This window comes from Hibiscus syriacus, unplaced genomic scaffold (assembly GCF_006381635.1).
Source record: "Hibiscus syriacus cultivar Baekdansim isolate YM2019G1 unplaced genomic scaffold, ASM638163v2 tig00109972_pilon, whole genome shotgun sequence".
Taxonomy (NCBI): Eukaryota; Viridiplantae; Streptophyta; class Magnoliopsida; order Malvales; family Malvaceae; genus Hibiscus; species Hibiscus syriacus.
In genome coordinates, this window is record NW_024062543.1 from 946,276 (window position 1) to 1,017,367 (window position 71,092).

Below are 71,092 nucleotides of genomic sequence, written 5' to 3' on the forward strand. Positions count from 1 at the left end.
AACTGCTTTAAATCTTTTACTAAGAGAGAAAATTTACAGGTGTTTACAAAATACTCACTACTCACAAGAAACTCTCTAGTATTGGGAGAAATAAATGATTTGGGATGATTTTGAAGCTAAATGAGCTAGGATATTTATATAGTTGAAGCTTAGGGACTAATCTTTGAAAATACCCTAAAGTACAATGACTAAAAAAATACTTTCCCCATTTTTTTAAGCAGCCAGCTGCCACTTTATCAATTTAGCAGCCCATGTGCTTTGAATTTTCAACAGTTTCCAAATGCAACAGCTGTTGAATGATATAAAAGACTAGCTGCGATATCCTTTGAAACCGAATTTAGAAGCCAAGAATTGACAAGATTGTTTGCCCTTGTCCAAGCAGGACAATTAGGATGTGTTGAAGGAGGAACAAGAATCGACCCATCAACGAAACCCAATTTGTTTTTGACAAATAAAGCCATAAACATAGAACACTTCCAACTATTATAATTTTGGTTGGCGAGAGGCCGAGTAACCAGCAACATACAAGTATTATCGGATTGATGAAGATAACAGGATTGGCGCCATTATCAAAGAAGCCGTTTACATCACCCATAGCGAGGAAAAAGAGATTAAAGCAACAAAGAAGAGAACTTAGAAAGATAACGAATATAGAAAATCATCTGATACCATGCAAAGAAATCTTTTATTATATCTCGAAGAACAATGAAGTCCAACGAGAAGGAATCAATCCTCTTTACATAATAATACAGACTGAAGTAAACTGCCTAACAGAAAATTAACTTCTGTATATTCCTTAATATCCCTATATCTGACACTCCACCTCTAGACAACATGAAAATGGAGTAATTACTTGTTTTTTTTTCTTCAAGGCCCACACACGTATGCTTCTCATCACTAACATTTATGGCATACAGCATGAAGTTGGTTCAAGTTCTTAAAATAATAAATGAATTCAATTACTTGTTTTTTAAGATTCACTTCAATTCAAGTGAAGTATATGATTTGGTAATCATTTAGACTTTGTATGAAGAGATGAAACATTAAGGGTGAAAATATAATTGACAACATGCAGTTTAAGGTCTAATTTTTAAATAATGAAAGATTTTGTTCCGTCAACGGTTACTATACCATATAAGTGTAAGTTTAGTTTGTACTTTTATTCAATATATTTTAATTTTTGTACTTTCGAATTTTGAAATTTTAATCTTATTTAAATAATATAAAGATAATATTATTAAATTACAATGTTTTAAAATAATAAAAGTGAAGAATAAGAACTAAGAGTGCGTTTGGTTCACGGAATGTAAGATTACCAGTGGGAATAAAAGATTACCAGGGAATAAGATTACTGAGAATGTTACATTACTGTGTTTGGTTGGTTTGGCAGGAATGTAAGATTACAGTGTTTTGTTGAAGGAATAAAAGATTACTGGAATGTATATTTTATCAAATTGTCCTTGTTCTATATTTGCTTTTTTAACAAATGAAATTCTAAATATTTATATAAAAATTATATTTGTTGATAATATATTACTTGAGTATTTAAATATATCATGTCTGATTTTAATTTTAATTAATATTAAATTTTATATAATTTATGTAAAAATATATTAAAATTTTACATAAACATTTAACTAAATGTTTATATTGTGGAAATTCTTCATAGATATTCATAATAATAAAAAGATGTAAATTATTTTTGTTATCTAAGATATAATATTTATTATATCTTCTATATACAATAATTTATTTATTTATCTTTTATATTTATACTTAATTCTGCATACTTTATCATTATTATTTATCTCATTAATTTATATTACAAAAACATAATTCAAATAAGTAAGAAAATATAACACTAAAAATCATATTGTCTATAATTCTATATTTCACCGTCATTCATCATTATCTTTGCTAATATTTTAATAAAATTATTAATACTCGGTTCAAATCTGATTTGTACTTAACTCTTGATTACGAAAAGCAAGCAAGCCAATAATATTCAATCCTAATCTAATTTGTACTTAACTCAGCCATAAAATAACTTGTTCATCCGTCTTTTTTATTTCAATTTTGGTTTTTAAGTACAATTTTTCGAATTTCCAATTTTATAACCACTAGATCAGCCGACTCTCAATTGAATTGGTTCGATTGATTGAATTAAAGACCTCGACCTTGTTTGGATGTGCGTAACAGACTAACAGAGAAGTGCAAGCTTTGAGGAGGCCGGGGAATGCGTGGGAATCTGGGTGTGTTGGATTTGAGCGTGGATATGCAGGTGGCGAGGACTTCATTGTGGGATCATTGTGAGGAGAAACTGATTTAACGAAAGACTCAAACTCGTGTACTTGAGGTTAATTTTCCAACCGAACAATAAGAATCGAATTTCAGATCAAACAATTACAATTTTATTAGCATTATTTAGAAGGAATAAACAAGTTAAATGGATTCTACTATCAGTCAGTGTAGTATTTCTCTCGGATCAAACCACATCAACCCGGTGTAACAAAATAACAACCCGATGATTATGTTTAATAACAATGCAACGTTTCATTTCTTCTTTGGATATTCCCTTGCCCCAAAGATGGTTGATCCAACTCTGAAATTGGTACTGCCCATTTCAATCTGCGGAAACAATGAGACAATCCATTAGACAATCGTTCTCTCGTAAGCTTTAAAATAATTGAATGCTACTTCTATGGGGTTTGGTTAGGGAATATGACACAATAGGTACATGAGTATAAAGGTACAACCCTACAAGAGTTCTCGAAATATATGAGAAACTTCGAAAAAAAATTAAGTATACTCATATCTAACACACCCAAATTTGACTAACATAGCATGGTTTTGTGCATGGCTAAAGCATAGACAAAGCCAATTGCATACAAACATAAAGTTTTCCTTATCTAGATGGTAATGGGAAAACAATCCTTATAGCTAGCTCAAAGTCGCCAGACATTCTCATTGACAGTTCACATTGTTCTTCTGGTATTCCAAGAGCCTTGCAGACTTCACTTTGGCAATTTTTTAATGTCTGGATATCAAATAAATATTGTTAGAAAAATAAAGAATCGATTGAAAAGGATGGAAAACCCGAGATAAGAAGTTCAACCACCTTGAAATTCTCCGGAGTAGATGTATAATCAGGCATCCCGATTGTCATCAATCCACAAAATTGAAGATTCGGGAAATTTAGACTAACATGTTTTGCAAGTTCCACACAACCTGAAGGCTCAACACCAGATTTTGCTGCAATAACATGATGCAGGAAAATACTATGAAAACGATCTCCAAGTGTTGATAAAAGAAGCTTCTTTGTCAGCAAAATATACTTGACCTAATCTAACTAGGTACTTAGCCCCAATGAACTAGGTTCCAATAGCCATGTTGATAGAGCATAGTACGGAACTAGAAGCTAAAGAAACAAGACCAGTTTTATCTAGCAAACTTAAAGACAAATACATGACAACACGCTTGAACGTGCAAAGCCTTGACACAACTCAACGAAAAACAATATATTTTCGTTGTAATAAAAATAAATTTACTAAATTTACTTACATTCCTCTCCACTGGTGTTCACCTGGACTAAGACTTTCAAAGTTTCTAACCGCACGATTAAGATGATTTGTAATCTGGCCCAAAATAAGGAAGATGCTCAGTTTAATGAGGAAAAAACACAAATACTTGGCCACATTATGAATGTTGTTATTGACACTATCAATTGAAAGCTTTGACATAATGATTAATGATATAAGAAAACAAAATTATATAAGTCATTCTCGCTAAAACTAGATTCAAAATTAGGTATAAATTAATTAAAAAATTTGTCTCTAATTCTGTCTCCAATACATAAAGGAACAGTTTATAGCAATTATACTAATGGAAATGAACAGAATTACCTTCTCATCATCTACAGTTTCCACCATGGCGAGGTTCGGCACAGCAGCTGTATAACAATGAATAATAAGTAAACACACAACAAACATTGCCCTCCAGCAAAACCAAATGAAGTAAAAGTTCAATTTCAGATACCCCATTAAAAAAGCTCAGCTTAAAAGCAGTAATAATAAACTATGATGTAAACACGGACATTTTATTCGAAAGTTCCTAAAAACACGTAGCTTTGCTTACCAATCAAAGGCTTCAATTTATTGCTCTGCAAATTCCAAATAAAATGCCACTCTATGTCATCCGAAAGTTGTGATTGCAAGCACGGAAATGATTATTACTTCGGTACTTTATCATTTTCAAAATAGAAATGATTTTTTTTACTAGTTTGATGCTTTTTCTTTTGAATGAAGTGGAGGAAGAACCTGAGGGGCTTTCTCAACAAGTTCTTGGACGTAGTTTTCGCCGAAACATCGATGACCGGCGTCGTACACTTGGCGAACGAGGGAGACGGGTTTCGTTTACTGACGGCAACTACGCGAATCCGCTGCGATTCACGACCACATCGCTCGGCGACCTGTTGGACTCTCTGGAGAACTGACCGGAGAGCCGACGTTGCTATTCCGTCAATCGTCGCCGACGAGGCTGCCATCTCTTGTTCTCGTTGATGTTGTGGGTAGAGATCCGGTTTGGACTCTTCCAGATTGTTCATCAGTATTTGTGATTCTTATTTCCTTCGCTATTGACTGTATTGTCCAAACCTAATTAATCTCAAGAAAATGTGTTTTCCATGAAAGAGGTTTACAGATCATCTAAAGAAGAACCGAAAAGATGAAACTAAAGAGAGGGAAGGAAATAACAAAGAGAACGCGAAGGCAAAAACAACGCTTGGGAGAAAATGAAGGGTATTTTATCCCAGCACATGGGAATAAAATAATACTTAAGAAAAGTAAGGGATTAACATTCCCGTAAAAGGAGAGAATTTTTTACTGTTGGAAATATATCATTACTCCTTATTGAGAATATTTTCCATCCAAACATGAGAATTTGAATCTGAAAAAAAAATGCCATCAGGAATCTTGAATTCTATAATCCAATCACTCCCTAAATCTATAACTATAACCCACATAACTAAATATAAAGTCACTTACTATAGAGTATTACTTTGTTGAGTCTTTTAATTATTAAAAGTTACAAATGATCTTTCGACTATAAGATAATATTTTATTGAATCTCTTGATTGTTAAAAATTATAAAATAATCATTGATTATTCATATGTTCGAAATTCATTCTTTTTTTGTTTAAAAAAGGTTTAAATACCCCTATTACCCCTAAACTATATCATTTGTATCGAATTGTTCTTTAAAACATTTTTTGAGACGTTTTTCTTCCTTAACTATAAATTATTATCTCGTTTATCTCAAAACGTTAACAGCGTTAAAAATAAAATTAATGAACAAATCAAAACATGCAACATCATCCTTTAATATTTATTTTCTTTATTTAAATAAATAAAAATTAATTAAAAATAAAAGATGATAGCCCTAAATTACCCCTCTTCTCCCACACTTATCAGACTCTCTCCTTCCTCATTCCCTCTTCGCTCTTTTTCCTTCACTCTGTAGCTTAATCCTTCGTCTGAGCCGATCCTACAAGAACTGAACTTATCAGCCTTCATTTCATCCCTCGTAAGAGCCGATCTTCCGGGGAGGGTTTTGTCCTGATTGATGGCAACAGTGAGTTCATCGAAAGAATACCTCGGATCATCAAATGACAGTCTTCCGAACCCGTAATCGGCAATTTTTGACTGGGTTTCTCTGTATTGTGTACCTAAGGGCTTCTCGACTGGTAATCTCGCGGACCCACATCCAATTCTACTCTTTTTAAGCTTTTGTTTCTGCCTCCATTTTTGTAATTTCTTGCTGAAAACTGAAGCGGCTGACTAGAAACTCCCAATAATCTCTTCGAAATCTTGGCCGAACGTTTTCTTCGTTTGTGAATCAAGATCTATATTGTCCTTCATGGGCTTTAGCTCCTCTTCTTGACACAGTTTCTCTTCGTATTCTTCCACAACAGCTCGTCGATTGCGATCATGAGGTTCGATATTTAACCCTAGTTTTTTTCTATTTTAATGAATGTCATAACTACTTATGTTGTCGAAAACGAAAGAATCGATGAACATGATAAGAAAAAAATAAAATATAATTTCAATTTTTTCTTGTAATTATTGTTTGGGAAATGAAAGGAGGAGAGTGGAACAAGATAATAATATAAGGTGAGGAAGAAGGGACTGCAGAGCAAATACTTGAAGGTGAAGGACTTGGGGAAGATAATGAGGAAAAACGAAGAAGAAGAAGAAGTGGACAACGATGATGAGGAAAAAGGAGAAGAACAAGAGGAAGATAATGAAGATGAAGAAGAACACATGATTAAGCTTGATGATGGGTTTTATGAGATTGAAGCTATTCGTTGTAAAAGGGTTCTGGAAATTTCTTCCTTTTTGACTTTGTTTTTGTCTAATTTTCTCGCTAACCAAACTGATGGTATAGAGGAAAATATGGTTCCAAATTGAATTTGTGTTGGTTAGGAAAAAGAAAATTTGGGGTGAGGTGGTGAAGAAGGATAATTTCGGTATTTATTTTATTAATTGATTTTTATTTATTTGGATAAAGAAAATAAATATTAAAGGATGATGTGGCATGTTTTGATTGGTCTGTGAATTTTTTTTAACGGTATTAACGTTTGGGATAAACGAGATAACGATTTATAGTAAAGGAGTAAAACGTTTCAAAAAAATATTTTAAGGGGTAATTCGGTACAAATAGTATAATTCAAAGAATAATGGGATATTTAACTCTTAAAAAATATCATTTAAGCTAGATGTTAATTTGTTGGTGTAGATATGATAAAATATGATTTTAAAATCGTTTGAGCTATATAATTGTTTGAGATTCAGATATCAGATTTTATCATATCTTAGTCAACAGATTAACATTCAACAAAAAAAATTATAATTGTTTTAATGAAAAATGATGTGTTTGGAATACATTAATAGTCGGATGATCATTTTGTGATTTTTAATAACATAATGATTTAACAAAATATCAACCTATAATTAAGTAATTATTTTATAATTTTTAATAATTAAAAGATTCAACAAAATAACATCTTATAATTAAAAGATCGTTTGTGTAATTTTAGCCGAGTGGTTTAACAATATGATCAAGTGTTGCAATAATATTGATTGCTTTAGATAGTAATAAGAAGCCTTCTCTCAAGCAAATTGCCACCTGTACCTTGTCTCTGTTCAAATCCAATCAATTTCATGACCTTCCTGTCACTTATCCATGGGGACAATCTCATCAATGTAGCTCTCAATGAATGCAAAACCATGTGATGGTAGGAGAGACATACATCATATTTTGATTATCCTACTAGTTTTTTCTATTGGCACATGGAGTTTGAATGTAAAGAGAACATCGTCCTACTAGTTTTATACAAAATAAACCATGAGTCACAAGATGAACAATGAAGACTGTGTACTTGAAGAAGAATGAATCTTAGGGCAATATTATAGGACCATGACTTGATAGACCAAACTCTTCATCAAACAACTTTAAGAGTTCAACAAATATGTTATTGCTGAGATATGACTAGGGCATGACATAGTGCTTCTGATCTGTGGTGTAGATGACAAAATGACCTTCTTCAGCCACCGAAGATTCACCAACTCACCTGCTATAACTTTTGCACTGGACGTCCCCAGTAAAGAAATTATTTTTCTCCGACAGTCATTTCCTTACCACTATTGCAGCTGCTGATCATTTTGGCTACAATCTTTACCTATAATAAATGTAAGTAGGCCTTTGCTAAAAAAACCCTGAAATAGTATTGAAATTCCTATTGATGGACGAAGCAATCAAAATATTTCTCCACCTATGTGTGTATATATATATATATATATATATATATATATATATATATATATATATATATATATATAATGCAAGATTGGGGATCTGAAATTTTCCTATACTTGAAGTTGTTTGCAAATTTCTTCTCCTCGCCCTGTTGGGATTGCAGATAGCATGTTTTGCATGATATATATATACTTTTTTTCTGCATGTCTGTTATGTTTTCGGATCGAATAAGAAAGAATTTTTTTAGGGATTTAAGAAATGTAGAGAGAAATAGATACAGAAAACTTGCAATTCATTCATAAGACATTCCTTAAAGGATGGGTACAAATTATTTATACTCAGTACCAGCTGTCATAACAGCAAATCTAACAAAATAACCGTTTGAAGCTGACTCACCCTCCAAACAACTCTCCTAAAATGATTCTATTCAAACCAGCCCAACATAGAAGCCCACCTGAACTTATATTGGGTTAAGTATTAAAAACCCATTATGCTCTCCCCTGCCCCCTTCAATCTCGTCTTTACTCTTCCTTCTTATCTCTTTCTCGATTCCCAATCCCCAATTCCACAGATAGGATCTCAATCCCTAACTTCCCTCTCAATCCCTAACTTCATTCGATCTTCCCCCAATTTCTGCTGTGACTTCCCAATTCTTCCCTTCACCGTTTCCCCCAAATCCACACGATCCAACCCTAACTTTCCTGTCATCATAACAATACCCCCTTCTCCAGACGATTCTTGTCCCCAAGGATCAAACTGAGGAAATTATTGTCTCAGTACAGTGTAATCTTCCCAAGTTGCTTCATTTGATCTCATATTTGTCCACTGAATAAGCAGTTGAATGACTGCTCGATTCTGTTTTGTAACCACTCGCTGATCCAAAACTAGGGCTGGATAAATTTTCAGTTGTCCATCCGAAGCGACCTCTGGAGGATCGATCGAGATAAGTCCTTTTTCTCCTACTTTCTTCTTAAGTAAACTGACATGGAAAACTGGATGTATCTTCGAATTTGCTGGCAACTCCAGTTTATAAGCAACTTGACCCACTCTATTTTGTATCTTGTAGGGTCCAAAATAGCGAGCAGCCAGCTTCAAATTTCGTCTTAGGGCTAATGATGTTTGTCTGTATGGCTGGAGCTTCAGGTAAACTTCATCACCAATTTGAAATTCCCTGTCTGTTCGATGTTTGTCACTCATCTGCTTCATTCTGTTGGTAGCTTTAAGTAATTGCTCTCGTAGTAATGAATTTAACTGTTCCCTGTGCTGCATAACATTTTGCACTGCCTCCACTCTAGAGTCTGTTGTCCATGTGACATTAGGAGCTTTATATCCATATAAAGCTTCAAATGGTGTCATTTGAAGAGCAGAGTGGTAATTAGTATTGTACCACCACTCAGCTTGAGCTAACCATTTGGACCAAGTCTTTGGTTTCAAAAAACACATACACCTCAAATATTGTTCTAAACACTGATTTAACCTCTCTGTCTGGCCATCTGTCTCAGGATGATAGGCAGTACTAAATAAAGTAGTTGACCCCAATTGCTTCATTAATTCTTGTCAAAACAGACTAGTAAAAGACTTATCCCTATCAGATATAGCCACCTTAGGAGGACCATGTAACTTGTAAACCTGATCAAGATAAACTCTAGCCACCTCCACTACTTCAATGAAGTCCATTGTAATCACTTCCCAAGCATTGTTTGGGACTGCAATAGGCTGTAACAATCCTGGTTTAGAAATATGTTCTATTTTTGTCCTCTGACACACATCACACTGCTGTATATGTTCTTGAACTTGAACTTTCATCCTTGGCCAGAAAAAATAAGACTTAATTTTCTGATAAGTAGCTTGAATGCCTGAGTGACCTCCTTGTGGTGAATCATGCAAAGCTTCAATTATTTTCTGCCTCAAATCCCCCTTACTGCCCACATAAATTCTATTTTTGAAATACAAAATTCCTTTCGATAATTTCCAGTCCTGTAATTCATCTGGCTTAATAACCAGAATAGGAAATTTTTCTTGGGCTATAACATCTTCTTCATAACTCTTTTCAATATCTTGTACCCAAGTAGGAGTTATAACAGTAACTCTCATTTGAACAAATTCACCAGAATCCATTTGTTGTCTAGAGAGTGCATCTGCTGCTTTATTAGACTTACCCTTTCTGTACTGAATAATATAATCCAACCCCAATAACTTTGTAAGTCCTTTCTTCTGGATAGTTGTAGTTAACTTCTGATCAAGTAAGTGTTTTAAGGATTCATGGTCTGTTTTAATGACAAAAGATCCACTCTCCAAATAATGCCTCCAATGAGAAACTGCCATCAAAATGGCCAAATACTCTTTCTCATAGATTGAAAGATCTGCATGCTTAGGACCTAGAGCTTTACTCAGATATGCTATAGGTCTCCCTGCTTGAGAAAGAACAGCTCCAATCCCTTTTGAACTAGCATCAGTTTCCAGAAAAAATTTCTGCTCAAAATTAGGCAAAGCCAACACAGGAGCATTACACATAACTTTCTTTAGCTTTTCAAAAGCTGTTTTGGCTTCCTCTGACCAACAAAACCCATCCTTTTTCAACATATTAGTTAAGGGCTTACTCAGTTCCCCATATCCTCTTATGAATTTCCTGTAGTAACCAGTTAAGCCTAAAAATCCTCTTAAAGCTTTCAGATTCTTAGGCAAGGGCCACTGTTGCATAGCTTTAATTTTGTTAAGATCTGTTGCCACCCCATCAGCTGATATTAAATGCCCTAGATATTCCACTTGTTGCTGTCCAAAGAAGCACTTACTCCTTTTAGCATATAACCTGTTTTTCAACAGAACTTCCAACACAGTTCTTAAATGCTGTTTATGCTCTGCCAAGCTAGGACTATAAATCAATATATCATCAAAAAATACAAGAACAAACTTCCTTAAATATGCTCCAACACTTTCACCTTATGTTTTAATTCCTCCTTCAGACCACTAATAAAGCTGGACACAAAATAATTCTCCCCCAACTGCATGTTCTGTTGCAATAAATAAGGCCTTAATTCTTCAAACTTTTCTTGATACTCCTCCACACTCCCCTTCTGCATCAACTTATTGAATTCTTCAATAATATCAGAATAATTTCTATCACAAAATCTGTGACACAAATCAGCCTCAAATTCATGCCATGTCACTCTATACTTTTGCATAATGTACCCATCAAACCACGTCTCAGCCTTTCCAACTAAATACATAGCAGCTATTTCCAGTTTCTGCTCCTCATGTATTCCGAACAGATTAAAAAATTTCTGACATTTCCTGACCCAACCCCTCGGATTATTACCCTCAAACAATGGTAATTCCACTTTTGGTCTAGGTAATACAGAACTAGGATTCCCAAAAGGATTTTTACAGTAGTTTCTAGTATCAACATGCTCATCTCCTCCCTTACTCTCACTAGAACTACCCATAAGCTTCTCTTCTTGCATCTTCTGATTAAAAATTGGAGGTCCAGTAAACCCCACAGGTTTAGAGGCTAGAATCCCAGGTTCATTAGGTTGAAATGTGTACTTCTCATTTTCACTAAGAACCGTAATTAAGCATGGTACTTTACCTTCACTTTTGTTCTGTTTCTCCTCTGCTGGTGGTTGGTTCTTCACTGACTTAGGTGAATCTTTTTCCTCCGCTGCCTGATTAACCAGCTGTAATATCCTCTGTAAATACCCTCTATTCTCAGTCATACCTTCTTCTAAGGTTTGTATCCTTTCTTCCAGCTCTGCCTTCTGCCCAGCCCACCAAGATGGTAAGGTCTCCTCCTCCTCCAATGCTACTTGTTCTGGTACCTCTGTGGTCCCAGTTTTCTGCATTTTTCTTGTCTTTCCCAGTGTGAACAATTGATTTTGGATCAAAAAACTCAGCTCTGATTACCAATTGTTATGTTTTCGGATCGAATAAGAAAGAATTTTTTTAGGGATTTAAGAAATGTAGAGAGAAATAGATACATAAAACTTGCAATTCATTCATAAGATATTCCTTAAAGGATGGGTACAAATTATTTATACTCAGTACCAGCTGTCATAACAGCAAATCTAACAAAATAACCGTTTGAAGCTGACTCACCCTCCAAACAACTCTCCTAAAATGATTCTATTCAAACCAGCCCAACATAGAAGCCCACCTGAACTTATATTGGGTTAAGTATTAAAAACCCATTATGCTCTCCCCTGCCCCCTTCAATCTCGTCTTTACTCTTCCTTCTTATCTCTTTCTCGATTCTCAATCCCCAATTCCACAGATAGGATCTCAATCCCTAGCTTCCCTCTCAATCCCTAACTTCATTCGATCTTCCCCTAATTTCTGCTGTGACTTCCCAATTCTTCCCTTCACCGTTTCCCCCAAATCCACACGATCCAACCCTAACTTTCCTGTCATCATAACAATGTCCTCCGACATGTTGAAGAGTTTCCGAAAAATACCATTCTTAAGATATGCTTAGGGCATCACAAACAGTTATATATTGTAAGGCTAGATATTTGCTCTGCATTTGTTGTTCCATCACTTGCATGGTTATATGTGAAACTATGCTTTGGCACATGTAAAAATTGATGCTAGATTAATATCATGTAAGGCTAGATATTTCAAGTGCATCATAAAGCGAAAGGAAATTAACTTTCTGAGATTGAAAGAACTGAAAAGAGACAGGTGATTACTGAAAATGAAACATCTTCTGGTAAGAATCATATCATTTTGAGGAAACATCCTTTGTTAATACACTGTTACTTTGAACAAAATACACCTAGAATGAGAAGTTTTTGTATAGCAGAATTATATAGAAGACGACTAAGCATATTTACTTAGAATCAGCAAGCAAGTGAATGTGGATCTGCATGTTCTCGATTGAAATATGACGAGCAACAGCAAGCAGTAACGGAATCAATCACTGGTTTCTCCAAATCCTTAGCCAATCTTCGTTTCACAAGGGACACAATGTAATTCCCGAGGACTGAATCACATGGCAAGGCAGCCTTTAACAACTAGTGATGATTTATTAGATTGATTTGCAGCAGCCATATTTGTATTAGCCCTTGCTGAAGCAATTCTGTTTCTTCCCATGGATGCTATGTTCTGCCACTTCATTGTCATTCTAGTAAGCTTCTTTGAGGTATAATGGTTGTTTCCATTTGTGTTGCCGATGAAAACCTTTGAAAAAGTAAAGGAAAAGGGAGATTGATTTTTGTATTGCTAGTACTGATGAGGGAAGAAAGTTACTGTGATGAATTAGTTCTCAGAGTTTCTTTGAAGGGACAACCTTTATGCATTCAAAGTGACATGCTGACAGTCATTAGAGTCTGAATTAGCATTTAGCCAGTCAAATACATGTGGTCATTCTAGCATCTTCCAGCAAATGAATTTGGACCATTTCTCGATTTGTGCGTGTCATCCTTGGTGTGGGATATTTAGTTGGTTCCGAGCTTATCTCATTTGGAAAGGATATTTTTTTGAATTCATTGCTCTACAATCTCAATGTACACAGGCCGTTGTCGAATTGAAAACCAAGTTCTAAAGAACCAGGACTCGTGATGTCGTGTTAATATCAGTTCTGAATTTCTGATTAAGGTTAGAGAATTTGGGAGGGAGAGAATTTGGGAGGGAGAGAATTTGTTAGGCTTTATTTCGCTTCTTTTTTCCTTCAATTTTCTAACAAGAAAAACGGATGTATGATTTCCATGGCAGACAACTGAACTTGAAACAAAGCTCTGAACTTATCTCATTATATATATATACACACATCTTAATGTACAAAGGCGGTGGATGGTTTACAAGGTTGAAAACATATCTTTATAGACGGTTATGCTTTCGGATATCTTAGTAATTAATTTGCTTCACATTCATCTGTCTGTTAATGGCTCCAAGAGATAACTAACACTAAAAGTGAGGTCCCGGTCGCCATTATACTGACATTTTTTAATCGTAGGGTCCGAAATGGTAGAATTTTACTGCAATTCAGTGCTCCGATGGATAGGCTCCAAAGGATGTGTACGGCCCGCACTGAGAGAAAACATACATTAAAACACGACAGATAAATATTTGAGATCAGTTCCTGTATAGTGATAGAGGATTCCAATTCTGAATCTTACATAAATTTTCTAAGCACAACTTTTTAGTAATAATATTAGTTGACATGATAAGTTAGTCTTTGCGTTATATTCTTTGATCTACAAAGGTGTGGATCAATTGAAAGATGAGAAAAATTGCTTCAGAAGCTCAATATTGGCAAGTCTTGGCTCATTTCTTGCTGGTAAAGATATGACGATGAACATCGACCGCTGCTTACTGACATGATCAATGCTTTCTCCACTTCTTTACTCGGTTTCCTTTTGATGAGAGAAATTACATATTCCATAAAGTTTGCATCACAAGGCAAGATGAGATGCCCATCGCCTGGTAGCCCAAACTCTTCTTCTGCCAAGTTGAATAGCTCCATCACAATTTTATTCTTTAAGTATTCCAAAGGAAGCACAAAACGCTTTTGATCCACGCTGTATACAACAAAGTGACCCTTGTCGACCACCGATGATGTACTGCAACTGTTTGTTTCAGCCTCCATGGTGGTTCTTGGTAATGTGATTCCTTTTCTCCTAATTGAAGCCATTTTCTGCCATTTTCTTGCTAGCTTGATAAGCTTCTTGGCACTGATCATCTTGCTTTGCTTAGTTTAGTGGGAAAGACTCAGATGAAAGAAAAGAAGAGGGAACTTTTAGGTCTTAGAACTCTGATTGCTAAATGCAGCTGTTGTGCTTGGTACAAGGCAATGGATTTGAAATGAATATATAATCACAATTCACAAGGCCAAGAGACAATCCCTTTAATGAATTATTAAATTTCAGGTATTCATAGGAAACAAAACCATGTGATGGCAGATATTAGGTCTAATCTGAAAGGTGGAGCATAGAAGGGGATGCATCTATATCTATCTGCCAAGTGGTTTAACAACAATATGGTCCACTGTTGTTGCAATATTATTGATTCTTCATCACAGATTTCAACACTTGTAGGATCCTCTTTAGATAAGATTTATTGCTTCAAATAGTAATAAAAAGCCTTCACTCAAGCAAATTCCCACCTGTCCTTTTTGTCTTGCCAAGTGGTCTAGTTGTCTTGTATGAAATAATCCCTGATCCAAATGACGACGGAGATTATTTCTAGCGTACGGAACATATGATATAAGATGACTACAAGAGTGACGATTTGTTGCCATTTACCCTTCTCTTGTGACCATCTTGATCTTGATCTGAGGTGTAAAAACAAATTTTATCAGTCGGTTCAAAGTAAAACTTCTTCTGCAGGACCTTTTCACAATATGCACAAAAAGGACTAGGATCTGAATCACGGCAAAAAATGTAACGACCAACTAAGTTGCTGATCTATAATGTTCAAAATTGTTTCATATCAATATACAGAGAATTGATTCTATTTCCATATAGAATCAGTGAAAATAGTATATCATTACAAATTTGACTATAACTTGTTTTAGAAGCTACAGGTCAATGAAGGGTGCTTTCTTGATTCTTGCCTTGGTGTAGATACAACAAGGAGACCACAACATGGCGGTTTGAATCTGTGGTGTAGATGACAAAATGACCATTTTCATCCACAGATGGTTCATCAACGCCACCAGCTATAACTTTATCATTAGACGTCCCCAGTAAAGAAAATCTTTTTTTTCCTTGACAATCCTTTTCTGCCATTTTCTAGTTATTCTATTAAGGTTCTTTATGGATATGACTTTAACTCTCAATTATGATGAACACCAAACTGGGTTGGGAGGGTCACCCTTGCCTCTGCAACACCTGATCCGGATTAGTCTATCAATAGATTGGATACCGGTGGTTATACCAAAAAATCAAACTAAGCATACAAATGGAAAGTGTACAGAGATGGAAACTGACCTGCAAAATGTTCACAAGAAAAATTAGTAAAAGATATGTTTAGGCCTCTTCATCGATCTTCCATCATTCTGATCTAACAATGTATGCTGGTATCTTACTAATCCGATTAAAATGGATATATGACATTTGGTACCACAAGAAGGTTCCTTGAAAAGTTCTCTGCTATGTATTTTTTTTCTTCTTCTTTGAAATTAAAAATAAAATGGAGATGTAGGGGATCAAATCCTGTGCCTCTTGCATGCAAAGCGAACACTCTACCATTTGAGCTACATCCCCTGTTCTTTTTATCATTTATTTATTTTACTCTGAATCAATCTACTTCTATATAGGAAAGGTAACTAATTTTGATTATTTAGCAATTTTAGTCAGTCACTATGCTGGAATATATTATCTAGAGATGTCCAATAAAGTTTAAATACAGATTTGAGATTACTGGATTCCTGAAATCCTGAGAGAGCTTTAATATTTTACCTTCATATGTATTTGCAGTTTGCATGAGATGGTAGATGTTACGAAATTAATTCATTTTAGTTATCAAAAAGATCTACTGCATTTCATGAAGTTAGCATTCCACGAAGAATTATCTATACAAGTTTCTTTCATACCCTTCTGGGGTTGAAAATTTCATAATGCTTTACATGGTAAATATGTTCAGAATCTACGGACGAGACACCGTTTTTCGGCGTGTCCTTTATGGAAAATTGTAGTCTATGACGAGCATCCGTGGCCACTGATTGAACTGAGCACTGCTGTCTCCAAATCCTTAGCTAATCCTTGCTGTACCAACAAGACTATGTAACTCACTATGACCGAATTGCACGGTAATGTTAGCTGGACAGTCCGAACTCCTCAGACATCTTGAAAAGTTGATGGAAAATACTGTTATTGAGATATGCCAAGGGAATCACAAAACGCTCCTTATCCATTGTATAGACAACAATATGGCCTTTATCAACGCCTGATTGTTTATTAGAACGATCAGCATTAGCCGTCTTTCGATCAATTCTACTACTTGGTGAAGTAATTCTTTTCCTTCCAATGGCAGTTATCTTCTTCCACTTCCTTGACATTTTGTTGAAGTAACTCTTCCTCTGACAGCTTTAAGAGTTCAACAAATATGTTATTTTTGAGATACTATTAGGGCACGACATGGCGCTTTGAATCTGTGGCGTAGATGACAAAATGACCATTTGCAGCCACTGATTGTTCATCAATGCCACCAGCTATAACTTTTTCATTAGACGTCCCCGGTAAATGAAATCTTTTTCTCCCCTTGACAATCATTCTCTTCCGTTTCCTTGATATTCTATTAAGTTTCTTGCTGCTGCTGATCATTCTGGCTGTAATCTCTACCTAGCAAAAGTAAGTATGTCTTTGCCAAAGAACCCTGAAATGCTACAGAAATTCCTATTGTTGGATGAAACAATCAATTTGTCATTCACCATACAAGATCGAGCATCTAACAAAGTCTTTTACTTGTGGTTTTTGCACTGCTGAGAATTTCTATGCAGTAGTAAAGCTGGTCATTACTATTTTTCTAAGAGTCTAGAAAATTCAATGCTTTGCATTGATATAAACTAAGTGGTAAGATGAGTTGCATCGAATAAATATATTCTCATATGTTGGTTAAAACCTATGTGTTGGAATTCTTATATTCATATGATTCTAAAAAGGACAAAGGATGGATGATTGCCATTGCAGATAACTGAATATGAAACAAAATCTGGACTTTTCTTATTATATGTACAGTGCCATTTGATTTTAGAAACTCAATATTAGCAACTTTTGGCTTGTTTGCAGATAGGGATACGATAATGATGAGCAACAGACACCGACTACTGACATAATCCATGCTTTCTCTACTTCTTTACTTGCTTTCCTTTTGATCAAACAAATAACATACTCCATCAAGGCTGCATCACAAGGCAAGGTGAGATGTTCATTGCCTTGAAGCCCAAACTCCTCTTCTACCAGTTGGAACAACTCCATCACAATTTCGTCCTCCAGATATTCCAATGGAAGCACAAACCGCTTCTCATCAGATCTATACACCACAAAATGACCCTTCTCGACCATTGATGATGTGCTGCAACTGTTAGTGTCAACTTCCCCACTGGTTCTCGAGAGTGATTCTATTTCTCTTGATTGCTGCCAGTTTTTGCCATTTCCTTGCCAATTTGATAAGCTTCTTAGCACTCATCATCTTGTTTCTTTTTTTTTCCAAAAATAAGGGAGGCTATTGTAGGCAAGAGAAAGTAAAGATCGAAGGGAACTGAAAGGTTTTGTTTAGCTGTACTGATGAAAATGGAAAATGGATGAATATATATACACTCACGTCTTGAAAAGCAGTCCTTTGAATGAAGCATTTCAATGCCGGGATTCAAGGGAAGCAAATAAGCAAAACCATATGGGTCGAAAATGTGAGAGATCATTTGGAAGGCAGCCAGTTGTGCATGTCTGGTAAGTAATGGAAGTGGTCCAATCCTTTTTTTCCAGAACCGTGGCATGTGATGTGCAGGACCCAGCATCATAGTTCCCATATGATCTGGATATATTACTTAACAAGAAAATATTACATTTCTAGTTTACTAAGAATCCTTGACTGACGGCTTTAACTAATTTCTGAATTACGCTTTGCCCCCCAACAAACTAATATGATTGAAACATCAATATCTCCAGGCTGTTATGCTTTTAGATATCTCATAATTATTCTACTCCACATTGATCTGTCTGTAAATGGCTCTCATAGATATCTAACAGTGAGATCCTGGTCGCCATCATACTTCATGTACTGGAGTTTTCGTATTGTTGGGTCGAATTTGGTAGAATTTTACGTCAACTCTATGCTCATATGATACTCTCCAAAGGTTTTACCTTCTTTGATTTTCACCTCTGCCTGGACAAGTTGTGTCTAACAAAGTAACAAATCAAAATTTGCTTCCTTGCCCTTTAATTTGTACTCTTCTAAGCTCACCAAAATGGGTGAGGAAGTTTCAGAATGATGCTTCTATGACGTATAAAAAGGGAATTTAATTCTCTCCAATTGAGACAAAAGAAAAGAAAACACATTAGAACATGGCAGATAAAAAATTGAGCTCGGTTCCTGCATATTGACAAATAACAGAGGATTGCGTTTTTATTATATACTAACAGCGGATTCCAATTCTGAATCTTATATACATTTTCTTGGTAAAACTGTTTAGTAATAGTATTAGTTGACTTGATAAGTCACTCTTTCTATTATGAACTTGTATATAAGACGTATATTCCCTATCGAGGTTCAAGAAAAACTAGTATGAGACAAAAAGTTGAAGTTTTTGCATTATATGCTTTAAACTACAAAAGTGTGGACCAATTACAAGACGATAAAAGAAAAATAAATAAATTGCTTCAGAAGCTACATATCAGCAACTGTAGCTTCATTTTTGCTGATAAAGATACGATGAGCAGCAACGACTGGTGCTTACAGACAGGATCAATGCTTTCTCCACTTCTTTAGTTGGTTTCTCTTTTATCAAAGCAATTACATATTGCATAACGTTTGCATCACAAGGCATGAGGAGAATCCCATTGCCTGGTAGTCCAAACTCTTCTTCTGCCAAGTTGAATGGCTCCATCACAATGTTGTTCTTTAGATATTCCAAAGGAAGCACAAAGCGCTTCTGATCCACACTGTATAAAACAAAGTGACCCCTGTCGACCACTGATGATGTGCTGCAACTGTTTGTTTCAGAATCCCTCAAGTTTCTTGGTAATGTGATTCTTTTTCTCCTAATAGACGCCATTTTTTGCCATCTTTTTGTTAACTTGATAAGCTTTTTAGCACCGATCATCTTGCTTTGCTTGGTTTAGTAGGAAGGTCTCTGAGACGAAAGAAAGAAAAAAAAGGCAATTTTTAGGTCTTAGAACTCAGATTGCTAAATGCAGTTGTTATGCTTGATGTAAGGCAATGCAACTGTGATGAACATATATAATCACAAGGCTAGAGCATGGTTTCAAATCGCGGTCATGTTTTCGTTCATTTCGGATTTACCCTGATTGTGGCCGCCGCGGGCGCTATTGCGGGTGTAGCGGGTAACTCGGACAGCGGCGAAACTGCTATTTCGCGGACGAAATCACATTTTCGGACCATGATTTGAAACCCTGGGCTAGAGACAACCTCTTTAATGAACTAGTAGAATTCAGGTATTCATAGGAAACAAATCCATGAAATGGCAGCTATGAGGGATAATCTGCAAGGGGGCATGCCTGTTTTTAGTGAATGATTAAACCATCAAGGCGGAGCATAGAAGTGCATGCAGACAGATCTTTACCCATCAGCCAAGTGGTTTAACAACAATACGGTCCAGTGTTGCAATAATATTGGCTCATGATTTGATAACCGATTTCATTTAGGATCCTCTTTACATAAGATTAATTACTTTAAATAGTAATAAGAAACCTTCACTCAAGAAAATTGCAACCTATTTTCTTGTCTCTTCAAATCCAAACATTCTCATTACCTTCATGTCACTTACCCATGGGGACAATCTATTCAATGTAGTCCTGAATGAAGATTTGAGGGATGCACAACCATGAAATGGTAAGAGAGAAATACATCATGTTTTGATCGTCCTATTTGTTTCTTCTATTGGCACGTGGAGTTTGAATGCAGAGAGGGGACTGACTTTTTTGTGTTGCCAAGTGATCTAGTTTTCTTATATGAAACAAACCCTGATTTCACAACATGAAGGAGATTATTTCTTGTATCTGGAACATATAAAATGACAGCAAGAGTGAAGATTTCATGCAGTGTACCTTTGACTGTGGCCATCTTGGTCTCTGAGGTGTAAAAACAATTCTGATCAGTCAGTCCTTGACCGGCTAACAATCTAATCCTAGTTTAGTAATTTTTAGCAATGCCTTTCAAGGTATGCACAAAAAATACTAGATCCAATTCGATGGAGATGGTGGATCTATAAATTGCTAATCTATGTTGTCATAAACCGGACAGTTCTCAGTAAAAAGCACTCTGAATTGCTAATCTTTGCTCTAAGCAGGTTTATATAATGAAGAGTTTTACTATTTTGATTCAAATGGATGTAGGATAATTCATAGATTCCAACTACACAGTGAAGATGAATTACCTCATGTCACACTGAGCAAGGTTTCTATAAGTTAGACAGCTAAAACTAAAGGCTGAAGCTGAATTAGTTCAGGTCACATAGAGAATTTATTTGAAGGGTCAACCTTTATGCATTCAAAGTGATAAACTGACAGTCATTAGAGTCTGAATCAGCAACAGAAATACACGAAATTCTGGTTATTCTAATAAATCATATTCACTGCCGAAATAAACTTAAAATCCACAAGCTAATTCAGCAAACCATCTGAAATCCCTAACAATGAGTGTCGAAATCATATTCCCTGTTCATGATAGTTAAAAAAAAGACCAAACCCAGATTGAGCAAAACCCATGAAATCGAACATCAAACTAAGCACAAAAACGCAAAGAAAGAGATGGGAACAGGCCAGCAAAAAATGAAAGAAAAAAAATTTGGACCATTTCTCGATTTGTGCGTGTCATCCTTGCGCAGGGGCCATGCTAATCTTCTCTGTATCGTTCCAATTTTATCGGATGTCCCCGAAGGGACAATTAATAAATGGCTGCTTGGTGGATATAAACTATTCGTTTTCTCTTTCTCTAGCTGGTGTGGGATGTTTAGTTGGTTCCCAACGGAATAATTAACTAGCCTATCTCATATTTATAGGGTCCTAACGTATGGGCTGGCCCAGTTCTTAGTCTTCTATATATTGTCTTGGCAAAATTGTTTAGGTAATAGTATCATCTGACATGATAATTTAGTCTTTTTAGATTGAAATTATTGATGTAATATTGTCGATAAGAAGTAAGTTCCATATCAAGGTTCAAGACAACTATACATGAGAGACTTTTTTTTAATGTTTTTGATAATCTTATCTACAAAAGATGTGGATCAAAAGCTGTATATTGAAAATTGTTGGATCATTTCTTTCTAATAAAGATATGATGATGAGCAATGGCCGGTGCTTACGGACATGATCAATGTTTTCCCCATTTCTTTACTCGGTTTCTTTTTGATTAGATCAATTACATATTCCATAAAGGTTGCATCACAAGGCATGATGAGATGCCCATTCCTTGGAAGTCCAAACTCTTATTCAACCAAATTGAACAGCACCATCACAATTTTGTTCTTTAGATATTCCAAAGGAAGCACAAAACACTTCTGATCTACGCTGTATACGACAAAGTGATCCTCGTCGACCACCAATGATGTGCTGCAACTGGTTGTTTCAGCTTCTCTGGTGGTTCCTGGTAATGTGATTCTTTTTCTCCTAATTGAAGCTATATTTTTCCATTTTCTAGCTAATTTGATAAGCTTCTTGGTACTGATCATCTTGTTTTACTTTGTGTAATTGGAAAGACTCGGATGAAAGAGAAAAAAAAGGGAAGTTTTAGGTCTTAGAACTCTAATTGCTAAATGAAGCTGTTGTGCTTGATATGAGGCAATGGAATTGGGAAGAATGTATAATCACAAGGTCTAGAGACATCCCTTTAATGCATTATTAAATTTCAGGTATTCATTAGAAACAAAGCCATGTGATGTCATATTATGTCTAATCTGCAAGGGGGCTTGCCTGCTTTTATTGGATGATTAGTTCCAACAAGATGGAGCATACCAGTGGCTGCTGGCACATCTTTATCCATCTGCCAAGTGGTTTGACAATATGATCCAGTCCTGCAATAATATTGATTAATTTAAATAGTAATAAGAAGCCTTCACTCAAGCAAATTGCCACCTGTACCTTGTCTCTGTTCAAATCCAATCAATTTCATGACCTTCCTGTCACTTATCCATGGGGACAATCTCATCAATGTAGCTCTCAATGAATGCAAAACCATGTGATGGTAGGAGAGGCATACATCATATTTGATAATCATACTAGTTTTTTCTATTGGCACATGGAGTTTGAATGTAAAGAGAACATCGTCCTACTAGTTGTCTTGTACAAAATAAACCATGAGTCACAAGATGAACAATAAAGACTGTGTACTTGAAGAAGAATGAATCTCAGGGCAATATTATAGGACCATGACTAACTTTAAGAGTTCAACAAATATGTTATTGCTGAGATATGATAAGGGCATGATATGGTGCTTCTGATCTGTGGTTTAGATGACAAAATGACCTTTTTCAGCCACCGAAGATTCGTCAACTCACCTGCTATAACTTTTGCACTGGACGTCCCCAGTAAAAAAAATTATTTTTCTCCCCTTGACAGTCATTTTCTGCCACTTCCTTGCCATTCTGTTAAGTTTCTTGCTGCTATTGATCATTTTGGCTGTAATCTTTACCTTATAAATGTAAGTACGCCTTTGCTAAAAAAAACCCAGAAACGGCATTGAAATTCCTATTGATGGATGACACAATCAAAATTTCACTTCATCTGAAAACTTCCTGTACTTGAAGTTGTTTACTGTTGAAGAATTCTATGCAAAAATAGAGTTAGCTATTACTATTTTTCTTGGACTAGAAAACTTCATGCTTTGCATTGCATTGCATTGCATTGCACTGATATAAACTGAGTCGCAAGAGTTGCACCTTCAGTGCTACAACTAAATATGTTCTCATATGTTGGTTAAACCCTATGTGTTGTACTTCTTATTGTAATTCTTATTAGAGAACTTAAGAAGATTGGTTTACTATCTATACTAATATAATAATAACTCTTCAGTTTCACAAGAATCCTAATGTATTTTTTTTTCTGTTTCAATTCCCAGGAACAAGCATTGAAATACTGTTACCATACATGGTTGATAGACTAAAAGATACCGAACAATGAAACGACATTGAACTTTGGAGCCTTGAGAAAAAATAGATTAAGATAATACATGGAAAATAAATGAGCATATGCCATTACTAGTTCATCTGCAGGATGTTACCGCTGGTGCAAAGTCATTAAACTGTCGCAGATAAAAAAACCTTGGAAAAAGTAAAAGGAAAAGGGAGTTTGATTTGTGTATCATTGCCAGTCCTGATGAGAGAAGAAAGTTAGGCTGCTGAATTAATTCAGGTCACATTGAGAATTTCTTGGAAGGGACAACCTTTATGCATTCAAAGTGACAAGCTGGCAGTCATTAGAGTCTGAATTAGCAAGACAAGTACATGAAATTGTGGCCATTCTAACCTCTTTCAGCAACTCAACTGCAGGTGAACTTTGACCTTTCAATTCAAATGCATTCCTCAATGGTGCCAAATTCCAAATTTATCCTGCAGCATTTGGCCCTTCAATTCTGGTGAAACCAGAAGGTTATCACTGATGGATGCAAAATTTTTAGCATATTAGTATACAAATTCTACTCATGAACACAATGACCAGTAAAAATTGTAATTGGCCTCAAGGGAAACTATTTGATCTATTTATAAAGAAATCAACTATGAACACTGCAAGAATGAAAGCCTCCATTAAGCATAGCCAAGCTCAAGTAATCTATAATCACTACTAGTTACCAGCAATCAAAGTTGTATAATTATTTTGAACCTACAATGAAAACCCACGAGCTAAATCAACAAACTATCTCAAATCACTAACAATAAATGTCTGAATCATACTCACTGTTCATGATAGTTAAAAAAACCAAACCCAGATTGAACAAAACCCATGAAATCGAACATCAAACTAAGCAAAAAAACGCAAAGAAAATGGTCAGAGAAAGATGGAAACAGACCAGCAGGAAAGGAAATCGAGAAACAGGCCACCAAAAAATGAGAAAAAAATTAGGACCATTTCTCAATTTGTGCGTGTCATCCTTGCGCAGCAGGGGCCATGCTAATCTTCTCTGTATCGTTCCAATTTTATCGGATGTCCCCGAAGGGACAATTATGAGACGGCTGCTTGGTGCATATAAACTATTCGTTTTCTGTTTCTCTAGCTGGTGTGGGATGTTTAGTCGGTTTCCAACTGAATCATGAATTGACCTATGTCATCTTTATAAGGTCCTAACGTGTGGGCTGGCCCAGACTTGGGTGTTGCACAAAACAAAAGCCATGGGCTTGTAGACGTGGCTGAAGACAGAGACCCTCTTCATTCAGACAAGAGTTGTATTAAAGTATATAGATTGGTTTAGATTTTACTTTAAGATTAAAATGCTGGTAATTGGTCAAGTTGAATAATGATCAATTTATGAAGATTTTCAACAATTGTATTCAGGGATGTACTCATTTTTACATGATCAAAAACTTGTTTATTGTTTTGATTTCACAAGTAACAAAAGATTTGAGGCCAAGCCACTATCTTTGTTTATGAAACATTTGGGTCTTCAATTCTTGGATGATGAACTCACTCAGTAGCTTCTTTAGGCTTCTTTGAAGCTCCAAATCTCCAGAACAATGCATTAATAGGAAACACCTTAGAATTGCCGGTTCTTCCAAACATGAATATGACCATCTAAATATATAGAAAAACTTAGCAAATATACAAAATACCCTTTCCAAAAACATACCTGCATCTAACACTCACCCGAGTGCAAGTAGCATATGTCTCGATTAACATCATCATTCAGATCCTGCAAGCATGTCATATTGTCAACTTGAGCTTAATCTTTGGGGAAACTGTAGCAAGCATAAACCAGCTAAAATCTTATAATTTAATGATAAAAAATATCTCTGTATCATTTTCAAAACCATGATTTTCAGATACTCAATTGACCAACCAAGATTAACAAGGGAAACTGTTTGATCAAATTGATTCCATAACCCAATCATGAATAGATTCTTTTATGGATATGATTTTAACTCTCAATTAAGATGAACATCAAACTAAGCATACAAATGGAAAGTAAAGAGAGATGGAAACTGACCTGCAAACTGTTCACAAGAGAAAATAGTAAAAGATATGTTTGGGCCGCTTCATCGATTTTCCATCACGCTGATCGACAATGTATGCTGGTATCTTAATCTGATTCAAATGGATATAGCGTATTTGGTTAGATTCCAAGTAAAACCTGAAGCTGAATTAGTTCATATCACACTGAACAAGGCCTCTAAATGATAAGAAAGCAAAAAGACTAAATGCTGAAGCTAAATTAGTTCAGGACAGACTGAGAATTTCTTCAAGGGACAAACTGACCCCTTCAGTATATCACCTACAGGTAAATTTTTAGCTTTATATTCAAATTCGTTCCTCAATGGCTACCAAATTTCAATTCATCCTACAACGTTTGTGTACTCTGAATTTGGTAAATAAACCACAAGGCTATCACTGATGACTACGGACTTTTAGCACATTATGTATAGAAATTCTGATCAACATCACATTCTCCAGTCGCAGAGCTTTATTGAATAGAAAGAAAAATCAAATGGTTAAGACTTAAGATACAAAATGAAGTCCAATTCCTACACAGTAACACAGAGCTTAAATATTCAGCATTCATTAAGGGCATATTTTGCAGAACTCCTTTAAACGTAGCCAAATACAAGTAGTTAGTCTTCCTACAAATTACCAGCTATCAAATTTCTATAGCCATATGGAATTTACAACAACAACCCATGAAGTTGCACATCAAACGAAGCATCAAACTAGCCAATCTAATCCTATCTAAGAGAAGATTACAGTAAAAAGAAACATCTATTGGGCAGATACAGTGTTTTATGGTTGCAGACTGAGTAGGAATGGGCAGTAAGCCTTTGAGATCGTCTCTCTCAAAACAAACTTAATCTCGCTTAAGACATTTTTCCAAAAATTTTGAAATTTTTGAAACAAAATTGATCTCACATGAGATAGTTTTCCAAAAAAAAATTTTGTCTCACTTGAGACAGTTTTCCCTCAAAACACAAAATTTGGAAATTGTTTGACTTGAAACAAAATTAATAAACCTTTGAGATTGTTTCTCTCGAAAAAATGTTTCATCTCGCTAGAGACATTTTTCTAAAAATAAAATTGATCTCACTTGAGATTGTTTTCTTAAAAATAAATTTTGTCTCGTTTGAGACAATTTTCTCTAAAAATAAATTTTGTCTCGCTAGACGTCCTCATCACGTAGGAAAAATGTCATCCACCGAGCATATCTCCTCATCACGTAGGAGCAGCGTCATTCTCAAATAACCAGACTTCCTCATCATGTTGGAACCATGTTGTCCCCCAAATTATCCCTAAAGATAGCTAGACGTCCTCATCACGTAGGAACAATATCATCCACCGACCAGATCTCTTCATCACGTAGGAGCATAGTCACCCTTAAATAACCAGATTTTCTCATCACGTAGGAACCTTGTTGTCTCCAAATTTACCTAAAAACGACCAGAACTCTTCATCACGGATGAGCAGTGTCGTCTTCAACACCAAATTATCTCCAAATTGACCAGATTTCCTCAACGAGAATGAACATCGTCATCTTCAACAAACATTTACTTGAAAACGGCTATACCTCTTCAACATGGATGAGCAGTCTCATCTTTTATATCAAATTTCAAAGCCTAAGAAATAACCGGAAAAAAAACTTGTTGCCTTTGCCCTATTCTTGTTAACACAATAATGTGCAAAGAGGGGCAGCTGTAGACACTCGTTTTTGTCCGGATCTTATTTGATAATTATCATTTCCAATTATTAATTAAATATTATTATTATCATTATTATTACTAATATTATTATTTATTTTCATATTATAGTTAGCCTAAATATAACAACCCGTAGCCTACAAGGACAAATCCCAACAGTACAAGCCCACCTGGTTCAAGCATTCAAGCCTAACAACAAGCCAACCCGACCCAAGATCTGACCCGTTTCAGGCTCAGAATGAAGCCCGTTGCAACCCAAACCCACTAGGGTTTTACCCTTTTCTGCTTCAGCCACATCATGCAATAAATGTTGGATCGAATTTGATCAAACGGTTCAAGTTGACCCAGATTAGGGTTTTTTCATAACCCTTAAGACACCAGCAGCCGTTGTTACCATCAACAGTGAATGTGGATCGTCCATCATCGGCGCGTGTACCAACTTTTCAATTCCCAGATCGACGCGTGAACTTCACCTCTCACCTTCCTCACTGCTCTAAGAATCAGTACACACACTTTTATTCAACCAATAAAAGATGATTACAAGCCTTACAATCCCTGCACCTTATATACGAGCTTTACTAAGCTTAAACTAACAGAATTTCATAACAACAATCTGTTATGTTAACCAACTAGCTTATAGACTCTTATTAATTCTATAACCATCTCAACCATATCATGGATGAGCATGCATGGAAGCACGCCTGGGACTGTTGCATACATATGCAGTGCAGTAACTCTCAACATTCCCCCTGCTTCTTCTTCTCTTATGTTCTTCTGACCTTGAACACATTATTACAGCAAGCTCTAAAAACTAATTAACTCTAATTTCTAGCATTCAACCTTTTTGATGAAAAAATGAACAATTGAATCGAAAGTGATTATGCTTCCGTTCACTTGAATCGAAAGTGCCGATGCTTCCTTTCGTTCTTCTTGAATCGAAAGTGTCGATGCTTCCTTCTGTTCACTTGAATCGAAAGTGTCGATGCTTTCTTTCGTTCTTCTTATTCACCTTCATTTCTTTCCTCTTCATCCTCATATACAAGGATCCTTGACACACTTTTTTTTTCGGGACGAGCAGAGTGCATGAAAATGGAATTGGGAGGCAGGATCAGGGACAAGTGCGGAGATCATCTTGCACACCAGAAGAAGACCTTCTTGGATGGGTTCACCCCGTCCTTGAGTTTGACTCGATTCGCGGACAACTTGCCTTTATACGCATCGGAGTTTAGGGCTTTTCGGCTTACATTGGTGTAGATTTCCCTGATGACGATCTCGAAAGCAGTCTGAACGTTGGTAGATTCGAGGGCCGATGTCTCTATGAAGAACAAGCCTTCTTCTTCAGCAAGGCTCTTGCCTTCCTCCATGCTTACTTCTCTAATGTTCTCCAAATCACATTTGTTCCCTACCAGCATTCTTGTCACGGTAGTATCACAATGCGTGGTAAGTTCATCAAGCCAGCGTTTAATGCTGTCGAAGCTACTACGCCTACTGATATCATAAACAATAAGAGCACTAACAACGCCTCTATAGTAAGCGAAAGTAACAGCTCTGAACCTTTCTTGACCAGCAGTGTCCCAGATCTGTGCTTTAATTTCTCTACTCCAATGGTAGCCTTTGAGTTGTTGTCGAACTCGTTCCTTGCGAAATGCGACAAGAGGTTCGATTTTCCCACGACCGAGTCGCCGATCAACAAGATCTTGAACAAGTACTCCTCGACTCCTCCCTCTTTTTCATGCCCACCCATGTCTCTGCTATGTGTGAGAAAGGTGTCATCAATGGCAAGGTGAGCATAAACCAGTTTAGTCTCCGTACACCGGCGGCCTTCCATTTTAAACGGCGCTGGAAACGGAAGCCGGCGACAACGGAGGAGGAGGACGACGAACTCAATGTAGCGAATGAGCAACAAGGTCAGGACCATTTGGCGATTGATACCATGTTGAGAAAACAAGCAAGCTCTAAGAATCAGTATACACATTTTTATTCAACCAATAAAAGATGATTACAAGCCTTACAATCCCTGCACCTTATATACCAGCTTTACTAAGCTTAAACTAACAGAATTTCATAACAACAATCTGTTATGTTAACCAACTAGCTTCTAGACTCTTATTAATTCTATAACCATCTCAACCATATCATGCATGAGCATGCATGGAAGCACGCCTGGGACTGCTGCATACATATGCAGTGCAGTAACTCTCAACATTCCCCTTGCTTCTTCTTCTCTTATGTTCTTTTTGACCTTGAACACACTATTACAGCAAGCTCTAAAAACTAATTACAGCTAATTTCTAACATTCAACCTTTTTGATGAAAAAATGAACAATTGAATCGAAAATGCTTATGCTTCCTTTCGTTCACTTGAATCGAAAGTGCCGATGCTTCATTTCGTTCTTCTTGAATCGAAAGTGTCGATGCTTCCTTCTGTTCACTTGAATCGAAAGTGTCGATGCTTTCTTTCGTTCTTCTTATTCACCTTCATTTCTTTCCTCTTCATCCTCTTATACAAGGATCTTTGACAGACTTTTTTTTTTTCGGGACGAGCAGAGTGCATGGAAATGAAATTGGGAGGCAGAATCAGGGACAAGTGCGGAGATCATCTTGCACAGTAGGAGAAGACCTCCTTGGATGGGTTCACCCCGTCCTTGAGTTTGACTCGATTCGCGAACAACTTGTCTTTATACGCATCGGAGTTGAGGGCTTTTCGGCTTACATTGGTGTAGATTTCCTGGATGACGATCTCGAAAGAAGTCTGAACGTTGGTAGATTCGAGGGCCGATGTCTCCATGAAGAACAAGCCTTCTTCTTCATCAAGGCTCTTGCCTTCCTCCACGCTTACTTCTCTAATGTTCTCCAAATCACATTTGTTCCCTACCAGTATTCTTGTCACGGTAGTATCACAATGCGTGGTGAGTTCATCAAGCCAGCGTTTAATTCTGTCAAAGTTACTACGCCTACTGATATCATAAACAATAAGAGCACCAACAACGTCTCTATAGTAAGCGGGAGTAACAGCTCTGAACCTTTCTTGACCAGCAGTATCCCATATATGTGCTTTAATTTCCTTGCCATTAATTTCCACGCATTAGGTATGGAACTCTACTCTAATGGTAGCCTTTGAGTTGTTATCGAACTCGTTCCTTGCGAAACACGACAAGAGGTTCGATTTTCCCACGACCGAGTCACCGATCAGTACGATCTTGAACAAGTACTCTTCGCCTTCTCCCTCTTCTTCATGCCCACCCATGTCTCTGCTATGTGTGAGAAAGGTGCCATCAATGGCAAGGTGAGCATGAACCGGTTTAGTCACTGTACGCCGGCGGCCTTCCATTTTAAGCGGCGCTGGAAACGAAAGCCGGCGGCAACGGAGGAGGAGGAGGACGAACTCAACGCAGCGAATGAACAACAAGGTCAGGACCATTTGGCGATTGATACCATGTTGAGAAAACAAGCAAGCTCTAAGAATCAGTACACACACTTTTATTCAACCAATAAAAGATGATTACAAGCCTTACAATCCCTGCACCTTATATACCAGCTTTACTAAGCTTAAACTAACAGAATTTCATAACAACAATCTTTTATGTTAACCAACTAGCTTCTAGACTCTTATTAATTCTAAAACCATCTCAACCATATCATGCATGAGCATGAATGGAAGCACGCCTGGGACTGCTGCATATATATGCAGTGCAGTAACTCTCAACACTTACTGAACTAATTCTCTGTCTTGCAGCTGGCCTTACTTGTATTGTGAATTTCAAGGCTGAATTATGCATGTAACTGCTTTTATTGGAGGAATTCATGTTTGCAGATTTTCATGGATTCTTTCGCATCGGATCGGATAGTTTATGTAACTAAAACAATCACATACTGATATTCGTTAAGTGATGGATTATGCAAGTGAGGTAAAAAAATTCACTTCAAGAGTGCAAAGATGAACTAACTTCTCTTGGCATGAATTTAACCACCAGAATTTGACTGCTAACAAGCTCTGTTATAAAAAGTATAAAATTACAGTCTACATAAATAGTTACATTTTTGTGCTGAGAAATGTCTTTTGACAACCACTACAGTAGTGTCAAGCATTTACAATATTCAAGACTATCAAATGTTACTCAAAATCTGCAAACAAATGGCCTTTGATTTGCATGTCCGAATTCATGGGAAAACGGCAGCTACTGTGCATGTTTTTCCTACTTCATGACGCACGCACGCAGCCATGAACTGTCTGTTGGCTGTTCCACCACTCTCAGTTCACTGTCGATACAAGTGAACTGCTAAATGCCACCGTCAATTAGTCAACATGGGAAATTGTTGTTGCTGCTAAAACATTTAAGATGAGCATTCAAAGTGTGAATAACCAGGCAGGTATTTAAATAGCAGTATGTGACCACGATAATGTCTGTTATATAACGGTAAAAGTACCTTCCACCACGACTGTTATTGTATGATTATGATATTTACAATTACCGTAATAACACTCGCTATATCCGCAATCACGATAATCACATTGCAACCAAAAACACCAACATAACTATAATTTAAACACTTTTGTGCTCGACGAATGGATTTTTTCTTTTTTATTAATCTGGGAAAGTATAAGGTAGTATTTGTTCAACAATAACTCTCGACTATTTGATATTTATGGTTCTTGAACTTGTATCCTCAAAAAACAACAACAATTCCTTTAATACCGAAACGTTTAATTCATGCTCAGTACGAATAGATAAAGGAGAGCGAACGGGACAATTCTTTTCTTTAAAAAATTTAAATTATCATATATTTTAAAAATTCTCTATATATTCTCTATATATAATTTATTTTCGCTTTTAAATTGTTTTTCAAACTTTTAAAAGTTAGTTTTCACCATTATAAAAACCTACGAAAATATGACTGTCAGCTCCAGCTGTACATGGTGGTGTCCACCAAGGAATCCATTGCCAAAGTTATACGTTTTGGTCACCAACTCATTGCTTTTCTAAACTAGGCAATGGTCCTTCAAATCTTGACTCTCTGAACAGGGAAGAAATTTGGGACATTTGAGTTAAAGAAAAGCGTAAAGTACATGCAATTATCAATAAATTATATTAAAATTATAACATTTTTTCATTAAATTTTTAAAGCTACAAAATATTTATTAAAATTATTAAATTGTCATAAGATACTCATTAGATGTTATAAAATAATAATAAATTTTAATAAATTTTAAATATTTTATACTAGTTTGATGAAATTTAATTATCATTTTTATAATAATTTATCAAGTTTAATGATCATTTTATATTTTATTTAAATCCAAGGGTAGAAAGAATCTTTTCAATATAATTTAATAATCATATTTAATAAATTTTAAATATTTTATACTAGTTTGATGAAATTTAATTATCATTTTTATAATAATTTATCAAGTTTAATGATCATTTTATATTTTTTTTAAATCCAATGGTAGAAAGAATCTTTTCAATATAATTTAATAATCATATGTGTATTTTATTCTAAAAGAAAATTTCACATTATATTAGGAAAATTATTTATATTATTACATAAATATCTTGTAATTGTGTTTTATTATTATATGTATAAACATCTAAGTAAACAAATTAATTGTTAATACTATTCATAAAAATTAGGTTTGATTCTGAAAAATGTTGTAAAGGTCGGTAGCAATATAATTACAAATAAATTTTGGGTAAAATATATAAATAGTCTACAAACTTTTAAGATATTTGTATTTTGGTCACCCAACTTTTAAAACTTGCAATATAATCATCGAAATTTTAGTTCGCTTTCAGTAAGGTCCTTACAGTTACCTCCTGTACTTAACTCCCGTTAACCTCCCCTTCTTCTTCTTCTTCTTCTTCTCTCACACATAAAAATATCTCAAGTCGTGCCATCGCCGTTCACCCCACCTTCGGTCAACGATGGCTCACACCGCCATCACCTGCATCGCCTCCCGACCACACTCCAACCCTTGATTCATACTCACCGTCCACCGCTTCGTCCCAAATCGTGAGAAGATTGTTCGAACACCCATCAATGATCTTCATCGCCAGTCATCGATGACCATCACCGCCGAAACCAGTAGGAGCGCCTCCTCATTCCAACCAAAGCCTCGCTAGCTACTCGTCGAGACTCACCTCTGTTCGCTGTGGATAGGACCCAGACGAAGGAAGGACGATGACGAGGAGACACGACTGACTAGGTTTTAGTCGGAACGGTGTGAGGAATTCAACGGTGGTGGCTGTGTGACAAACGGACGACCCAACCAGCTGAAAATTGATGAAAACTAAAATCGAACGTTGGGGTTTTAGTTCTTCTAGCTCAGCTTCCTCGTCTGGTAGATCACTGTGAGATTTTTAATTCTTTGGGATTTTACTTCATTATTGTACAGTCTTTTGACAGAACTTATTTCTTGCACTTGTTATTTGAATGCCTTGTCGATTTTTGTTCATTGCAGTTTTATCATTTTCGTGTTAGGAATAAATAAATACAAACATTTAATCTTTCTTTATTGTGGAAGAGTGATTTGCTTGGACTTGTTGTTACTTGTGAAATGTTTTTGGAATTTGAATATGTTCTGTTGTATGAAGAATCAATCTCGTGGAATTTATTTTTAGGGGGTTTAATTTAGAGAGAAGAAGAAGAAGAAGAAGAAGAAGAAGAAGAAGAAGAAGAAGAAGAAGAAGAAGAAGAAGAAGAAGAAGAAGAAGAAGAAGAAGAAGAAGAAGAAGAGAGAGGAGGAGGAGGAGGAGGAGGAGGAGGAGGAGGAGGAGGAGGAGGAGGAGGAGGAGTTAACTGTCACGTCAACAAAAATTAACGGTTACTAAATGGGAATTAAAAGTTTGATGATTATATTGTAACAAAAATTAACGGTTACTAAACAAGAATTAAAAGTTTGATGATTATATTGCAAGTTTCATAATTTGGTGATCAAAATGTAAGAGCTCTAAAAGTTTAGGAATTATTTATATACTTTGCCATAAATTTATTTTTAATTAAATTTTATCCTTTAATATAAAAAATATCATTATATTCTAATGACATTAACATGATAATATACGTATTTTATGTTAATTTTTTTAAATAATAAGTACCTATAAGATAGTCGATAATTTAACTAAAAATAATGACAAAATCATAAAAAGTATAAATATAGAGGAATTAATTTATCATATACTTAAAATTAGGATAAAATACATAAATGGTCCCTTGATTATAGTATATTATTTTATTAAGTTTTTCAACTATTAAAAATTATAAATTAGTCCTTTGACTGTAAGGAGTTATTTTTTGAGTCCTTTGACTATTAAGAATTATAAAATGGTCACCCGACTATTCATTATGTTCCAAACTCGTCCTTTTATGTTAAAAATTTGATGCTAATTTGAGTTTTACGTTAAATTGCTGACTGAGATATGATAAAATTTGATCTCATAGTCTCAAATGACTATCATATCTAAGTCAGCATGTTAACCTCCAACTCAGATGGTCGTTAATTTTTTATCGAGAAAAGACGAATTTAGAACATAATGAATAGTTGAGTGACCATCTTGTAACTTTTAATAATGAAGGGATTCAACAAAACAACTCCCTATAGTAAGAGATCATCTTGTAAATGTAGTAAGATAGATCTTATAAAAGTTACAAAGAAATACACTTCATCGATGTCAGAGAGATATATCATAGGAACTTAAATCAATCAACATTGTTAGTGAGATTATGATTTGAAATTTAAGATTTTTTCTTATTGGGGTTTGGGTATTGCCATTTAGGATTTATGTGTTGTTGTTTGAAAATCAGGGTTTAAATTTAGAATTTAACAATTGTGATTTAGGGTTTATAGGTTATTATTTAGAATTTAGGGATTAGGTCTAGGATTTGATATATAATTTAAGTGTTATAATTTTATTTTATCTTTTATTTTAATCTTGGGCGGTAAAATAATAACAAATATCAAATCATATATAAGAATTAATAAACTAAATTAGAATAATTAAAATATGAGTAATTAAAAAGTTTAGTGATTAGAATACAAATATTAAACTTCAGTAATTAAAATAGAAATGAAAAGATAGTTGAGTGATTAACAGTGTAGTTTACCCTATATTTTTTCTTTACTTTTTGTCTTTCGACAATCCGCGTTTTAGCAAATTACCCGTCTCTTTCCTTCACTGTGTAAGTAAAGCCTAGTTGAGACATAGCAAGCAGTTTTCTAATCAGAAAATCCGATCCAAAGCTTTTCCAGAAATGCTGACCTGTAGTCCACACGTCTCTCCCTGTTTACCACACTATAAATGAACCCATCATCAACAATTTGCTTGTCACTTACGTTTCTCCATATTCAATCCACACAAATGACTCTCTTTCTCTGCTTCTTGTTGTTGTTCCTCCTCTCTTCTGCTTCTGCTTGTGATCGCTGCCTGCACCACTCCAAAGCTGCTTACTTCTCCAACGCCTCTGCTCTTTCAGGTTCAGCTCCACTGTTCTTATTTCCTTTTTTTTTTCCCATATCAACTTGATCAATTCCCTTGCTTTAGAAACGGAACTGACAAATACCCAGATTATATTTATGTGAGAAATTTAGTGGGTGACCTTTGTTTTCTGGGTTTGATGTGTTGCAGCTGGAGCTTGTGGATACGATTCCTTGGCATTAGGCTTAAGCGGTGGTCACCTTGCTGCTGCTGTTTCGTCCCTTTACAAAGATGGAGCTGCTTGCGGTGCCTGCTTTCAGGTTTATATATTTCCACAACATTTTGGTATTGTTTTTGTAATTGGAGCTTGAATTTTTAGCATGTTTTTGGCAGATAAGGTGCAAGAATCCGAGTTTGTGCAGTAGTGCAGGGACTAGGGTCACACTAACCGATCTCAATCACAATAACCAGACGGACTTTGTTCTTAGTAGCAGAGCTTTCAGGGCCATGGCTAACAAAGGCATGGGCCAAGCCATTTTGAAACTTGGGATTGTCGACGTTGAATATAAAAGGTAAGCATGAACCGCAACATTCATTATGATTCTATTTTTGGAAGTTTCTTCATCTTCTTGGTTTTGTTTATGGATAAATGAACATAATCTTTGATTATTTATTTGTGAATTGTTTATACAATTTTGGTTGCCACGTGAATTTTAAATAAATATGTTTGTAACATTATATGAATTTTAAATAAATATGTTTGTAACAAACCGAACTCGAACTCTTTTAAAAATAAGAGAACACAAATGCACACTTATTCATTTAAGTTCGATTCGTTTATACTCTTAGGGTGCGTTTAGTTCACGAAATGTAAGATTACAAGTGAGAATGTAAGATTACAAGTGAATAAGATTACTAGGAATGTTCTATTTTGTGATTGGTTAATTTAGCAGGAATGTAAGATTACTGTGTTTGGTTAAAGGAATAAAATATTATTCGAATGTATATTTAACCAAATTGTCTTTATTATATATTTGTTTTTTTAATAAGTTCGAAAATATTTATATATTTTCTTTAAAAAATTTAAGTTCATAAAATTTATTTATATTTTTTTATAAAATTGAAAATATAAAAAGATTTAATGAAATGGTAAAATTTTATTTTAATGCTTGAATTTCATATAAAATTTTAATTATAGATTTTTTTTATAAATTTAAAATAGTGTAAGGATAAATTTATAATTTAACTTTCGTAAAATTTTTATTATTCAATGACAGAGTAAGGATATTTTTGAAAGAATTTTTTTAAGGGCATTTTAGTTCAAAACGTCGGTAATTCAACACTACCTAAGGAAAATGAGATAATGACATTTCCTGTAATATACTCAAAAAAATTTAATATCGATAATATAAGATTATCGAGAATGATATTACCGATCAATCAAACGGAGAATGTGGCCAAACCCTAACCAAACACACTTGTTCACATAAAGAAAATATAATCTGATTTGTGTTTGGCTATGTGAAACAGGATACCATGTGAATACAAAAACCAGAACTTAGCTGTTAGAGTAGAAGAATCAAGCCAAAAACCAAATTACCTGGCGATCAAACTGCTGTACCAGGGTGGTCAGACAGAGATAGTAGCCATGGATATAGCTCGGGTGGGGTCATCAAACTGGAACTTCATGAGCAGGAACCACGGTGCAGTTTGGGACACGAGCAGGGTCCCGGCCGGTGCACTGCAATTCCGATTTGTGGTCACGGCTGGGTTCGACGGCAAGTGGATTTGGGCCAAAACCGTGCTCCCTGCTGACTGGAAAACTGGGGTTACTTACGATTCTGGAGTTCAGATCACTGACATTGCTAAAGAAGGTTGCTCTCCATGTGATGACAGCCCTTGGGGGTGAAATTAGAGGATCTTTGGTTCCCCGTTACACATGAATTTGATTTGGTTCTTTCAACATATAGTGAAATTTGAATGTTTCCGATTATAGAGTATTACTTTGTTGAGTATCTCAATTATTAAAAATTTATAAAATGAACTATGATTAAAGGGCGTTGTTTTGTTGGCTCTCCCTGCTATTAAAAGTTACGACCCGATTATTTATATGTTTCAAATTCATCAATTTCTGTTAAAAAATTATCCGTCGTTTAAGTTGGATGTTAACTTAATTATTGAGATATGATAAAATTAAATTTTTAATGATGTCTACTGACACCATTATTGCTTTCGAGCACTAACTCAACGATATAATGTAAACATAGACATAACTCACAAAATACATCTCAAACAAATTTAGGATCAGATTTTATTGCATCCTAATATCTATCATATTGTGATTGACAGACTGAAATAAGCTTTTCTTTATTTTCTTAAAGCGTGTGAGACTTGAAACTACAATGTGATTGTCCAAAATAATCAAATATCTTCAACGGGACAACAGGAATCCTGACAGCAAAGATATTCAATAACCATCTCCCATGATACCAGAAGTAATAATGTTTTGCTCTAAAAATCGATATGGATGTAACTTGAGATAACATTTGGTAAAACTAACTGTAAAGCCTGTGGTGTTACTTGCGGTGAGAATGTTAGAAGTAAAATATCTTTTTACCAGAGTTGCACTGCAAATCTGCAATCATTCTGGAAAGATAAGAGAAGAGATTGTGTTTTGTGGAAAGAAGTCTGTATTTATAATTTTTGGTTCGAAAATTGTTTACATGCAAATTATACATTTATGTACAACAACAATGCCAGGATTTCAACAGTTGAGGAAGTTGAGAACAGTGACTCTAGCTTTGATCAATTGCCTAAACAAGCTTTCAAGACCTTCTTCTAGATATTGGATGCACATCTCGGAGATTTGGAGCTTGTTCTGCACATTCTCAACATTCTTCATGTTTCCAGATTTTATCAAGGAATGCAATGCAGCTTCAGCATTCGCAATTTCATTAGCTTTTTCTTCTACTTCCTCGCACAATACTCTTTTTTGGTGCATTAGCTTTGAAACTACTGACCACCGGCTTGATTTCAGTTCGGTCCCTGGCCTTGAAATAAAGGACAACAAGGATTCTAGCACGCTGATGGTTACTGCCTCTACTTGTTTCAAGGAGCTAATCGCAGCTCCAGACTCAACGTCTCTGCTGAAGGAAGAGGTGCTAAGTTTATTCGCCATATGTTTCAAGTTATTTAAGGCCTTGCAGATTGCCTTTCTCGCTGCCTTCATAGAGGTCAAGTATTTCCTAACCTCATTACCAAGCCCCTCGATCCCTCGTCTTCGGCGAAAAATCGATTGAAGTTCTTGGGTGTATTCCTTTGTTTGCAGCAAGGCATCTTTAGCGGTTCCACATACATCCAGGAGAACTAGAGATCCATCCAAAAGTTCATCAACCAATTTCCTTTGCTGCTCGTGAGCGAAAGCTTGCTGAGTGAGGGGCAACTGTAGAAACATATCAACATATTCATACAGATCTTGAAGACAATTCAGCTTATCTCCCATTGATGACGATGTAGAGGCTGATTGAGATGACCTCAATCGGTTCACATTTTCATCAATCTGTGAAGTGATGGGGTGTTGCCTTGAAGGCAAGCTGTTTGAGCGAGCATGGAAAGAAGGCTGGACATTCAGAGAAGTGGAAGCCATTTTCTTTGAGTTAGAGAAGAAAGAAGACCTTGAAATTGTGCTGTTTCAACTAACTCTAGCTATTTGCTGTCTTCCCATTACCATCTGCTGAATTTATATCAAAGGTTAAGGGGAGACATGAGGAATCTGTTTCCGATTAAAAATCAATTACATCGAACTTGGACTTGGTTGATCTACATCATTATCGCGAAAATGTTTGTGTTTTGTCTCTTCTCCAGGATCAAAACAACGCTTTACCCTTTAATAAATACAACCAAAACTTTCTTAAATCAAGGCCTCATGGGGTAACATGGACTTGACACCCATCTCAACAACTATCTCAGCATGGTTAAAGCAATGTCTTCCTCCTAGCCAGCTCAACAACTCATAACATGATTCTTTTAATTACTAATCAATGATGACCCCCCTGTCCCCTTACAGAAATGCAGATATAACAAATTTTCAATAGTGCAACATGCATGAATCTATATAAAATTTTGAATCAAACGTGAGCCTAATGTTTATGTTTTCAGTCAGTTTCAAATAAATAATGAAACCCCATATCAACATTTCACCCTCCTCGTTTTATATGTATACCGTATTGGAGTTCGTGCGAGGATTCGTAGGTTTCCATGGTGGTTAGGCCTTAGAGATCCATCTATCAACTCGCCAACCTATCTCTCGCCCTGGCCTTAACATAATTAAAAGGCACAAGTGGAGTTGATTTAGTACCTTGAAAACTAGTTTTCCCTGTTCCACTCGTGCATATATCTTGGCCGAGATTTGTTTCGGTATGGTTCAACTTCTAGACTTGTGGCTATGCTTTAATTTCTGTTTAACCTAGTTGATAAAATCGATTAACAAGTACTGGCTATGGTTTTTGGTTCTTGGCCAAGAAAGTCCAACTGTGAGATTATTACATAATTTATTTGATATTGTTCGGACCAAAAAGATATAGATTTGTTCATGGGAATCCAGGCTTGTTGTCCCACTCATGCTTTCAATATGTTACCATACAAGGCAGAAAATAAACAACTGTATGTGGTAAAGAAAGATATAGATTTGTTCATTAAAATTGTTTTCATTTATGATTAGATCAAGTATACATGTATTTTTTTTAACCATATACAATGATGTAAAGAAAATGTGATTTTTTCTTTTCTCAGATGGTATCTGATATGATTTTCTTTAGGCTAATGCCTATTGGGTAAGGATGTTGAGAACAGAAACTCAAGTTTTGATCAAGAGCCTCAGCAAGCACTCCACTCCATCTTCAATAACTTGAATGCTTGACTCCAATTTCTGCAACTCAATTTGTACATCATCACTGTTCATTTTTCCAGATTTTCTGGTCTTGTTACCAATGACAGTGCACAAAACTGCATCCACTTTCTCGAATTCGTTGGTTTCCGTTGCTTCTCCCTCTCATGTTACACGTTTGGAGTTCATCCACTTAGACACCAAAGACCAGTTGGTAGATTTTGATTCCATCTTTGACCCAAAGATATAAGAAAAGATAGATTCAAACACTGTGAATGTTACTCATTCTACCTCTCTCAACATGCTAAATGTGGCTTCACCATCGTTTTCGAACTGAGCAAAGCCACATTTACACGCTTTCAAAGATTTATGTATTAACTTCTTTGCTTTCTTCCTTGAAGCCAAGTATTACTTAGCTTCATTTGTGCGACAAGATTCATTGACTCTTCTTCTTCTCATAATTGATATTGAAGTTGTTGTGTATCTTCCTTGGCCTGCAATAGATATCCTTGGACACACCACACACATCCAAGAGCTTGAGAGACTCATTCAACAGCTCGTTAACCTGCTTGTCATTGCATTGTTGGGCTAATGATTGTTGTGTCACAGGAAGTTGAAGCAAATCATAAACCAACTCATACAGATCTCTAAGGGCACTTAAATTTCGGGTCAATGACGGAGATGATGAAGTGGCGGATTCATTGGACTTTAGCCTGCACAGATGTTCATCTGTTTGAGTAACAAGGGGATGAGGACGAGAAGGCATGCTGTTTGAACGAGCATGAAAATTGGATTTTTGGTTCAAAGGTGAAGAAGCCATTTTTTGTCATAGCTAAAAGGCTTAGAAGTACAATTTGATCAACTCAATGCACCTTCCCCTTCAACCCCCAAGCACTGATCATATATTTTGGTAATAGGGGAGACGAAAGGAATCTCGTCTGCAACCTCCATGACTCCTAACGTGATCCTCATCCAAAATCTCAATAATTTTGCTGACCATGTTTGCTCAATGTCTCCCACCTCACCCCAGAAAATTTGTAAGCTCACATTTTTTGTATTGGCGCATGGAGCTTAAATGTAAAGAGGGAACTGCCCTTTTTATGTTGTAAAGTGGTCTAGTTGATATTTTTTCCTTCTGTTTTGAGATAATCAATTGAAGCCGTTCATAATGTTAAAGACAAAAGAATGTAGAAGTGACATACCAAAAGTACATGGAGATGCAGGGGATCGAACCCTGTACCTCTACCATTTGAGCTACATCCCCTAATGATATTTCTATTTGATTTACAGAAAACATTATAAATCAACTTGCTTCTTCAGTGGCTTCTTTCTGTACAAAAAAGTTACTAATTTTGATTATTTACCATTGTAGTCACTAATGCTGGAATTTAGTATCTAGAGTAGTCCAGTAAATGTGGTCCTATGAAATCCTGAGAGTGCTTTACTATTGTACTTTCATATGTATTTGCAGTTTGCAAAACTATTCAGGAGATGGTAGATGTTATGAAATTAACTCATGCTAGTTATCAAAGAGGCCTACTGCATTTCATGATCAAGTTAGCAAATATCTATACAAGTTTCTTTCATCCCCTTCTGGGGTTGAAAATTTGCATAATGTTTTACATGGTAGATATGTTCAGAATCCACAGATGAGTGAGGGGCAACTGTAGAAACATATCAACATATTCATACAGATCTTGAAGACAATTCAGCTTATCTCCCATTGATGACGATGTAGAGGCCGATTGGGATGCCCTCAATCGGTTCACATTTTCATCAATCTGTGAAGTGATGGGGTGTTGCCTTGAGGGCAAGCTGTTTGAGCGAGCATGGAAAGAAGGCTGGACATTCAGAGGAGAGGCTGCCATTTTCTTTGATTTAGAGAAGAAAGAAGGCCTTCAAATTGTGTGTTTCAACTCACTTTAGCTATTTGCTGTCTTCCCATTATCATCTGTTGAATATATATCAGAGGTTGAGGGGAGACATGAGGAATCCCATTCTAATTGAAAATCAATTACATGTAACTTGGACTTGATTTGGATCTGCACTATTATTGTGAAAATGTTCGTGTTTTGTCTCCTTTTCCATGATCAAAACAACTCATTACCCTTTAACAGATACAACAAAAACTTTCTTAAATCATGGCCACATGGAGTAACATGGAACTTGACACCCTTCTCAACCACTATCTCAGCATGGTTAAAGAAATGTGTCCCTTCTAACCAGCTATACAATTCATAACACGGTTCTTTTAATTAGTAATCGCCTAATATATATTGATTCCTCAGATGAGAGTATCTTATACAATGGGCTATGCACGAGTGCTTTTAAATTTGCTTCCACAGACAGTTTCTAGCCCTTTATGTGTAGCCTCTATTATTTGGATACAAGGGGCCTGCATCTGAAAATAATTCATGTCGTTTAATCATTTTCGGTACCATGAATGTGATGAATATGTGTGCAATTTACACGGTTGAGTTTATCAAGTCCAGAATTTCTTGTCATGGAGGAGGCAGGCAAGATCTGCTAGCTCAACTACAAAACACATTGCCGATTTATAGAAAAATGGCTAGAGTTTAATAATCAATGCAGGATTACTAAGCTATAAGCATAAATGAGAGGCAACACTCCAGATCACTGTTCATGTATATTAAAATATAAATCCCATGTGTTTCTTTGCGCACGTTACAAAGATTAACAACGGAGTTGATGTTGACGATTTGACATTGTTTCATCTAAATAACAAAAGCAATAATTTGACATTGTTGGCAATTAATCAACTGATGCATGGTTTTAAATAACAAAACAAGGGGAAGGACAAGATCCACCTTCGTATCCTTTGCACCCTTTCCCTCTAACAGAACCAAAGACGATGTCGTGATTGACAGACTGAAATAAGCTTCCTTTATTTACTTAAAGCGCGTGAGACTTGAAACTACATTGTGATTGTCCAAAATAATCATATTGTCAGAACTTAAAAAATTCTTTCAACATCTTCAACGGGACAACAGCAAAGATAATCAATAACTATCTCCCATGATACCAAAAGTAATAATGTTTGTTCGACAAATCAACATGTATGTGACTTCAGATGGGTAACATTTGGTAAAACAAATTGTAAAGCCTGTGACGTTACTCACATTGAGAATGTTAGAAGTAATTTTCTTACCCAAGTTGCATTGCAATCATTCTGGAAATATGAGAGAAGAAACAAAATTTTATGGAAAGAAGTCTGTATGTATCATTTTTGTTTCGAAAATTGTATACATGTAAATTATACATTTATGTACAACTTCAATGCCAAGATTTCAACAGTTGAGGATGTTGAGAACATTGACTCTAGCTTTGATCAAGACCTTCTAGATCTTGGATGCAAATCTCTGAGTTTTGGAGCTTGTTCTGCACATCCTCAACATTCTTCATGTTTCCAGATTTAATCATGGAATGTAATGCAGCTTCAGCATTCGCAATTTCATTTGTTTTTTGTTCTACTTCCCCGCACAATACTCTTTTCTGGTGCATTAGCTTTGAAACTAGTGACCACCGCCTTGATTTCAGTTCCGTCCCTGACCTTGAAATAAAGGACAACAAGGATTCTAGCACGCTGATGGTTACTTCCTCTGCTTGTTTTAAGGAGCTAATCACAGCTCCGGTCTCGCCATCTCTGCTGAAGGAAGAGGTGCTAAGTTGATTCTCCATATGCTTCAAGTTCTTTAAGTCCTTCAAGATTGCCTTTCTCGTTGCCTTCATAAAGGTCAAGTATTTCCTAACCTCATTAGCAAGCCCATCAGCTTCTTTTCTTCGGCGCAAAATCGATTGAAGTTCTTGAGTGCATTCCTTTGTTTGCAGCAAGACTTCTTTAGCGGTTCCGCATACATCCAGGAGCACTAGAGATCCATCCAAAAGTTCATCAACGAATTTCCTTTGCTGCTCTTGAGCTAGAGCTTGCTGAGTGCGGGGCAACTGAAGATACATATCAACATAGTCAGACAAATCTTGAAGGCAATTCAGTTTATCTCCCATTGATGACGATGTAGAGGCCGATTGAGATGCCCTCAATCGGGTCACATTTTCATCAATCTGTGAAGTGATAGGGTGTTGCCTTGAAGGCAAGCTGTTCGAGCGAGCATGGAAAGAAGGCTGGACATTCAGAGGAGAGGCTTCCATTTTCTTTGATTTAGAGAAGAAAGAAGGCCTTGAAATTGTGTGTTCCAACTAACTCTAGCTATTTGTTGTCTTCCCATTACCATCTGCTGAATATATATCAAAGGTTATGGCGAGACATGAGGAATCTCATTCTATTTAAAAATCAATTGCATGTAACTTGGACTTGATTTGGATCTACACTATTACAAAGGGGAGACCAAAGGAATCTCGATCTCTTTAAATAACAATTAGAACTAATATGGACAAGTTTTGGATCTACTCAATTGGCTCGAAAATGTTTATATTCTGTATCTTCTCCACCATCAACAACAACTCGTACCAAATTAAGTTAATACAATTAACAACTAAAGATTGTTCTGTTCTGCTTTATTTTTTTTTTTGGATAATTAGATTTGTTATTACCCAAGACAGCAGAAAAATGCTACAAAAACCAGTCCAGACAAAGGAAACAGAAGCAGGGGTAACCTATATACAACAGAATCAAGTTATACCCCAATTGATACAAATATCTAAATTAGAGTTATCTAATCTATTGATGTTCTTGTTGCTTAAATGAGACCCTACAATCTGTTTGATTGATAGAATAATATCTTCCTCGGTTCTGTAAGTGTCTCGATAAAGTCTTCGATTCCTTTCCTCTCATATAGTGTAGTTGAATGCACACCAAGAAAGCTTGAGGATGTTAGTAATTAGAGAATTTCCTTTCCAAGTCGCAGTCGCCCAAACCAGTAAATTAGGCCAAGTGAAAGGGGTTTTGTAGATGCCAGAGAGAAGAAGAATAGAGTTCCAAATGGAAGCAGCCAAATTGCATTCTGCAAATAGATGATTTCTGGTTTCGCGGCCTTCAGAACATAGAATACACTGGTCGTTAGTAGCTAGTCCGAACCTTTGTAATCTGTCTTTGGTGGGTAGACGATCCAGAATCACCATCCAAGAAATAATGCTGTGCTTAGGAATATGAATAGGGTACCAAATCAGTTTCTGCCAATGAACTATGTTGTTCTTCTGTCTAACCTGTTCCCAAATGTCATTAGTGCTCGTAACTCCTGTAGAAAGCAGTGGTTGAGCAATTCTTCGAAGCTTCATTAATTTCCTGAAACTCCAGCTGAAAGTAGGGGATTCTTCCATGAACCAGAAATTATGTTGCTTGATTACATAACTATGTGCCCATGCAACCCATATCAATTTCTCACCCTCCTCGTTTTATATGAATACCTTATTGGAGTTCGTGCAAGAGTTCGTCGGTTTCCATGGTGGTTAGGCCTTAGAGATCCATCTAACAACTCGCCAACCTATCTTTCGCCCTGGCCTTAACATAATTATACGGCACAAGTGGGGTTGATTTAGTACCTTGAAAACCAGTTTGCCCTGTGCCACTCGTGCATATATCTTGGCCGAGTTTTGTTAAGGTATGGTTCAACTTCTAGATGTGTGGCTATGCTTTAATTTCTGTTTAACCTTGTTGATAAAATTGATTAACAACACTGCCTATGGGAATCCAGGCTTGTTGTCCCCCTCATGCTATCAATATGTTGCTATACAAGGCAGAAAATAAATAACAATTGTTTGTAGTAAAGAAAGCTATAGATTTGTTCAATAAATTTTTTTCATTTATGATTAGATCAAGTATACTTGTATTTTTTAACCATATACAATGATGTACAAAAAATTGTATTTTTTATTTTCTAAGATGGTATCTGATATGATTTTCTTCAGGCTAATGCCTATTGGCTACGGATGTTGAGAACAGAAACTCTAGTTTTGATCAAGAGCCTCAGCAAGCACTCTACTCCATCTTCAAGATCTTGAATGCTTGACTCCAATTTCTGCAACTAGATTTGTGCATCATCACTGCTCATTATTCCATATTTTCTGGTCTTGTTACCAATGACAGTGCACAAAACTGCATCCACTCTCTCGAATCCGTTGGTTTCTGTTGCTTCTCCCTCACATGTTACACGTTTGAAGCTCATCCACTTAGACACCAAAGACTAGCTGGTAGATTTTGACTCCATCTTCAACCCAAAGATATAAAAAAGAGAGATTCAAACGCTGTGAATGTTACACTTTCTACCTCTCTCAACATGCTAAATGTGGCTTCACCATCGTTTTCTAACTGAGCAAAGCCACATTTACAAGCTTTCAAAGATTTATGTATTAACTTCTTTGCTTTCTTCCTTGAAGCCAAGTATTCCTTAGCTTCATTTGTTAAACCAGACAATTGCCTCTTCTTCTCATAATTGATATTGAAGTTGTGTATCTTCCTTGGCCTGCAAAGGCCACACCACACGCATCCAAGAGCTTGAGAGACTCATTCAACAGCTCGTTAGATTTTGGGTCAGTGACGGAGATGATGAAGAGGCGGATTCGTTGGACTTTAGCCTACACAGATGATCATGTATTGTTTGAACGAGCATGAAAATTGGATTTTTGGTTCAAAGGTGAAGAAGCCATCTTTTTGTCTTAGAGCAACAGGCTAAAGGCTTAGATGTACAATTTGCTCAACTCAATGCACCTTCCCCTTCAACCCTCAAGCTCTGATCATATATATTGGAAACAGGGGAGACAAAAGGAATCTCATCTGCAACCTCCATGACTCGTAACGTGATCCTCATCCGAATCTCAACAATTTTGTTGCCCATGTTTGCTCAATGTCTCCCACCTCACCCCAATAAATCTGTAAGCAATTTATTTATACATACATTATGGGCCAGCACATTTTTTAAAAGAAATAAAGCCTTAATTATTGTGCACGAGTGGCACTGTGATCCACGTCTCCTCTCATGTACTCTTAAAGCGTGTGAGACTTGAAACTACCATGTGATTGTCCAAAATAATCAAATTGTTACTACTTAAAAAATTGTTTCAATATCTTCAACGGGACAACAGGAATCCTGACAGCAAAGATAATCAATTACTAACTATCTCCCATGATACCAAAAGTTATAATGTTTCCTCTACAAATAATCATATATGTAACTTGAGATAACATTAGGTAAAACTAACTGTAAAGTCGGTGGCTTTACTTACAGTGAGAATGTTAGAAGTAATTTTTTTTACCTAAGTTGCATTGCAATCATTCTGGAAAGATGAGAGAAGAGATTGAATTTTGTGGAAAGAAGTCTGTATGTATATTTTTTGTCTCAACACTTGTATACATGTAAATTATACATTTATGTACAACTACAATGCCAAGATTTCAACAGTTGAGAATGTTGAGAACATTGACTCTAGCTTTGATCAAACGCCTGAAGAAGCTTTCAAGACCTTCTTCTAGATCTTGGATGCACATCTCTGAGTTTTGGAGCTTGTTCTGCACATCCTCAGCATTCTTCATGTTTCCAGATTTAATCATGGAATGCAATGCAGCTTCAACATTCGCAATTTCATTTGTTCTGTGTTCTACTTCCTCGCACAATACTCTTTTCTGGTACATTAGCTTTGAAACTAGTGACCACCGGCTTGATTTCGATTCAGTCCCTGGACTTGAAATAAAGAACAACAAGGATTCTAGCACGCTGATGGTTACTTCCTCTACTTGTTTTAAGGAGCTAATCACAGCTCCGGTCTCGCCATCTCTGCTGAAGGAAGAGGTGCTATGTTGATTCTCCATATGCTTCAAGTTCTTTAAGGCCTTGAAGATTGCCTTTCTCGTTGCCTTCATAAAGGTCAAGTATTTCCTAACCTCATTTGCAAGCCCAACAGCTCCTTTTCTTCGGCGCAAAATCGATTGAAGTTCTTGTGTGCATTCCTTTATTTGCAGCAAGGCATCTTTAGCAGTTCCGCATACATCGAGGAGCACCAGAGATCCATCCAAAAGTTCATCAACCAATTTTCTTTGCTGCTCTTGAGCTAGAGCTTGCTGAGTGAGGGGAAACTGAAGACACATGTCAACATTGTCAAACAAATCTTGAAGACAATTCAGTTTATCTTCCATTGGTGAGGATGTAGAGGCCGATTGAGATGCCCTCAATTGGTTCACATTTTCTTCAATCTTTGAAGTGACGGGGTGTTGCCTTGAAGGCAAGCTGTTCGAGCGAGCATGGAAAGAAGGCTGGACATTCAGAGGAGAGGCTGCCATTTTCTTTTCTTTAGAGAATAAAGAAGGCCTTGAAATTGTGTGTTTCAACTAACTCTAGCTATTTTCTGTCTTCCCATTACCATCTGCTGAATATATATCAAAGGTTGAGGGGAGACATGAGAAACCCATTCTAATTAAAAACCAACTACATGTAACTTGGACTTGATTTGGATCTACACCATTATCGCAAAAATGTTCATGTTTTGTCTCTTTTCCTCGATCAAAACAACTCATTACCCTTTAACAAATACTATCAATACTTAGTTAAATAATGTCATACTAATATAATAATAATGTAGATGCTCGTTTCTGTCCGAGACTAAATCAGAACAGGGGCCCGAATCAGAGCAAACCCATTTGGTCAGAGCCCAAGGCACAATTAACCCAGCAAGTGCAGACTCAAGGGTGGAGACAACACCAAAAGCCTCAGCAGTTCCTTTCCATCCAACAGATGCCAGACAAGCCCCATAACCGTGCAACCGTTTGGAGATACATGCAACAAATAAGGGACGTGGGGATATCCATATGGGACATCATTAGCAAAAATAAAGAGGGGAAAAACTATCAAGCATCAGGGGACAATAAGAATTAAGGGAAATAAGGAGAAAAAGGAAACAGCCAGAAAGAAAAGGAAGGGATTATCAGCCATCAAAAAATTACAGAGAAAAAATAATCACAGATTATAGGGAGATCGATAATTCATTACCAGTACGAGAGGGTCGAGAGACCATTTTTCATTTTTATTTTCTTTTTTTACGCGGTAGAGCAGGAACAAAAACAGTGTGTAAGATATTTCTTGGCCACATTCAAAGATCAATTGGTGTAACAAAGGATTCGGTTTACTCTTCTGAAAAGCAGTAGAATCAATACAAGCAGGTTATCTTCTTTATGCTTTATAAATATTGAGCATGCATATTTATCGTTTTTATTCGAAGCAAATAGAAATATTAAGTTACTCTCGATTTACCTGTTATGCTTCGGGTCTAGATTGAAATTTGTTTTAGGAAAAGTTCGACTGGTAATAGTTTCATCGCACATCAGTGTTGGTCGAGAGCGTTGTAAGGGCGCCAGGGATTAAAAAAATAGAAAGCAAGGAAGGCTTCTCCTCCATCTTTTTTCCCCCTGGAAAATTCATAGCAAAGAGATACACAACAAAAACTTCTCAAAATGTTTTATTTCTTTTGCATTTCAAACAACTATATTTTCTTTATTTCGAAACCGGAATAAAATGGAAAAAGAGACAACCCATGTGATATTCTCATCATTTTCAGAACAAAAAGAATTGCAACGTTTTTTTCTTTGCAACCATCTCTTTGATTTGAACCAAAGTATAGGAAAAGATGAGAGTAGTTTACCTTTTGTTAGTAATCTCGCTAACAGGGTCTTGTTGTTGGGGCTAGGGAATTGAACAGTCGATCCTTTTTAGGGGTAGAAGTTCTTGCATGTTGGCCTTGGTTTCATTCTTTGGTTGAAACAGAGAAGAGAAAGGTTAGGAGAGTAGAACAAGGCGTTTTATGTTGATTAAGGTGTTGTTTGGTCTCTTTAGCCATCGCGGTGGCCAATCGGTGTTCATGGTGGCGCAAGTGGAAGCCTTTAGGGCTCTTGATCGGAGAAGAAGAGGAGGGTGAAGAGAGTAGAGTGAACGGCTGAGTAGCTTAGGTCAAGTTTAGGTTTTAATTAGGTGTTACATTAGGCGTTTGGTTAAACTAGTGTGTAGTCACTGAAATTTTCAGGTAAAATTATCTTTTGGTCATTATAGGTCTAATGCTTATTTTCAATTTAGTCACTTGTGGGGCTGTTTTTAAGTTCGGGGTTCCTTTTGTCCAAATATTATTATTTTCCAGTTTAGTTTCCCTGTTTATTATTTCGGTATATTTTGCTCACGCTCCTCCTATTTAGTTATTTTTACGTTTTAATCCCCTGTTTGTTAAAAGACAAATTATAACCTTTGTGCCTGGAATGTTATTATTTTTGTATCATAACTCAATGTTTGTACAGTTTGCTACTTTAGTATCATATTTACATTCCCATTTTAATTTGGTCACATGACTTTAAGTTCTTTTAAATTTTTTATCATTTTTACAATTGTATGTTGTTACGTTATTTAGGTTTCAACCTTAAATTAGTTTTCTTTACGTTTTAATTCGCTTAAGTTTTTTTTATGCCTATGTATGTATAGTTAATTAAGGTTCGTTTCGAATGTATGCTTCATATGGCTGAATGATGATGATATGTATGCATGTACACATAGGTTGTTCATTAATTAGATAAGCATTTTATGTATATATTAATTTTTGTATGATACCCTCACGTGCATAACTCGACCATATGACATAATTGGATTAAGGGTAATATACTTTTAATTTAAAATTGTTGAAGTGGGCAGTCATAACTGATTTGAGGTCCGCTTTTAATGATTTTAAATTAAAAGTGTATCCCGAAAGTGAAACCAAAAAAATTGATTCGTCACCTAAAATTTGGGAACGAGAGAAAAAGAAATGTTCGTTTATTTAAATATATCGAGAAAAGGTTGTTATATCTTTAAGATCTGGTCTCGATATTTGTAAATAATCGAACATTCTTTATCTTTCTAAAATGACTTGGTAATTTTAATTTAATTTGTTTGAGTGTTTTTGAATGTTTTAAATTTACATTTTTACTTTATGAGATCAAGAATCAAAATAAACTCGAATTTATAAAGTTCATTGCAAAGACGTTAATTAATCGACAAGGTACCAATTTAGGGCGTTGTGGGGGTGCTAATCCTTCCCTACACGTAACCGACTCCCGAACTCGGATTTTGGTAACGCAAACTTCAATTTGTTGTTTTAATTAAAATTAATTTTTATTTAAAATGACATCATTTTTGGGTGCCCAATCACACCCTAATCAAAGATTGGTGGCGACTCTTTGAATTGTATTTTTTCGATCGTAAAGGAAATCTAAAAATTTTTCGAAACGAGAGGTCTTTTAAATCACATTTGTTTTTAAATTAAAAAGAGATAATTAAGAATTAATGTGGTTTTTAAAATCTCACCGTTTTTCACCTTTTGAAAAATATCGTTTCGACAGCTTGGCGACTCTGCTGGGGACCTGTTTTAGAGAGTCAAGCCGATAGTCGATTAATTAATTGTCTTTGCAATTGAAAATTACAAATTCGTTTTAATTTGATTTTTGATCCCTTGTTTGGTTTTTAATAAGTTTTGTTTATATTTTGATTGTTTTTAATTAACAATTAAATAGTTGTACTAATTTGTTTGTTAATGATTTCAGATTAATTGTGTGAATTTAGGAAATTTTGAGTGTTTTTATTGTTTGTTTTTTCGCTTTTCCTCACACACTGCACAGCTGCATTATCATAATATGAGCTAAAACCCCGCTCCGTCCTATTTAAGTAGGAGTGAGAGATTATGCCCTCGTGTGGTTTTCACCTCCGCATGGGATAGTGGATCGCTCCTGGAGCTCACGCCTTATGGTCCTCGTGATGGTATTCACCTCCGCACGGACATAAGGATGTGTGTTCCCTCGAAATTGAACTTGATTCCCTAAAGCCTGTGATGGGCCAGGATTGAGGGTTCGGCAGCCTAAGGGGGCACCGGCAAGGACAATTCGAGAACCTATTACTTTAGAACCTAACCCGGCATATAGTGAACATAGAGCCTGAACTTAGGTTGAACCAAACCCGAACCTTAAGAATCCCGTGAGGAGGGTACACAAGGAAAAGCTTTTTTGAGTCATTTATTTTTGTTTTTCCGAATAAATGCATGCGAACTAGATATCATGCTGTTAGGTTTATTTTTTGAATAAGCATACGAATTAGATATCATGAGGTTAGGATTTCTTTTTTGTGGATAACAAAGCATGGGGGTAGATATCATGTTGGGTAGGATCTGATAAAGCATGATTGGGTAGCCAGCATGTGGGTAGGATTCTTGAATAAATTATTATCCCGACTTAATTGCTTTATGTTTACTAACCGATCTTTTGTTGTTTTTGCCTTGTTTCTTTTCTGTTTTGCATTGCATTGTCCATTACATGGTGTTGATTTGGGGTCGATGTCCATATAGAAGGCCAGTAATATGGAACGAACGGTTCGGAAAGAGGTTGAGGACAATGCAGATGTTCTGAGGTGGTCGGAACAGTCCCAGTTGACCAATGGAGACAGCGTGATGCCTGGATATGTGTCAGAGTTATTTGGTTACACCCACATCAACGTACGTCAGAATGATCTGAGTGAGCTAAGAGAGATATGGGGAAGATGGGAAGCAGCCGATAAGGAGATGTTTTATCAGTTGTACGGCGATATTCCTTGTCTTCTGGATGTTCCTATTGACCGAAATCTGTTTAGAGCATTGGCGCAATTCTGGAACTCGGCTTATAGCTGTTTCACATTTGGTAGAGTGGATCTAACACCAACGATAGAGGAGTATCAAGCTTTGGTCCGTTGTCCGAGGTCCCAAATGGATAGAATATATACCAAGCTGCCAGTCACTCCTTCATTTAAGAAGAAATTACTATTGATGACTGGAATGAGTGAAGATTGGGTAGTCAGAAACATTAAGAAGAAGGGAGATAGTGAGTGCATCTCTTGGGCTGCTCTGAAAGAAGTAATTGCTCATCACCCTGATAAGAGAAAGAAGCTTGACTTGTTTGCTTTAGGGATTTATGGGCTTGTTATTTTTCCAAAAGTGCTAGGATATGTAGACGTATCAGTTGTTGACTTGTTTGAAAGATTAGACAAGCGCGTGGATCCTGTTCCAGCTATTCTAGCTGAGACGTTCCGGTCTTTGAGTTCTTGTAGGCGCGAGGGAGAAGGACGCTTTATAGGATGTGCGCCTTTGCTGCTAGTGTGGATTCTGAGTCATTTCAAACATGTTGAAAGAGCACCAGGACGAGTATTTCTAGACGGTTTCTCACCTTTGAAGGATTTTCTTGCTAAAGAGTGGCCTGGGGGTTTTACTGAAGAAAAATGGATGGTCATCTTCAAGGATATCAGAGATGGAGATATTTTGTGGCGAGCTTCGTGGAATACCTCTTCGGATATACTTTACCGATGTGGAGAGCGAGATTGGGTTCCTTTGCCAGGTATATGGGGTTCTGTTGGGTATGCACCGCTACTAGTTTCTAGACAGTATGGGTCAAGGCAGTTCATTCCAGCCACATGGGACTTGGTAGGGTCGGATTTTGCATTCAAAGGAGATCAATATAAGGGTAAAGTTAAAGGGGTTGCTGAGGCCTGGAAGCAAACTCGTCGCGTGAATTTGTTTACCTATGATCTCGAGTTGTCTCAAGAGTACGAGCAGTGGAGAAGCGGTCGAGTAAATGACAATATCCCGATGGTGAATTCTGAAAATATTCAGCCAGTGGAAGAATAGTTGAGAGTGGTGCCATCTCCATTAGAGTTAGCCAAGTGCGATTTCGAAGCAGAACGGAGACAATGGAGAATGACTTTGCAGAAGCTATAAGATGAAGTGTATCAAAAGGGATTGGAGATCGATATTTAGAAGAGTAGAGCAGATCGAATTGAAAAAGTAGAGAAGCAACTTCGACGATCTTCGGTCAACTTATCAGCGAATGGTAAAAGCTCAAGTAGGTTCTAGCTCGAGTAAGTCTGTCGAATTGAGACAAGAGGTGGCGAGCCTCAAAAGAGTAGCCAGAGAGAGTCAAGAAGAGCTCAAGCAAAGCAGGCACCAAGTGAAAATTTTATCGAAAGAAAAGGATTCTTTAGAGCATCGGTTACAAGAGAGTCAAGCCCAGAATGAGAAGTTGAAGGGGAAAATTTTAAGTTTAGAGACTGCATTACGACGATACCGAAGCGGGGAAGGTAGCTCAAGCCGTGGGGAGGTTGAAAGTTTGAAGAGACAAGTGAGCGAGCTTGAAGCCATAGTTCAAGAGTTTCAGAGGCAAGCAAGTGAGTTATCGATAGTTCCTTATGAGGGGGATATACAGTGGCGTTTTCGGTGGGAGCGAGCTCAGGCGAGAGTTAAGCAAATAGAGGACTTTATTGCTTGTTACCTAGACCACGCGCGGGGGATAGCTCAATATTTGGTCATTCTATCTGAGGAAGCTGCTGATGTGACTGAAGAACTGGATCCTGAGGCTGAAGAGAACCAGAAGATCATGGAGTTGCTAGCACATGTACAGCAAATAGGAGAAATGGTGCAGATTTATTTGTGATATGTTTCAACTTTGTAATTGAACGTCGTTCTAATATAAAGAGTTGTTCTAAGGAGTCGTTCCGGGATCAACACCCTGCATTTTGCATATGCATTTTTAATGCATTTAATTTTTGCATCGCATTTTATTCATTCATAATCATATGTTTCATATTCATTAATAAATATCAGCGATAACAAAATGACTCTGTGACAGAGTAATACTGGAAAATCCCAAGCATATCTACAGAACCAGGAAGAAAGTTATGGAAGACAAACTTGCCCAAATTGAGAAGGCTCAGTCGGAGTTACAAGATAATATCAAGAAAATGCAAGAAGATATGATGAATGCCCAAAAGGAGATGTTTGCCAAATTTACGAGTATGTTGGAAGGAAGAAATCCGGAACATGGGAAAAGCCCTATGCCAGAAGGTATAATTGAGGACTCACTTCATCCTCCAGGGTTCACCCCAGAGCAATCTCAGAACGTTCAAGGGACTCATGTTCATGTCGGGAAGGTGCACATTAATCCAGTCGGTGCTTCTGTTAACGTACAGCCTGGATCTAGTTCGTATCAGGAAGAACATCAATATCATCAAGTTCCGGACCTTGATGAAGAAGCCAAGAATGACCAAAACAATCTGTTGGAAGAGAAATGGAAGCAGTTAGAAAGAGAGGTCAGAGCCATGAAGGAAGATACCAGTGTCTATGGATTCGACGCAAATGAGTTAAGTCTAGTTCCTGATCTGGTCTTGCCTCCAAAGTTTAAAGTTCCTGACTTTGAAAAGTTTGATGGTACCAGGTGCCCCTCTGCACATATCACAATGTTTTGTAGGAAGATGACCGGATACATAGGGGACGATCAATTGTTGATACACTGCTTTCAGGAAAGCTTAACTGGCTCGGCAATCCGATGGTATAACCAGCTGAGTAGAGTTAATATTAAATCGTGGAAAGACTTGGCTAAGTCCTTTCTTGAGCAATACAAACATGTGAAGGATGTTAGGCCCAACAGGATGATATTGCAAGGAATGGAAAAGAAGTCTAACGAGAGTTTTAGACAATATGCTCAAAGATGGAGAGATGTAGCAGTGCAAGTCCACCCGCCATTGGAAGAGGAAGAAACAAATATGCTTTTTGTCAACACCTTAAAGGCTCCTTTTTTCTCGTATCTTATCGGTAATCCTTATCGAAGTTTTGCTGATGTAGTTACGGCGGGAGAAATGATTGAAATGGCTGTTAAGAGTGGGAAGCTCGAGGGAGGAGAGTCTAGTAAGAGACCACCAACGAGGAAAAAGGAAAACGAAGTCAGTAATGTGAGGCAGTACGATTCTAATAACATTACTGTTTCCCGTCCTCAAGGAGCAGGGTCATCAACACAAAATGACAATAGACAAGGGGCAAGGGACCAGAGGAGAGAGAGGCCTCAATTTGATCCAATTCCGATGACTTATAAGGAATTGTTTCAGATTTTGTATGATCGACATGTGGTTTCGCCGTATCACGTGACACCAATGCAACCTCCTTTTCCCAAATGGTATGATGCTAGTGCTCAGTGTGAGTACCATGCAGGGAACCCTGGGCATTCCATTGAGAATTGTACTGCTTTTAAGAAGGTTGTCCAAGCTTTGAGAACGAGGAATGTCATCAACTTTGGTGACAATGAGCAGCCAAATATAGCTCATAATCCGTTGCCAAGCCATGCAGGGGCAGGAGTTAATGCGATTACTGAAGAGAAAGGAAAGAGAATTGTAAGGAAGGTTAGTGATGTAGTATCACCCATGAGTTGGGTGTGGTGCCAAATGGTCAAGGTAGGATTGTTGAAGCCCAGTTTGATGGGTGAACAGTTTAACAGTGGAGAGGTGTGTCAGTATCATAACAGTGAAGGACACAGTATTCAGCAATGTCCTGATTTCCTATCTTTGGTACAAGACATGATGGACAGTAAAGAAATTGAGTTCTTTAGAGAGATTGCTGAAAAAGAGGAAGCGGAAGTTTGCGCTTCAGAAGGATCGTCTAAAGGGGTATACAATGCCAGTTGTCCCCTAATTATTACTCCCAAAAATCGAGTTGCTGAGAAGGTAGCCCCGAAAGTGGTTATTACACCTCCATCTCCATTCCCATATCGGGATAATAAACAAGTGCCTTGGAGATATGATTGCCAGATGGGAGATGTAACAAAAGAGAATGAGGAAGTAGATGAGGTGGGACGCTTTACTAGAAGCGGTAGGTGTTATTCTCTTAATCCACCTAAAGAGTCTGAGAAGAAGGTTACAGCTGATAAAGGGAAAAAAGTGGATGTGCAGATAGAAGAGGATAAGCCTGTTATCAATGAACCAGTAACCGAGAGTGAAGCGGTAGAATTTTTGAAGTTTCTGAAACACAGTGAATACAGTGTTGTGGAACAATTACACAAGTTGCCTTCCCGTATTTCTGTTTTATCATTACTTTTGAGTTCAGAGGCCCATAGGAATGCTCTGTTAAAGGTTTTGAACCAGACTTTTGTTCCGAAGGAGTTGCCCATTGAAAAGTTGGATCGTTTAGTTTCCAATGTACAAGCTGATAATTTTTATCTTTTTCTGAAGATGAAATCCCTTCTGGGATGATGGGTAGTCAGAAGGCTTTGCACATTACAGTTAAATGTAAAGGGCATGTGTTGTCTCGGGTCTTGGTTGATAATGGTTCAGCTTTGAATGTGATGCCCTTAGTGACTCTAAAGAAGCTTCCATTAGATAGTACACTTATGAGAACCTGTCAAAGTGTGGTTCGAGCTTTCGATGGGACTAAAAGAGAAGTGTTGGGCAAGATTGATGTTCCTCTGAATATTGGTCCAGCAACTTATGAAGTGGAATTTCTTGTAATGGACATTATGCCTACGTACAATTGTTTGTTGGGTAGGCCTTGGATTCATCAGGCCGGTGCAGTTCCGTCCACATTACATCAGAGACTGAAATTTGTGATTGATGGAAGGTTGGTATGTATTCATGCTGAAGAGGATATTATTGCTTCTGTTTCTACTACTGCTCCGTATATTGAAGTTGATGAGCAAGCCGTCGAGTGTTCTTTCAGATCGTTGGAGTTTGTCAATGCTACGTTTGTGGCCGAAGGCAAGAAGATACCAAAGCCTCGATTGTCAAACTGTACCAAGATGGGGCTTAAATTGACTCTTGGAAGAGGAGCAAAAGTTGGAAAGGGTTTAGGCCGACAGTTGCAAGGACCGGTGAATCCCATATGCCCTATTACTAAAAAAGATCGATTTGGTTTGGGATATCAGCCAACTTCGAGAGATAAGATGAGGGGAATTAAGAAGGTCCAAGAAATCAGAAAGGCCAGATTGGCTGGTGAAGACCTTAGCTGGGAACCCATGACCTTCCCGCCGTTGAGTAGCATTTTCATGTCTGGAGGGCATATGTTTCAAGGGAATTCAAGGAACACTGAGACGATGGTTGAGAATGCCTTGGGAGATTTAGGCATTAATGTTATAACTGATGATGAATCTGAGGAAATGAGAGTTATGGGCATTTATCCTGCACCACCGGGCTTCGTGTTGAACAATTGGACCGCGGAAGAACTGCCTGTAGTTTACAAATCTTTTACCGAGTAATGCACTGGAACTTTCTCCCTGTTGTTCATACCCTGGGGCAATAGGTGATTTTATGTAAAGGGTTAAGATGTTTGTTTTTTCTTGCTTTCAATAAAAGATGCATTCTGTTAGTTCCAAATGGCAAACATTCTCCCATGCATTTCATTCATTCATTCTTTGTTGTATATATGTATGTATTTATTTCTTTCTATTTATTTATATGGGAAAAGATTCTCCCATATTTATATATGTATATATATCTTCTCTTTCATTATTTTTTCAGGAGCTCAGATATCAATAATATGAATGCCAATGACTCTGACCCGGAGATTGATTTCGAGAAGCCTATATGTCAAGGGGAAATCGAAGATTGTGATGATGATGAAGGATGTGAACTACCTTCTGAATTGTTGAAAATGGTGGAGAATTAAGATAAGCATATTCTACCTCATAAAGAGCCTACTGAGATTTTGAATTTGGGGACGGATGAGGATAAGAGAGAAATAAAGATTGGTACCACTCTGTCAGTTGGAGGTCGACATGATTTGATAGAATTGCTTCAAGAATACAAAGATGTGTTTGCTTGGTCATACGAAGATATGTCGGGTTTAGATACAGAACTGGTTGTTCACAAACTACCAATAAAGCCTGAATGTAAACCGGTACAACAAAAACTGAGAAGAATGAGACCCGAGATGCTGCTCAAGATTAAAGAGGAAGTAAAGAAACAATTTGATGCCAGGTTTCTTAAAGTGGCCAAATATCCTGAATGGGTAGCTAATATTGTCCCAGTACCGAAGAAGGATGGGAAAGTTCGAATGTGTGTCGACTACAGAGATCTCAACCGAGCTAGTCCAAAAGATAATTTTCCTTTGCCACATATAGACACTCTAGTGGATAATACTGCTGGAAATTCTTTGTTCTCTTTTATGGATGGTTTTTCTGGCTATAATCAAATTAAGATGAACCCTGAAGATATGGAAAAAACGACATTTGTTACCATGTGGGGAACGTTTTGCTATAAAGTAATGCCGTTTGGACTGAAGAATGCAGGGGCAACATATCAAAGGGCCATGGTGACGTTATTTCACGACATGATGCATAAAGAGATAGAAGTTTATGTTGATGATATGATTGTCAAAGCCAAGACAGAGGAAGAACATATTGTGAATTTGAGAAAGCTTTTTAAAAGACTAAGAAGATGCCAACTAAAACTAACCCAAAAAAATGTACTTTTGGGGTGACATCTGGGAAGTTGTTGGGATTCATAGTAAGCCAAAAAGGAATTGAAATAGACCCGGATAAAGTAAAAGCTATTCAAGACTTGCCAGCCCCACGAACACAAAAAGAAGTCAGAGGATTTTTGGGGAGATTGAATTATATAGCTCGGTTTATTTCACAGCTGACTGAAAAGTGTGATCCCATATTCCGCCTTCTTCGTAAGAATAACTCAGGAGAGTGGAATGAAGACTGTCAAAGAGCTTTTGAAACAGTGAAGAGATATTTGTCGAGCACTCCAATTTTAGCGCCACCCATCTCAGGCAAACCCTTGATTCTTTATTTGTCAGTTTATGAAAATTCAATGGGATGTGTGCTGGGGCAACGTGACCAAACTGAGAAGAAAGAAAGGGCTATCTATTATCTCAGCAAGAAGTTCACTGAATGTGAGACAAGATACTCACCCATTGAAAAGTTGTGTTGCGCTTTAGTATGGGCTACCCGTAGGCTTAGGCAATATATGTTGTATCATACTACTTGGCTTATATCCAAGCTTGATCCCTTGAAATATCTAATGGGTGTGCCTGCATTATCTGGAAGATTAGCTCGTTGGCAGATCTTATTGTTCGAGTTTGACATCCAGTATGTAAACCAGACGGCAATTAAAGGAAGTGCTATAGCGGAATTCATTGCCAGCAGGGCTTCAGAAGAATATGAGTCGTTGAGCTTTGATTTCCCGGATGAAGATTTAATGGCTATTTCGGTAGAAGAAGCAGTTGCATTCACTAGCAAATATTGGAAGTTGAACTTCGATGGTGCTTCGAATGCCTTGGGACATGGAATCGGGGCAATTTTGGTCTCACCAGAGGGAGAGCATTATCCTTTCACCAGTCGGCTTAATTTTGATTGTACTAACAATATGGCTGAGTATGAAGCTTGTGTTCTGGGTCTTAGAGCTTCTGTTGAACGTAAAGTAAAAATGCTTAAAGTATATGGAGATTCAGCTTTGGTAATATACCAGCTCAGAGGAGAATGGGAGACAAAAGATCCTAAGCTTGTAGAATACCGTAAGTTGGTTATGGAGCTTGTTGAAGAATTTGATGAAGTAACTTTCAATTACCTTCCCAGAGAAGAGAATCAAATGGCAGATGCCTTAGCCACACTGGCAGCAGCATTTAAGATGAGCGAGCATTCAAATATGATGCCCATTGAAATGAAGGCTTATGAGTATCCGGCCCATTGTTTTAATATTGAAGAGGAAGAAGATGGAAATCCCTGGTATTATGATATCTTACAATATATAAGGTATCAGAGTTATCCAGAACAGGCTACTGATAATGATAAGAGAACCATTAGAAGAATGGCATCAGGGTATGTGCTTGATGGTGAGACTCTATACAAGAAAAGTCTGGATCAGGTCTTGTTAAGATGTGTGGACGCGAAAGAGGCCAAATTGATTCTTGAAGAAGTGCATGAGGGAATATGTGGTACCCATGCTAATGGGCATGCTATGGCTAGGCAGATTATGAGATTTGGGTATTATTGGTCAACTATGGAAACAGACTGTATCAATTATGCCCGAAAATGTCACAAATGTCAGATTTATGGAGATAGGATACATACTCCTCCTCATCCGTTGCACGTAATGACAGCTCCGTGGCCATTCTCAATGTGGGGCATGGATGTTATTGGACAAATTTCGCCCAAAGCTTCAAATGGTCATCGCTTCATTCTGGTAGCCATAGATTATTTCACCAAGTGGGTAGAAGCGGCTTCTTACGCAAATGTTACCCAGTCTACAATATGTAAATTCTTGAAGAAGGAGATCATTTTTAGATATGGTTTGCCCGAGAGGATTATCTCCGATAATGCGTTGAATTTAAATAATAAGATTATGGACTCGGTCTGTAAACAGTTCAAAATAAAGCATCATAATTCCACTACTTATCGCCCAAAGATGAATGGGGCAGTAGAGGCGGCCAATAAGAACATCAAAAGGCTCATAGAGAAAATGACTGAGACCTATAAGGATTGGCATGAGAAGTTGCCCTTTGCTCTGTTTGCTTATCGAACTTCAGTACGGACTTCAACTGGGTCAACTCCGTTTTCTTTGGTTTATGGGATGGAAGCTGTCTTACCTATTGAGGTGGAAATTCCCTCACTTCGGATTTTGTCAGAGGTAAAGCTTGATGAGGCAGAATGGGTCCAAGCTAGGTATGACCAGTTGAATTTGATTGAAGAAAAGAGATTGAAAGCTATTTGTCATGGTCAGATGTACCAAAAACGTATGATAAAGGCACATGGTAAGAAAGTTCGCCTTCGAGAATTCCATGAGGGAGATTTGGTGCTTAAAAGGATTTTGCCTATTCAGAAGGATTTCAGAGGAAAATGGATGCCCAATTGGGAAGGACCTTATGTTGTCAAGAAGGCCTTTTCTGGGGGAGCTCTAGTCCTAACTGAAATGGACGGATCAGAATTACCATATCCAGTGAATTCAGACGCTATTAAGAGATATTTTGCTTGAAGAAGAAATAAAAGAAAAAAAATGAGAAAAAACAAAAATGATGGAAAAAACAAAAAGAAAGAAAAAGAAGAAAAATGGAAAAGGGAAGAGAAAATGAAAAATGAAAAAGGAAAAATGGAAAAAAAAGAGAAATAAAAGGATGGTTCAAGATGAAAACCCGAAAAGGGCGTCTTGGAACCAAAGGAGGTCTCAAGTTGAAAACCCGCAAAGGGTGACTTGAGTTGAATTTGAAATTCAGAATTCGTGCATGGTGGAAGATTCTGGATTAATTTTGGAAGTAGAAAGAGCTCCTGATATGGATAGTAACAATGACAGTTGGTGATTAGGGATGAGACTAAAGATTAATGAGTCTCGATTGAAATAACCAAGAGAAATTGAATGCATATGAGATTCAATATTGGTTTAGGGCATCCAATGATAGAGATTTGGGAGTTTAGAAGTAGCTTCATACTCGTAAGCATCATAATTTTAGAGATCCTTTTGACAGAAGCTACACTCGAGACATTCTAACGGCGTGCCAGTTCAAAAGCATTTGCATTATTGATATTTGAAGACGCCTACTTTTTTGTTCTTTTACTGTTTCCAGTTAAAAGTTTGCCATAAAATTACCTAAAAATTCTTTGCATTATATAAATAAAGAGATGTATTTTCTTGTTCGTTTCCCTTTTGCAAACATCTTATTTTGAAAGGTTAAAACATATGGCTTAACTTGAAGTACATAAGATCATTTTGTATTATTGTGCAAAAGGTTTTGGAAAATGCAGGTATTCTGAAGTTGACAATGGTTTAAACATGTAAGCTTGTGTGGCCATGGGAAACTAAAATCCTCAAATTCAAAGAAAATTTCAGCCATTAAAAGATGACCCAAGGAGGTTATCATTGATCAAGAAGTTGGTCATGGGTACTGACGGGTTTCAAGAAAGAAATAAGTCAAGGTACTGTTAAGGCGAGAGATATGGAATTGAGATTGTCAACTGGGGTAAACTGATCAAACGTTCTGTGCCCAAGATGAAGCCGAGTTCCATCGAGATCAAAAGGAGATAGAGTTCCTACAAAGAAGAAAACACATTGAATTGCATAATTGCATACATTTTAGGCATGAGTAGGATCATGGCATTCATAATCGCATGATGGCTTAAATATCTACAGATTTCCCAGGGATAGTTGAAGATTGAAGATATGAAAGCATCGAGATGAAGATAACTGGTTTGACCTTTGAAGCAAATCATCTATAAGCCTTCACGAAAGAGTAGTGAAGCAAATTCGTTTGTTGAAGATTGAGTCCTATACTCTCTGAAGGAATAGGGAGCGGACAAGTTCATTGAAGATTGAGTCCTATACTCTCTGAATAAATAGGGAGCGGACAAGTTCGTTGAAGATTGAGTCCTATACTCTCTGAATGAATAGGGAGCGGACAAATTCATTGAAGATTGAGTCCTATACTCTCTGAATGAATAGGGAGCGGACAAGTTCGTTGAAGATTGAGTCCTATACTCTCTGAATGAATAGGGAGCGGACAAGTTCATTGAAGATTGAGTCCTATACTCTCTGAAGGAATAGGGAGCGGACAAGTTCGTTGAAGATTGAGTTCTATACTCTCTGAAGGAATAGAGAGCGGACCCGTTTTGTTGAAAATTGTTCGAGTTCTATACTTTCTGAAGGAATAGAGAGCGAACCCATTTTGTTGAAGATTGTTCGGGTTCTATACTCCCTGAACGGATAGGGAGCGAACCCGTTTTGTTGAAGATTGTTAGAGTTCTATACTCCCTGAACGGATAGGGAGCGAACCCGTTTTATGAAAATTGTTCAAGTCTTATACTCTCTGAATGAATAGAAAGCAGACACATTTTATGAAGATTGTTCGAGTCTTATACTTCCTGAAGGAATACGGAGCAGACTCGTCATTTGAAGATATTTCAAGTCTCACTTATCCCGACGTAATATTGAGTGGTTTAATATTTTGAAGTTCTTATGACCGGACAAATTCGATCATCTTTTGATCTTTGCTCTAGTCTCGTTACACGACAATGAGCAAAGAGGGGCAGCTGTAGATGCTCGTTTCTGTCTGAGACTAAATCAGAACAGGGGCCCGAATCAGAGCAAACCCATTTGGTCAGAGCCCAAGGCACAATTAACCCAGCAAGTGCAGACTCAAGGGTGGAGACAACACCAAAAGCCTCAGCAGTTCCTTTCCATCCAACAGATGCCAGACAAGCCCCATAACCGTGCAACCGTTTGGAGATACATGCAACAAATAAGGGACGTGGGGATATCCATATGGGATAACCACTCATCATTAGCAAAAATAAAGAGGGGAAAAACTATCAAGCATCAGGGGACAATAAGAATTAAGGGAAATAAGGAGAAAAAGGAAACAGGCAGAAAGAAAATGAAGGGATTATCAGCCATCAAAAAATTACAGAGAAAAAATAATCACAGATTATAGGGAGATCGATAATTCATTACCAGTACGAGAGGGTCGAGAGACCATTTTTCATTTTTATTTTCTTTTTTTACGCGGTAGAGCAGGAACAAAAACAGTGTGTAAGATATTTCTTGGCCACATTCAAAGATCAATTGGTGTAACAAAGGATTCGGTTTACTCTTCTGAAAAGCAGTAGAATCAATACAAGCAGGTTATCTTCTTTATGCTTTATAAATATTGAGCATGCATATTTATCGTTTTTATTCGAAGCAAATAGAAATATTAAGTTACTCTCGATTTACCTGTTATGCTTCGGGTCTAGATTGAAATTTGTTTTAGGAAAAGTTCGACTGGTAATAGTTTCATCGCACATCAGTGTTGGTCGAGAGCGTTGTAAGGGCGCTAGGGATTAAAAAAATAGAAAGCAAGGAAGGCTTCTCCTCCATCTTTTTTCCCCCTGGAAAATTCATAGCAAAGAGATACACAACAAAAACTTCTCAAAATGTTTTCTTTCTTTTGCATTTCAAACAACTATATTTTCTTTATTTCGAAACCGGAATAAAATGGAAAAAGAGACAACCCATGTGATATTCTCATCATTTTCAGAACAAAAAGAATTGCAACGTTTTTTTCTTTGCAACCATCTCTTTGATTTGAACCAAAGTATAGGAAAAGATGAGAGTAGTTTACCTTTTGTTAGTAATCTCGCTAACAGGGTCTTGTTGTTGGGGCTAGGGAATTGAACAGTCGATCCTTTTTAGGGGTAGAAGTTCTTGCATGTTGGCCTTGGTTTCATTCTTTGGTTGAAACAGAGAAGAGAAAGGTTAGGAGAGTAGAACAAGGCGTTTTATGTTGATTAAGGTGTTGTTTGGTCTCTTTAGCCATCGCGGTGGCCAATCGGTGTTCATGGTGGCGCAAGTGGAAGCCTTTAGGGCTCTTGATCGGAGAAGAAGAGGAGGGTGAAGAGAGTAGAGTGAACGGCTGAGTAGCTTAGGTCAAGTTTAGGTTTTAATTAGGTGTTACATTAGGCGTTTGGTTAAACTAGTGTGTAGTCACTGAAATTTTCAGGTAAAATTATCTTTTGGTCATTATAGGTCTAATGCTTATTTTCAATTTAGTCACTTGTGGGGCTGTTTTTAAGTTCGGGGTTCCTTTTGTCCAAATATTATTATTTTCCAGTTTAGTTTCCCTGTTTATTATTTCGGTATATTTTGCTCACGCTCCTCCTATTTAGTTATTTTTACGTTTTAATCCCCTGTTTGTTAAAAGACAAATTATAACCTTTGTGCCTGGAATGTTATTATTTTGTATCATAACTCAATGTTTGTACAGTTTGCTACTTTAGTATCATATTTACATTCCCATTTTAATTTGGTCACATGACTTTAAGTTCTTTTAAATTTTTTATCATTTTTACAATTGTATGTTGTTACGTTATTTAGGTTTCAACCTTAAATTAGTTTTCTTTACGTTTTAATTCGCTTAAGTTTTTTTTATGCCTATGTATGTATAGTTAATTAAGGTTCGTTTCGAATGTATGCTTCATATGGCTGAATGATGATGATATGTATGCATGTACACATAGGTTGTTCATTAATTAGATAAGCATTTTATGTATATATTAATTTTTGTATGATACCCTCACATGCATAACTCGACCATATGACATAATTGGATTAAGGGTAATATACTTTTAATTTAAAATTGTTGAAGTGGGCAGTCATAACTGATTTGAGGTCCGCTTTTAATGATTTTAAATTAAAAGTGTATCCCGAAAGTGAAACCAAAAAAATTGATTCGTCACCTAAAATTTGGGAACGAGAGAAAAAGAAATGTTCGTTTATTTAAATATATCGAGAAAAGGTTGTTATATCTTTAAGATCTGGTCTCGATATTTGTAAATAATCGAACATTCTTTATCTTTCTAAAATGACTTGGTAATTTTAATTTAATTTGTTTGAGTGTTTTTGAATGTTTTAAATTTACATTTTTACTTTATGGGATCAAGAATCAAAATAAACTCGAATTTATAAAGTTCATTGCAAAGACGTTAATTAATCGACAAGGTACCAATTTAGGGCGTTGTGGAGGTGCTAATCCTTCCCTACACGTAACCGACTCCCGAACTCGGATTTTGGTAACGCAGACTTCAATTTGTTGTTTTAATTAAAATTAATTTTTATTTAAAATGACATCATTTTTGGGTGCCCAATCACACCCTAATCAAAGATTGGTGGCGACTCTTTGAATTGTATTTTTTCGATCGTAAAGGAAAACTAAAATTTTTTCGAAACGAGAGGTCTTTTAAATCACATTTGGTTTTAAATTAAAAAGAGATAATTAAGAATTAATGTGATTTTTAAAATCTCACCGTTTTTCACCTTTTGAAAAATATCGTTTCGACAAATAATAATAATATACAAGCAAAGGCCATTTTGTCTTTTTTGTTCTTCCCTCATAAGAATGAATCATTTCTTCGAACTTGTTTGACAGAAGGGAGGCAAGATCTGCATGCATACTATAATTTTAGCGGGAAAGCATGCGTCGGATACATTTTTTTTAAGGTGGCATATTTCTTGAAGATTTAATTGTCCCCTAACTGAAATACAGCTAAAATAATTTTCTATAATGCAACCCCGGTATGATCTGAGTCAACCATATTGATCTTTTTTAAGGTTTGATATGAGACAGTAGGAATCTCGACATAGAAGAAGATAACCCAGGGGCCTCTGAGTTTTGTCAAGAGATCATTCTGAAGACTTATTTCTATCTTTTATTTTGATTGAGTGAGTGATGTCCTTATCTGGTTTAAAACTTTCAATCAAATTGATCAGAACAAACATCGTCCATGGAACTAGAAATATTTAATTAATGGTATAAAATGTCATATGTTTGAAATTCAGTCAGGTTTTCGGGGTAACTTGATGTTTAACAATGAATGGATCCTAATCCTCATACGTGATATTGAAAGTGGGGAAAAGAGAAAACAAATGATAGAAAAAACAATTGTAATATCAAAACTGTATTTCATTGATTATATGTATATTTGATATATGTACAGGAATGGTGTTGACATGATTTTCTAAGATGGTATTGATATGATTTTCTTCAGGTAAATGCCTCTTGGCTAAGGATGTTGAGAACAGAAACTCTAGTTTTGATCAAGAGCCGCAGCAAGCACTCCACTCCATCTTCAAGATCTTGAATGCTTGACTCCAATTTCTGCAACTCAATTTGTGCATCATCACTGCTCATTTTTCCAGATTTTCCGATCTTGTTACCAATGACAGTGCACAAAACAGCATCCACTTTCTCGAATTCGTTGGTTTCCGTTGCTTCTCCCTCACATGTTACACGTTTGGAGCTCATCCACTTAGACACCAAAGACCAGTTGGTAGATTTTGATTCCATCTTTGACCCAAAGATATAAGAATAGAGAGATTCAAACACAGTGAATGTTACTCTTTCAACCTCTCTCAACATGCTAAATGTGGCTTCGCCGTCGTTTTCTAGCTGAGCAAAGCCACATTTACAAGCTTTCAAAGACTTACGTATTAACTTCTTTGCTTTCTTCCTTGAAGCAAAGTATTCCTTAGTTTCATTTGTGAAACCAGCTTCAGTGCCTCTTCTTCTTCTCAAAATCGATTGAAGTTGTTGCGTATCTTCCTTGGCCTGCAATAGAACATCCTTGGCCACACCACATACATCCAAGAGCTTGAGAGACTCATTCAACAGCTCGTTAACCTGCTTGTCATTGCATCGTTGGGCTAATGATTGTTGTATTACAGGAAGTTGAAGTAAATCATCAACCAACTCATACAGATCTCTAAGGCCACTTAGATTTCGGGTCAATGGCGGGGATGAAGATGAGGCAGATTCATTGGACTTTAGCCTACATAGATACTCATCTATTTGAGTAACAAGTGGATGAGGTCTAGAAGGCAAGCTGTTTGAACGAGCATGAAAATTGGATTTTTGGTTCAAAGGGGAAGAAGCCATCTTTTTTCGTCTTAGATCAACAGGCTAAAGGCTTAGATGTACAATTTGATCCACCGTCCCCTTCAACCCTCAAGCACTGATTATATATATTGGTAATAGGGGAGACAAAAGGAATCTCATCTGCAACCTCCATGACTCCTAACATGATCCTCATCCGAATCTCAATAATTTTGCTGCCTATGTTTGCCCGATGTCTCCCACCCCACCCCAAGAAATCTGTAAGCAATTTATTTATATATGCATTATGAGCCAGCACATTTTTTCAGAGAAACGAAGCATTAATTTTAGTGCACGAGTGGCACTGTGATCCTTGTCTCCTCTCATATGCTCTTCAACATATATTTGCGGTGGGGGACAAGATTCCAGTGATGCTCGTGCTGATTTCAATAATTTTCTAATTAAAAAAGGTAACTATAGGTACATACAGGGTTGTATACGAGAAATAAGCGGCCAAATTGCATGTACCGATGTACGCAGGTAGGTGAGACAGGACTGCAATGCCGGTCATGCACACTTGAAATCCGAAAATAAACAACGATGAAATCTCACCGACTAATTGACACATTGTTGCAGAACTTTTGAAAACAAATGCTTCTTACCATGGACATAAAATCAAGGGACGGCATTTAATGCTTTCTGTCCCGTCTTGTTCTTGCCACTGCAGCAGCACTCGGAAAATTCAAAGAAAAAAAACAATGTTAACTAGGGAGGCCAAGCGAGTTGGAGTCGGTCGCTGGAAACAAATTGACAAAAAATGTTCGACAATATTATACATCTTTTTCAAAATAAAAGCAACATATTACAACGTACCGCCTTTTTTGATTGTCTGTCAAGGCTAAAATACATCTGTTGGAATGATTTAACCAGTAGTGATGTCAGGTTTCACTGCAATGCAAGAAGGCTTGAAGAGCTCGAGTCCATCTAAAGACTAAAAGCATTCTGAGAGCAAATAAAAGCATTCGGATATGTTACCGTTCAGGCTCATCCAAGAAGAGAACAAAAATATTTCCCGATGCTTTTTTCACACGAGTTTGTTCGTTTGAATTTTAGGTGATAAATCAGACAAATATAATTGCTTTTGTAACAGATTGAGAATAGCTTCAGAAACTCCTTTGACCAGAAAGATTTGTATTGCATATGGTTGAAATGGTGGAGCCTCCTTATTAAGCATAGCATATAATTGCAAACATGATGTGCAGGTATACACCATCACAAATGAGGGGAAAATACACATTCTTTGCTACTTCATACAATTTCAATTTGAAATTTGATTTTCAAACTCAAATTTTTACACAAACTTTTTGCAGCCTCAACGTGAAAATGGTACAGAAATGTAGAATGAAACAACACAATATTTTGTTCTCACGAACCTTTCCCGACTCGTTGCTTCTTATCTTCAAGTCCGGTAGCTTCATTCAACATGTCTGCGGCATCTTTATGCATGTCTAGTTTTGCAAGAGCTACTGATTGCATATGGAAGGCGGTCGCCCACTCTGGATTCACAATCTGAGCCTGCATTGCATCTGCAAGGGCAGCATCTGGTTGATCACAAAATAGATAGCACAGGCTGCGTCGAGCAAAAACAGTCGGGGAGACCATGGTTCCAACATCTATGAACTGCACAGAAAGAAAAGGTATCCATAAGGCTTCCATCCCAACCCAAGATGGTTAAATACCGGACTTGGTTTTAACATTTGCCTCACTACAGCAGGAGTAAAAAAATTCAGATGCTGAAGAGCTAACCTAAAAGTTATAACCTCAATTACGTTAGAGGTCATTCCGGTCAAGAATAGCTGCTTGATAATATCACAACTGATTCGTGGTAAACAAAAAATTTAAAATTTTCAACAGATTTATATCTGGCGGAGAAAGTTATAGTATGAAAATTGTACAAGATAAGAAAAGGAAAGATGACAGGCAAACGAACAAAAGATTCCATTTATACAACCCACTTTTCCTAGAATTATTGAATTGTCGAGCAAATAAATAAGCAATATGGCAATCATGGGCAAACTCTCAACCAAACAACATATAGTTCATGACAAGTTAAAGTTTTGATGTTATACCTGGGAGTAACAGTCAATGGCTGTTTTAAAATCTTTATCACGGAATGCATAGTCCCCACGCTTCCTAGCCTCAAGCATATCTCGCATCTGCTGGGTCCACTCTTGGAAAGATAACTGAAACAATCCATCCACAATTATATGAACTTCTTAGCACGAGAGTAAAGAAAATGGATTAAACGATTCGCTCAAATGAGTCATCACCTCATTTGTCCCTTCATCATCCTTGTAGTGATTCATCACCAGTATCTGATGGATCGCTGTA

At 36.7% G+C, this 71,092-nt stretch overlaps 7 protein-coding genes, 2 long non-coding RNA genes, 2 other non-coding genes and 4 pseudogenes across 16 annotated transcripts in view; 2 read left to right on the forward strand and 13 right to left on the reverse strand.

Moving 5' to 3' along the window:
- Nucleotides 1-2,903: 2,903 nt before the first annotated feature.
- On the reverse strand, nucleotides 2,904-4,603 carry LOC120211295 (annotated as a pseudogene).
- Nucleotides 4,604-5,441: 838 nt separating this feature from the next.
- On the forward strand, nucleotides 5,442-6,275 carry LOC120211420. Its single transcript, XR_005524598.1, has 2 exons — nucleotides 5,442-5,989; nucleotides 6,138-6,275. It is a non-coding gene; the product is annotated as an uncharacterized LOC120211420 (long non-coding RNA).
- Nucleotides 6,276-12,802: 6,527 nt separating this feature from the next.
- On the reverse strand, nucleotides 12,803-24,008 carry LOC120211418 (auxin-responsive protein SAUR68-like). Of its 6 annotated transcripts, none has more exons than XR_005524596.1 (2): nucleotides 21,277-21,468; nucleotides 12,803-12,928 (listed from the first exon to the last, which is right to left on the reverse strand). XR_005524596.1 is itself a non-coding variant. In XM_039209958.1 (2 exons), the coding sequence occupies exon 2, from the start codon at nucleotides 19,565-19,567 to the stop codon at nucleotides 19,154-19,156; it is 414 nt and encodes a 137-aa protein (XP_039065889.1). In that variant the 5' UTR covers nucleotides 19,568-19,597; nucleotides 22,657-22,669; the 3' UTR covers nucleotides 19,059-19,153. The 6 variants fall into 6 exon arrangements, 5 of the variants coding, with proteins under 5 accessions (XP_039065889.1, XP_039065890.1, XP_039065887.1 ...); XM_039209958.1 differs by lacking the exons at nucleotides 12,803-12,928; nucleotides 21,277-21,468 and adding exons at nucleotides 19,059-19,597; nucleotides 22,657-22,669; XM_039209959.1 differs by lacking the exons at nucleotides 12,803-12,928; nucleotides 21,277-21,468 and adding exons at nucleotides 19,059-19,597; nucleotides 20,907-20,964.
- LOC120211417 (auxin-responsive protein SAUR67-like) lies at nucleotides 13,838-14,599 on the reverse strand. Its single transcript, XM_039209953.1, has one exon. It carries the CDS (start codon nucleotides 14,483-14,485, stop codon nucleotides 14,042-14,044), a length of 444 nt encoding a protein of 147 aa, XP_039065884.1. The 5' UTR covers nucleotides 14,486-14,599; the 3' UTR covers nucleotides 13,838-14,041.
- Nucleotides 17,447-18,284, reverse strand: LOC120211416 (annotated as a pseudogene).
- LOC120211579 lies at nucleotides 21,265-21,367 on the reverse strand. Its single transcript, XR_005524616.1, has one exon. It is a non-coding gene; the product is annotated as a U6 spliceosomal RNA (small nuclear RNA).
- A 522-nt stretch (nucleotides 24,009-24,530) lies between the features above and the next one.
- On the reverse strand, nucleotides 24,531-24,636 carry LOC120211582. The gene has a single exon (XR_005524619.1). It is a non-coding gene; the product is annotated as a U6 spliceosomal RNA (small nuclear RNA).
- A 455-nt stretch (nucleotides 24,637-25,091) lies between these two features.
- Nucleotides 25,092-25,718, reverse strand: LOC120211419. Its single transcript, XR_005524597.1, has 3 exons — nucleotides 25,618-25,718; nucleotides 25,278-25,323; nucleotides 25,092-25,205 (listed from the first exon to the last, which is right to left on the reverse strand). It is a non-coding gene; the product is annotated as an uncharacterized LOC120211419 (long non-coding RNA).
- A 2,722-nt stretch (nucleotides 25,719-28,440) lies between these two features.
- LOC120211415 lies at nucleotides 28,441-29,057 on the reverse strand (annotated as a pseudogene).
- Nucleotides 29,058-29,909: 852 nt separating this feature from the next.
- LOC120211413 lies at nucleotides 29,910-30,560 on the reverse strand (annotated as a pseudogene).
- A 5,084-nt stretch (nucleotides 30,561-35,644) lies between these two features.
- LOC120211412 (expansin-like A2) lies at nucleotides 35,645-37,682 on the forward strand. The gene is made up of 4 exons (XM_039209952.1): nucleotides 35,645-35,785; nucleotides 35,938-36,047; nucleotides 36,121-36,299; nucleotides 37,258-37,682. Exons 1-4 carry the CDS (start codon nucleotides 35,671-35,673, stop codon nucleotides 37,634-37,636), a joined length of 783 nt encoding a protein of 260 aa, XP_039065883.1. The 5' UTR covers nucleotides 35,645-35,670; the 3' UTR covers nucleotides 37,637-37,682.
- An 809-nt stretch (nucleotides 37,683-38,491) lies between these two features.
- LOC120211296 lies at nucleotides 38,492-39,373 on the reverse strand. Its single transcript, XM_039209871.1, has one exon. It carries the CDS (start codon nucleotides 39,371-39,373, stop codon nucleotides 38,492-38,494), a length of 882 nt encoding a protein of 293 aa, XP_039065802.1.
- An 8,605-nt stretch (nucleotides 39,374-47,978) lies between these two features.
- Nucleotides 47,979-48,860, reverse strand: LOC120211297. Its single transcript, XM_039209872.1, has one exon. The coding sequence runs from the start codon at nucleotides 48,858-48,860 to the stop codon at nucleotides 47,979-47,981; it is 882 nt and encodes a 293-aa protein (XP_039065803.1).
- A 19,013-nt stretch (nucleotides 48,861-67,873) lies between these two features.
- Nucleotides 67,874-68,764, reverse strand: LOC120211299. Its single transcript, XM_039209873.1, has one exon. It carries the CDS (start codon nucleotides 68,762-68,764, stop codon nucleotides 67,874-67,876), a length of 891 nt encoding a protein of 296 aa, XP_039065804.1.
- A 1,177-nt stretch (nucleotides 68,765-69,941) lies between these two features.
- The window catches only part of LOC120211421 (serine/threonine-protein kinase BSK1-like), a 4,374-nt gene continuing 3,223 nt past the window's right edge, over nucleotides 69,942-71,092 (reverse strand). Inside the window, exons 7-9 of the mRNA XM_039209960.1 lie at nucleotides 71,032-71,092; nucleotides 70,831-70,944; nucleotides 69,942-70,381 (exon numbers count right to left, since the gene is read on the reverse strand). The exon at nucleotides 71,032-71,092 is cut by the window's right edge and continues 104 nt beyond it. Coding sequence (XP_039065891.1) covers nucleotides 70,127-70,381; nucleotides 70,831-70,944; nucleotides 71,032-71,092 — 430 coding nt within the window. The 3' untranslated portion in view covers nucleotides 69,942-70,126. The remainder of the gene's footprint in view (nucleotides 70,382-70,830; nucleotides 70,945-71,031) is intronic.

Bases quoted from the DNA above. Each gene is read 5' to 3' on its own strand.
- LOC120211417 (XM_039209953.1), bottom strand. From the start codon at position 14,485: ATGATCAGTGCCAAGAAGCTTATCAAGCTAGCAAGAAAATGGCAGAAA.
- LOC120211418 (XM_039209958.1), bottom strand. From the start codon at position 19,567: ATGATCGGTGCTAAAAAGCTTATCAAGTTAACAAAAAGATGGCAAAAA.
- LOC120211412 (XM_039209952.1), top strand. From the start codon at position 35,671: ATGACTCTCTTTCTCTGCTTCTTGTTGTTGTTCCTCCTCTCTTCTGCT. The intron at 36,048-36,120 runs GTTTATATATTT...TGTTTTTGGCAG, and splicing joins CTTGCGGTGCCTGCTTTCAG to ATAAGGTGCAAGAATCCGAG. The intron at 36,300-37,257 runs GTAAGCATGAAC...TATGTGAAACAG, and splicing joins GTCGACGTTGAATATAAAAG to GATACCATGTGAATACAAAA.
- LOC120211296 (XM_039209871.1), bottom strand. From the start codon at position 39,373: ATGGCTTCCACTTCTCTGAATGTCCAGCCTTCTTTCCATGCTCGCTCA.
- LOC120211297 (XM_039209872.1), bottom strand. From the start codon at position 48,860: ATGGCAGCCTCTCCTCTGAATGTCCAGCCTTCTTTCCATGCTCGCTCG.
- LOC120211299 (XM_039209873.1), bottom strand. From the start codon at position 68,764: ATGGCTTCTTCCCCTTTGAACCAAAAATCCAATTTTCATGCTCGTTCA.